The sequence below is a fragment of the Medicago sativa genome, chromosome 8 (genome assembly GCF_051527215.1).
Source record: "Medicago sativa cultivar Bolivia chromosome 8, Bolivia_mono, whole genome shotgun sequence".
In the NCBI taxonomy this organism is placed as follows: domain Eukaryota; kingdom Viridiplantae; phylum Streptophyta; class Magnoliopsida; order Fabales; family Fabaceae; genus Medicago; species Medicago sativa.
In genome coordinates, this window is record NC_140756.1 from 63,788,770 (window position 1) to 63,860,858 (window position 72,089).

A 72,089-nucleotide genomic window follows, 5' to 3' on the forward strand; every position below is an offset into this window, starting at 1 on the left:
GTTTTGGGTTGATGCTTTTTTAACTGCTGTTTATCTTATAAATCGGTTACCTCTCTCGTCTACTGGTAAGGAAACTCCTTATTCTAAACTTTTTGGTAAGAATCCTGATTATTCTGGTATACGTATTTTTGGCTCTCAATGTTTTCCCTATCTAAAAACACCTGCATTACATAAATTCTCTAGAAAAACTATTCCTTGTGTTTTTATAGGATATAGTCCTCTTCATAAAGGTTATCGATGCCTAGATCCACAAACTCATCGTGTTTATATTTCACGACATGTAGTTTTTAATGAGAAACATTTTCCTTACTCACCTCAAAATAACCAAATAACCAAATCCTCTGATGTCTCATCTATCACTACTTTTCCTGAGTTTGATGAATGGTTTTCTGAAAAAAGGAAGGATGGAATCTCTATACATGAAGATCCTTTAGATGACTCACCCAAACATTTAGACTTTGACTTCTTAGACACACCTCAACCCTCTTTAGCCCCTTCTGCCCCAATTTCAACACCCACACAAGATCAAAACCCAGACAACGTTAACCCACCCATTCAACCACCTAAACGTTCTAATCGAGATAGACATACTCCATCATACCTTAAAGACTATCATTGTCCAACTATTCCTAACTTATCACCATCCCATAATGCCCTTATGGTCTCCATTGAAGAACCTAAAACCTATAAAACTGCTCTTAAATACTCAAATTGGCAGGCAGCCATGCAAGAAGAAATTAATGCTCTCCACTCTAATAACACTTGGACTCTTGTTCCTCGCCCTCTTGATGCCAATGTTGTAGGATCAAAATGGGTCTTTCGAACTAAACTTAAGGAAGATGGAAGCATCGATCGATTCAAAGCTCGCCTAGTAGCCAAAGGCTACACTCAAATTCCTGGTCTTGACTTTGGAGAAACGTTTAGCCCAGTTATCAAGGCCCCCACCATCCGTGTCATTCTCTCTTTAGTTGTACACTTTAAATGGCCTCTTAAACAATTAGACATAAAAAATGCATTCTTGCATGGAACATTGAATGAATGTGTTTACATGGAACAACCACCAGGTTTCGAACATCCACACCTTTCAAATCATGTTTGCAAACTTCACAAATCTCTTTATGGTCTTAAACAAGCACCACGTGCATGGTTTGAAAAGTTGTCCACTTGTCTCATTTCTCTTGGTTTTATTTGTAGTAAAGCTGATTCTTCACTATTTATTCATCGTCATGAGATTAATTTCACTATTTTGCTTGTTTATGTAGATGACATAGTCCTCACTGGCAATTCTTCTTCCTTCATTTCTCACCTTACAAAACAATTGAACGAGAAATTCTCTCTAAAAGATTTAGGCCAACTTCATTATTTCCTTGGAATTGAAATCAAACACTTTTGTGGTGGTATCACAATTTCCCAAACGAAGTATGCCCATGACCTTCTAGAAAGAGCACATATGCTGCACGCCTCAAAAATTAGCACTCCCATTGCTCCAAAACCAAACCAACTTCCTGATGATGACAAACCCGTTGACGCTACTGAATATCGTCGTTTATGTGGAAGTCTTCAATACCTCACTTTCACTCGACCTGATATCACCCATGCTGTCAACCTTGTGTGTCAACACTTTCAAAATCCGACCCAAAAAGACCTTCGAGCTGTCAAATGCATTTTGCGTTACATAAAAGGAACATTGACACATGGTCTTCGATACTTAAATCAAAGTTCACTTAATCTTACTGCTTTTTGTGATGCAGATTGGGCGGGTTGTCCAACAACTAGGAGAAGCACCACAGGCTTTTGCATCTATTTTGGATCACATTGCATATCATGGGCTTCAAAGAAACAACCCACGGTATCTCGTTCAAGTGCTGAAGCTGAATATAGAGCCTTAGCAACCACAGCAGCTGAACTTACATGGCTTCAATATTTACTACATGACCTAGGCATACAGCTTGAACACCGTCCACTTATTTTTTGTGACAACCAAAGTGCAATTCACATGTCTCATAATCCGGTCTTTCATGCTTGCACCAAACACATTGCCATTGATTATCATTTTATTAGAGAAAAGGTTATTGCTGGTGATCTTCGACTCCGATACCTACCCACTGCTCAACAAATTGCAGATGTGTTCACTAAACCTTTGTCAAAGGTTTCCTTTTCTTCCTTTCGTCACAAGCTTGGCGTTCATCCTTTATCACTGCCAACCTTGAGGGGGGGTGTAAAGAACCAAAATAATAGTACCTCAAGTCTTGCCTTAATTGTAGCAACTAACCAAAACAAGGATGGCAAGGAATCATGGAATAATATTCAACCGTTGGAAGAAAATCTTATTAAATGCATATCATTGACTTATGGAGTAAAGCAAATCAATCACATAAAGCCTTGATTTATTTACCATGATATTATATATCTGCCTTTCCTAATATTGCTCACATGGCCGTTGTGCCTCATGTGTATTTATACACATTGTATAGTCTTTGTACTCATCATCAAAAACAGTAATGAAATAAAAGTATATTTCTTAAATTTCATTACATATAACCCGTGCGTTGCACGGGTTGCATAATAATATGTCATTAAAATTTTGTTTTAATCAAAAATTAATTATTTTAATAATGTTTAAATTTGACTTTAGTCATTTCATCATCTTTTCATAATAATTTTGTCTGCGTGTAATATCTCTATATCACTCACCTCGTTAAATTTTTTGTTTCAACCATCAAAACAATTTTATATATCTAAAATTCCGTATTTTTTTTTGAACAAATCAAAATGGAATATATTACTCAAAAACAGAGTGATTCACCCCGCACAAGTTGTGCTAAAAAGATGAATCACCTAACATCTGTTACAACATAACGACACCTAAAAAAGATGCCACCACCTCCTAACCAAGCGACCTCAACCACACCCGGATAAAGCTCTCATCCGCATTGCGTTTCGACACCAGATCCATGACCACCCATCCAAACCACACCAAGACAACCCCTACCTACACCCACGCAAACCGAACCACCACCACCACCATCTCAACCGAAACCACCACCACCACCACCATAATCTCAACTGAACCACCACCACCAGCATAAAACTACCCCGCCAAACCGCCTCGCCAAGACACCTGCAGCAACAAAAACATCTATCCAGATCGTATATAGTCGACCGCCGGTAACAAATGGGAAGGCGTCCATCGGGGTAAACAACCATCAAACCACACATCCACCTCCAACCGGTCCACGCGACACACCACTGCAGCATCTCCCTACAAAAGCCTCCCACCAAGCCACCACCATCTCAACCGAAACCACCACCACCACCACCATAATCTCAACTGAACCACCACCACCAGCATAAAACTACCCCGCCAAACTGCCTCACCAAGAAACCTGCAGCAAACAAAAACATCTATCCAGATCGTATATAGTCGGCCGCCAGTAACAAATGGGAAAGCGTCCATCGGAGTAAACAACCATCAAACCACACATCCACCTCCAATCGGTCCACGCGACACACCACTGCAGCATCTTCCTACAAAAGCCTCCCACCAAGCCTTCACCACATCACTGCCATAACACCCTCACCACCTCTAAACTCGGCTAGCAGCACCCAACAACCCAAAAACACTGAACATCACCACCTCTTCACAACCACAAAACCACAACCGTTGAACCGCACCACCACCACCATACCAAAATTCCATCTGAACCACCACCACTTCATAAACCGTGAACAGTAACACCAACACCACAACCACCAAAAAAGAGTGAACAACAACAGAGAGAGGTCTCGACACAGCAGCGAGACCCTCATAGGAGGTGGATGAAGGTGGTGCAGCCGCAAGAGGTCGCCGGCTGTCTTCTCACCACCACACAAGACCAACGTGATGCCGAAAAACAAAAGGATGGCTGAACTGAACACAAGAGCTAGGATGAAAAGGGAGAAAAGGAAAAGAGATTGAACATTGAAGATATGAAAAAAGCCACCGCAGATCTGAACCGGCAACCAAGCAGACGCCGACGTAGCCACCGACAACAGATCTGCACAGGACTCCGGTGATGTGGAGAAACTGTTGAAGTATCCCGTCACACCACCAAACACTTAGATCTACATGGTGGCTGCAATTTTTTGGATATGAGGGTAAAGGTTCGAGAGTGGGAGTGTCTAAAATTCCGTATTATCTCTTGTAATAGACTAAATTATACGATATTTTTTCCAAGTTGTGATAACTTGCATATAACTTTTGCATACTTATACTTATGTCATCTAAATCATAATTTTAAAGGTGGATATTTTTTAATAATATAAATAAATGATGATTTAGACTGTATTTAAACACACACATTTAATTTATCTTCAAATTTAAAATAGATAAAATGATATTTTATCTCAAATCAAATGAAGAAAAATAAAAGATAGTTAAAACATATGGATGAATGGTTACTTCTTTTTCAGTGAGGTAATTGTTCATTTGTTGAGTTGCACGCTTAAATTATTTGTTTAAAATTACACACAAATGAATTTTTAAAAATTCCTAGCAATTAAATAGTAGTTTTAATTCTTCTATCTTAAATCGTCCTTTTAAATGAAACTCTTAAATCGTCCTTTTAAATGAAACTCCTAAAGTCCACTTCCAAATTCATCCAAAAGCTGCATCGGTTAATAGAGTTTTTTTTTTTATGGGTTTCAACCCTCTTTGTAGTAATAATAATAATAATAATAATAATAATAATAATAATAATAATAATAATAATAATAATAATAATAATAATAATAATAATAATAATAATAATAATAGAGTTTTTGTTAGTTACTCTATTAGATAGATCAATAGAGCTGTGAAACATTTTTAGATGTTACACATTATGACAATGTTTTCTCAGAAACAATTAAATTTAATTTACAAAGAAGTTAGGTAAATACTAATAAAGAAAAATGTGCCATTTATATTGGTATTGATATGAAAACGATAATCACAAAGAAGCTTGGATATTAATTAATTTTTATTTTTTAAGGTACAAAAGAGGGTCATGTGCCCAATTTTTTTAATCTTTTTTATTTAATTAATTTTATGGAGGATAAAACATATTAAGAATTGTCACTCAAAATTACTTTCATTATTATAGTTTTTAGAATAAGAAAGGGTATAAAACATATTAAGAATTGTCACTCAAAATTACTTTCATTATTATAGTTTTTAGAATAAGAAAGGGTGAGAAGAAGTTATAAGATATGTGAGAATGTTTTTTACATGTGAGAAAGTTTTTAGCTGTGTTCGATTTTTCAAAAGGGAATTTCGCTTGATGAACGTTAAAACCCACTTCCAAATTCATCCAAGAGTTAGATCAGGGTAGTAGAGTTTTTGTTGGCTACTTTGGGTCCGTTTATTTTAGATTTAAAAAAATGGATTTTTTTTTTTGTATTTTTAAAAATTGATTTTTTTGAAATTTACTCAAAAATAGTAAAAGTTATTTCAAACTTATTTGATACTCCCTCCCTTCCTTTTTAAGTGTCATTTTAGAAAATTACCACGAAAATAGCGAAGTGTATTTTTGCACATTTTCTTTCTATTATACCCTCAATTTAATCCACCAATATATTCCTATGTTTTGGCACACACTTTATCTTTCCAATAAATTTAATATGTTATACTTCTATCGTAACAAACATTTGTTTTTTTTTTAAGGATCGTAACAAACATTTGTAAGTTACTATCTTTTTCTCCAACAAATTCTTTTTTTTTTTGTACATTCTCTCTCATAACAAACAATTGTCAAATTTGTTCTTCCTTTTGAACATTCATGGAGTTTTTATTTTTTTTCAATGAGTCTTCCACTATTTCTTCATTTTGAAGAGTTTTTATTTTTTTCTCTCTCAAATTTGTTCTTTACTTTGCACTTAAATTTTTTAACAATTATTCATCTTATTTATAGAATTTTAACTCATAAATGAACTTTTTTTTTACAAGACGTCATAAATGAACTTGTCACATCATAATGGTACAACAGATAGATACGGGATCAAATTAAAAAAAAAAAAAGAAGTTAAATAAGGGGATCAAAACTTCATATATTTGAAAATAGGGGATCAAATGTGCATTTAACCTTTTTTTTAATATATTAGTAATATTTTTTTGAAGGATTTAATAAATTAGTATTAAAAAACATTTTATTTTAACATTTTATGTTTGGCCGGTCGTAAATATTAATACTAATTTTACCGTTAAAATCAATCCAATTATTCTTAAGAATTACACATAATGCAACAATTAAATTGAGAGAGTATGAGATGAGAATTATGAGAAAGCAAAGAAGTAGTGATTCATTACGCTATACACATGCATGGATCGCTCTTAAGTCACAATACCTCATGAAAGCACAATTGATTCGTCAATGTCCCCAATAAATTATGTGCCAAAAAATAGAAAATAACACTATCAATTTGACTTTATCACTTTTACAAGATTATTTCTAAAATGTTAACTAGCAGAATGCAAGGAGTCTTAAATAGTGTTGTTTGTGAAAACCAATCTGCTTTTGTCAAAGGAAGGGTGATCTTCGACAATATTATTTTAAGCCATGAACTAATCAAAAGTTATAGTAGGAAAGGGATTTCTCCAAGGTGCATGGTGAAAATTGACATTCAAAAGGCTTATGATTCAGTGGAATGGCCGTTTATAAAACATTTGATGTTTGAGTTGGGTTTTCCCTACAAATTTGTAAATTGGGTGATGGCTTGTCTTACTACTGCCTCCTATACATTCAATGTTAATGGAGATTTGACAAGACCTTTTGCTGCCAAGAAGGGTCTTAGACAAGGAGACCCTATATCTCCATATCTCTTTGTGATATGTATGGAATATCTTAACAGGTGCCTTTTACAACTCAGGAAAAATGCTGCTTTCCATTTCCACCCAAGATGTAAAAGGTTGAATTTAATTCATGTGTGTTTTGCTGATGACCTGTTACTATTTTATCGAGGTGATGTGGATTCTGTCTCACAGCTTTTTGAAGCTTTTAACTTGTTTAGTGCTGCTTCTGGCCTTAAAGCAAATCAAGCTAAGAGCTCAATTTATTTGGGAGGTGTATCTATGAGTATTCAAGATACTATTGTCACTAAGTTTAATCTCATCAAAGGTGAGCTTCCTTTTAGGTACCTTGGGGTCCCATTGTCCTCCAAAAAATTATCTGTTATTCAATGTCAACCTTTGGTGAAGAAGATCATTTGTAGAATTGAAAATTGGTCTTCTAAGTTGCTATCTTATGCTGGTACGTTACAACTTATCAAAACTGTCTTGTTTGGCGTTCAAACTTATTGAAGTCAGGTTTTTGTGCTTCCTCAGAAGGTCCTAAAACTCATTCAAACAGCTTGTAGAGTTTTTCTCTGGACTGGAAAATCTGGCACATCCAAAAGAGCTCTTATTGCTTGGGAGCATATATGTTTACCTAAGACAGCTGGTGGGTGGAATGTAATTGATTTGAAAGTTTGGAATCAAGCTGCAATCTGTAAACTTCTTTGGAACTTGGCCAATAAGAAGGATGTTTTATGGGTGAAATGGGTTCATGAATATTATACGAAGGGGAGGAATGTACTACTGATGGATGTGCCTGCAAAGACCCTTTCAAGTGTTGATGACAGCGTATATCAACAAGATAATTTCTCTATTAAGAGAATGTATGATGCATTAAGAGGTGAGTTTGCAAAGGTTGGTTGGAGGAAAATGATATGTAATAATCCAGCCCCTCCAAAATGTTTGTTTGTTACTTGGTTAATTATTCATGCTAGACTGCCAACTTGTGATAGGATGCTAAAAGTAGGTATCCAATGTGATCAGGTTTGCATTCTGTGTACAAAGGAGAATGAAAGTCATTCTCATTTATTCTTTACATGTGAATTTGCTGATGCTGTGTGGACAGGTGCTATGAGATGGATGAATATGAGCATCAATACTAGTAACTGGCAGTCTATTTTGCAATATGTTCAGTCTCATTGCAACAGAAACAATGGTATGCATCAAGCTCATAGAATGGTGTTGAGTGTGACCCTGTATATGATATGGAAGGAGAGGAATGATAGAAGATTTCGGAACTGTTACTTGTCTGTTCAACAACTCCTTAACCAAATCAAAATGATTGTATACATAAGAGGACTGCAATGCAAGAAGATGCAACCTCTAATGATTCGTTTGTGAGACTATTGGCTTTCTTGTTTGTTTGAGCTTGGCTCTTGTTTCTTTGTTTAGGTGTTTCATGTTTCCATGTAGTTTGTAATAACTGTTTTGGTTAATGAAAGTTATCTCTATTTACGAAAAAAAAAAATTTTGACTTTATCACTTATAGATTTTTTGAAGGAGATCTATAAATGATAAAGTCAAATATAGATGTTACACTATATTTGCTCAATAATGATGAATATAATATTAATTATAATATTCCACTCATAATATGGAAGAGTCAATAATTCATTCTCTTTTTTACGTGAAATTGAAGTTTCAATTGTGCTCGCTCCGATCATTATTATAAGAAAAAATTTATATTTTAAATTCATGCAATTAGCATACCTCATTTATTAAATGAATTTAAAATAATGATTTTTGCTTGTAATAGTGACAGAAAGGTGTAGATTTGTAGGGCTGGACAACGAGCGGTTCGGGGCGGTTCTCGGTCTCAAAATCCGGAACCGGTCAAACCGACGGTGTGAATATTACAGTCCGTTTCCGTCCGTTTGAGCCTACGGTTTCGACAGTTGGCGGTTCGACGGTTTCGGCGAGTGGTCGGCCGGACTCCGCCGGTTTTGGATTCTGGTACAAAAATTACAGAAAAAACGAAATAACAATGAGGAAGAAAGGTTTTGGATTTGTAGGTATTCACAACTTATTACATGTGAAAAATGAAAAGGATTGTGTTGTCTGTGTTGATAATAAAGGAAGAAGTAGAAGAAGAAAGAGTTGAGATTTGTGGAGCTGATTGAAGAAAAGCTCCAGATCTGAAGGAATTGTAGTTGTAGTAGTGGCGGACTACTAGTTCCAGCAGGAGATGTGATGCGTGTATGCTGATGTGCAATGACTATGGTCATAAAGTAGTGATTTGAAAATATAAAATATTAAAAATAGACATAAATTAATGCCTTGAAAGTGAATAGTTTTTGAGAGTTCCAAGAAAATTGAGAGAGACAACACGTCTTCCCTATGCAAGCCAGCTTTCACATTGTAAAAGTGTTAATTTTTATCATTCCTGGCATACAATCGGTCGGTTGCTGGGTACCGATGGATTGATTTTTGCAATCCGAATCTGACCGTCCATAACTGTATAAAACCGAAAAAGCATGAATCACCAACCCGCGGTCCATATACACCCGACCCGAATGGTCACGGTTTCACCGGTTTGGCCGGTTTTCGGGCGGGTACGGATATTCTGTCCAGCCCTATAGATTTGAAATGATTTTTAATTTGCTGAATTGGATATAATTTTACGGAATACATACCCAAAAAATTCCAAAATTGTTATGGAAAAGGTACAGACACATTGTCGTGGTGCCATGGCAAGCAAGCACACCAATTTTTTTCTTTGTTTGCATAGCAAAACATATTCCCTATGATGCACGATACTTGTAAAATGGTGAAATATACATTTCAGACTTTCAGTGGTACATATCCAAATATCGGTGTGTGCATGGTACTTCATTATTTCGTTGCAAGTGAAATTTGTATCTTTGTCGTATATTAGTTCTTAGAATTGGTTACACTTGTGATACCATTATTCAGAAGTTTCATAATTATCCATCGAAATTGGTTACACTTGTGATGACCCTTAATTATGAATAGTTATCACTTATCACAAGTGTAACCCTATATTGAGTTTCTTTGTTGTTGTAACTAACACAATTTTCGACTTCTTAGAATTTTACTTTGATGTTTTGTTGTAAATGGAATAATTTAGCTCTCATCTTATATTATATATGTAAAAAAACTCACATATTTGTATTGACATACCTGTATCTTATTTCTTGCTTAAACTGTCGTATCTCACCGTAACAGTACCTAATACCTATGCATCAAAGCATACTCTCACCTCTATTGTGCTCAAAAGAACATGAATGTGGCGACAGCAGTTGATGATGCAGAAAGTTTCGCAGCGACTGGGTGGAGCATCGGCGGTAATGTGCCGTTGTGGCAACAAGGATACTATGTGTTCCCTATGGAGCTTTGCTTTAAGAAACAGTGAGGTCCACACGGCATATTTTGGACCTTTTGATATATCAGACGGATCAGAAACAAAGAAAGTTACCTTGCCTTTCCGCAATAAAGTTTGATAATTTGTTTCCCCGAATGGTTGAGCAGAAGGTAGTTTTCTTTCTATTATAGTTTCTTCATCCAGACTAATCATACCATAAGTATCTATATATACTACTACTACAATAAGTTATCTAATCTACGTTATTCTTATCTATTTCTTTAGATACCCTCCGTTGCTATTCCCACTATATATGGTGCCTGATTATTCATATCATGTAACTTGAGAAACAAGTCTCAACTTTTTTGCTCCTGTAGGTTTTTGTATTCAAAGAAGAGAATGGAAATGTACTTCAGATGAAACTCCTTGATTTTTCTTCTAATTTTCCTTTTCTTTTGGCTAGTGGCTCCTCTTAATTTTTCATCTTTTAGTTTGACGACGGGTTCTTCGGAATTCTGATGGCTGTTTTGCTTTGATTTATTTGTTTCTGACCATTCATTAATCCAAATTTTGAATGCATACTTTGTTAATTTTTACTAAGACACTAAATTTGTGTTTTCCCTGAAAATGAATTTTTCGAATTCATCCTAAAAAACAGTCTTTTTCAACGGAATTTCTAGATGAAGAATTGAACTAGTATTGGTTGAATGAGTACTATCCTTCTTTGTTAGTTTGTTTCCCTAGACAGGATTTTTTTAAGATGTTTCAATAACTCTAATTGTAGAAAGAAAGCTTCTCATGATATAGTATGTAGCACCGTCATTTAAATTCAAGGCATGTTGGGTGTAAGACACATGTTAAATGGCTTCTGACACCGACACATATGGTTACGTTCAAATTTCAATCACTTCTATTTTTTTAAAATTATTACCTATGTCTTACGGTCAGTATCAGTGTTACTGTCATTTCTGGTGTCTGTACTGGTGCTTCTTAGATATAAACTATAGCAAAAAGATGAAATTCCATTTTTCTTGCAGTAGATATGGCAGCATACATGAGTTGCTTGAATTCTGATTCCAACATGCTATAACAAGATGGTGAAATTTTATCCAAAAAGTTATAATTCGAAGTTGAAAACAGCCTATGCTTTTAGCCAAAACAGCAGGAATAGCTATAGTTTGTGTAGATTTTTTTAGTTGCTATGATCGCTAAAGAAACATTCAAGAATCCAGTTGATTAAGTGCATGTTTGTTTTTGCAGTGGCATGAAATTAGCCGTGCTGCGAGACTGAAGCTTAAATTTCTAGCTTGTAAAATTGTGCTGTAAATAACATTGGGAGACGAAATTTACAAACCGGACACAGAAATAAACAAGTACCAAGTGAACTTGAATTATTTATTTAGAAAGATGGGATCTTTCATAGGTCATATTCTATCAGGAACCTTGTTTCTTCTACTTGGATTATGGCATATATGGTGTTCTGTTGTGAGATATGCATCAAGCCCTAAGACATTCCGAGTTCGCTCCTGGAATCCGGTACTAGGATTTCATGAGAGGCTCAAGCACTTGGAACTCTATTTTATTTCAATTGGTGTTTTCATTAGTTTGTGCGTTGAACTTTTGATTGGAACACAACTCAGGATTTTTTATGGTGGAATCTTGAATGCTACTTACTTGAATAACTTTGAGCACTCTGGAACGATGCTGATCTTTTTTATCTTCGGTTTTGTTACCCTGCTATCAGAAAAGACAAGGTTATTTACATGTTTTTGATGTTATTATGTTCCTGGCCTTTTCTTGTTCTAATGTGAATAATCCAAATGCATATGATTTATTTCCCTCCTCTAATTTGATCTTATTATATTTATTACGTAGATATGTTACCGTACCAGAAGGTGCTCTATGTTTCATATTTTCCACAGCATTCAGCACAGAGTATATTTTATTTTACTATCACTCAACAACACACACAGGTCTAGAAGGCAATTATCATATCCTCCTTGGATTTCTGGTTCGTCTTTGTATTTTATCTACAATTGCCGGAGCACTTCTTCCGACCAGTTTCCCGGTCGATTTATGTAGTAGCATCGCCATAACGCTACAAGGAATCTGGTTATATCAGACAGCTTTTGTTCTCTACGGTCCTATGCTACCGGCCGGTTGTACCATGAGGGACAATATTGTCACATGTCATTCGAATGAGAGCGAGGTTCATGGAGAATTGCTTGCTAATTTTCAGCTCTTTTTTGCAGTCCTTGTTGTTCTTTGTAGGAACTATATCTTCCTATGGCTTTGCAGCTTCAAGATATGGGAATTTTGAAGAAGTTGCTCCTAATTAAGGCTTTGATTAGATGAAGAATCAATTAGACTTTAATATTATGTGTCCATTTTTTTGTGTATGTCTATGAATGTAATGTTGGAGTAAATAAGTGCTGCAGTTGTGTGGTGAAATGGTTTTTAGAAAGCCAAAAATGTAAGGTTGATTTGTAAATTACTAGTAACGAATAACTTTTTTTTTTTTTTGAGAGAAAGTAACGAATAACTATGAGTGTGGGTATGTGAAAATGAGTATGTATAAAATAATCATACAAAAATAGACTTTGTGAATGTGATGCTATACGCAACTCTCGAAAATTCAAAGATGAAGATTTGGTACTACTCTTTCTTTCTGACCTAAATGTCACATATTCTTTTAATGGAACCTTTCCCAAACCCTTAACGTTGCCTTTGCTATGATTGTCAAAGGTGAAAGTTTGAATGGATTGGATTATATTGTTAGAACCACGTAGGTTCAAAGAACGGTATTTGTATTATATTTCGATGATAACAAGACTATTAATAAAGGAACAAATTGTCTACTAAATGTGCCTTTAAACATGTAGGTAAGTATAAGATATATAAAGGAATAAAATCATTCATTTGGTCTTAATGCAATAGTTGAACGTTCCAACAAAAAAGACGTTTATCCGATTCTAAGGAAATAACAAGTGGTCATCAAACACAAGACAAGTTGATCAAGTTCATAGCAAGCAAGCAAGCAAATCCGTCGGTCAACACATTGTCAACAAAACGCATCATCTGGAATAAAAAATTCAAGCAATCATTTGAACATGATGATCATCTAAATGGTCAGCTGCATTCTCGTGAAGTTCAAATATATGACGTAGCAATCATCTAGGTCATTGATACATTTAAAGATCAAGACAATCATCTAAATTATGCACTGAAGATTGCGTGCCCAACTCTGGTTTGGTTCAACAGTTATTATGAATTAAGATCTTCAAGTACAAAAGAATGGTCCTCTCAAACTCTTCAATTAGAGAAGTCTTTTTTTTTTTGTTACAATTAGAGAAGTCATTTCAAAGACAAAGATTAATTAGGAAAATGAAAAATTATTAATTAGTTGATAAATTTATTTGTTTTGTTTGGACACTTTTAGCCTCTAAAGCTTTGGTTGAAAAGTATTAAGAAAAAACTCAAAAATATGAAATTTCTTGCAAATAAATTAATGTCTATATTATAAGAAATTGGCTAAAATATGGTATTGGTCCCTGCAAAATAGGTCAGTTTTGGTTTTAATCCCTGCAAATTTTTTTTTATAGCTTTTGGTCCCTGCAAAAATAGGCCAGTTTTGGTTTTAGTCCTTGCAAATTTTTTTTATAGTTTTTGGTCCCTGCAAAAATAGGTCAGTTTTGGTTTTAGTCCCTGCAAATCTTTTATAATTTTTTTTATAATTTTTTAAAAAAAAAAATTAAAAATTCTGGAAAATTGAAAAATTAATAAAAAAATTAAAAAATTCTGGAAAAATTAAAAATTAATAAAAAATTGAAAAAAATATTAAAAAATTCTGGAAAATCGAAAAATTAATAAAAAAATTTAAAAATTCAGGAAAAATTAAAAATTAATAAAAAATTGAAAAAAATATTACAAAATTCTGGAAAAATGAAAAATCAATAAAAAAATCTGAAAAAATAATAGAAATTGAAAAATTAATAAAAATGAAAAAATTGAAAAAAACGGAAAAAATTAAAAAAATCTGGAAAAAATAAAAAAGATTAAAAAATTCTGGAAAAAATAAAATTTCGAAAATTTTCTAAAAAAATTAAAATTCTGGAAAAATGGAATTTTTGAAATTTTAAATTTTAATGAAATTCTGGAAAATAAATTTTAATGAAATTTTAAATTTTCGAAAATAAAAATGAAATTCTGGAAAAATGAAATTTTAATGAAATTTTTTTGAAATTTTCATTAGTATTTCTCAAAAAATTTCCGGGAATTTTAGTGTATTTATAAACCGAGAATAAGGGAAAAAATATGTGTATTTATAAACCGAGCTTAGGTTTTTTTTATGTATTTTTCGAAATTTCGAAATTTTCATTAATATTTTTTCCGGGAACTTTTGTGTATTTATAAACCGAGAATAAGGGAAAAAATACACTGAAAAAACCTAAGCTCGACATATATACTAATCGAAATTTCGAAAAATACATTTTTTCCAGAATTTCGAAATTTCGACATATATACTAATCAGAATATTTTTTATTTTCCAGAATTTTTTCATTATTTTTCATTTTATTAGATTATTTTATTTTTTTAATCCTTTTTTATTTTTATTAATTTTTCCAGATTTTTTTTTTCCGTTTTTTCAATTTTTTTCATTTTTATTAATTTTTCAATTTTCCAGATTTTTTTAATATTTTTATTGATTTTTTATTTTTCCAGAATTTTTTTATTAATTTTTAATTTTTCCAGAATTTTTAAAATTTTTTAAATTTTTTTTATTACATTTTCGATTTTCCAGAATTTTTTAATATTTTTTCCAATATTTTATTGATTTATCATTTTTCCAGAATTTTTTAATATTTTTTTCAATTTTTTTATTAATTTTTAATTTTTCCAGAATTTTTAAAAAAATTTTATTAATTTTTCAATTTTCCAGAATTTTTTAATTTTTTTTTAAAAAAAAGGGTTAAATATGTTTTTTGTCCCTATAAGTATACCAACTTTTCATTTTAGTCCCTCTAAAATTTTCCTTCAACTTTTAATCCCTATAAAATTTCCAATCACTACTTTTGGTCCCTATTTTTGAGTTAATTTTTGTATTTTTTAAATGAAATTGTCCAGAAATGTGTAGAATATTGTAAAAATCTTTCCCAAAAAAAGTTAGAATTTTTTAACAAAACATAAATTAAATATGAATTTTTAACCGTCAAAAATATAAAAATTCATATTAAATTCATGTTTTGTTAAAAAAATCTAATTTTTTTTGGGAGTGATCCTTATAATATTATGAATTTTTCTGCAAAATTTTGTTAAAAAATAATAATTCTAGATATGAGTTTACTTTAAAAGAGGGACCAAAAGTGAAGATGGAAAATTTTTGGGGGACTAAAAGCTGAAGGAAAATTTTAGAGGGACTAAAACGAAAAGTTGGTATATTTATATGGACCAAAAACATATTTAACCCAAAAAAAAACTATAAAAAAATTATAAAAGATTTGCAGGGACTAAAAGCAAAACTGGCATATTTTTGCAGGGACCAAAAACTATAAAAAAAAATTTGCAGGGACTAAAACCAAAACTGGCCTATTTTTGCTGGGACCAAAAGCTATAAAAAAAAATTGCAGGGACTAAAACCAAAACTGGCCTATTTTTGCAGGGACCAAAAGCTATAAAAAAAAATTGCAAGGACTAAAACCAAAACTGGCCTATTTTGCAGGGACCAATACCATGTTTTAGCCTAAGAAATTTGACTCATTAAAGCGTCTTTGAATTCAACTTTTCTAAATAATTCTCTAGAGTCAATTTTTTTGACAAAAATATAGTCAATTTTTTTATTTTGTGTTGTTTTAATTTTCATTTTATGTAAGTAAAATTTATTGTATTTTTTTTCTTATTAACCAAGTCTGAAATATTTAGTTTTAAAAGTATATCGTATTTTACATAACGCAACGTGATATAATTCCATAACGTAACGAATCAAACTTCCAATCTTCAAAAAGGAGAGAGCTTAAGTAAAATATTATTTTTTTAGTTTAGGAAGGTGGATGTTTTAAGTTTATTTATGGGTTTTAAAGTTGAGAGTTATAATTTGTCTTTGACGCACCTTCATTGTTGTGATGATACTCTCTTTATAAGAAAGAAAGGCAATAGTGGAGAATGTTTAGGTCAAAGACTATTTTAAGGTGTTTTAAACTTGTCTCGAGTCTTCGAATTAATTTTGCTCTTGGCAAAAAAAAAAATGTCTCACATATTTTGCAATGTGTTAGCAATAACTTTTTCTTTTAAAAAAAGAATGACATATTTTATTAAAGGTATGATATTTGAACAATTATTTATTTTTTAAATAATTTACAAGACAACCAAATATATATAAAGAAAGGCTTATTTACATTTTTAGTCCCTTAACTAATTATGTGGTTTCATTTTGGTCCCCTAACTAATTATCGTTACAAACTGGTCCCGCAAGTCTATTCCGTCCATTAGTTAAGTCCTTTCCGTCTGTTTTAAATTAGAAACCGTTAAGTTTTGAGAGATTTGTAGAGAGAGAAAACGACATCTTCATCTTTCTCTCTTCTCCCGTCGTTCCTTTCCTTCTTCATTCTTCCCAAAATATCATTTCTTCTTCCTGCCCTTACCAACTTCAAATACTCTTATCTGAACAAAGCATGTTCCTGAAACCTTTTAAATGACCTGAAACCTTTTAAATAATCTGGTCAACACATCAGGCAGCTGAACCAGCACAAAATTAACGCCAACAGCAAAACTGACAACATGCTGCTAAACAACCAAATCAGCCCTGCATAACCCACGCAGGCATACCAGCAAAACAGCCGCTGCCCTCACCATAAAAACCAGACCGAAGCAGCTGGACACAACACTGCTTCTGGCCTGTCAAACCGAAACAGCAGCAGAAACCGCTGCAGGCCTCCCCTGGTAGCATGTTCTTAACAGACACAGACACAACTATTGTACCCTGCACAATGTAGATACAATCACACAAGCCTAATAACCAAATGACAGAAACAGAAACCAAAAATGTCGTGGCCCTCATTTCAGTCAAATCAAAGCCAAACAACAATTACATTGGAAGAGAATGAAACCATTCATTGATTCACAAGATAATCATACATTAACTTAAAAGAAATTCATTAATTGTTTCCCAAAAAAAAATTTCCCAAAATTCGGATTGGTTACATCACTAACAGTTCTCAACACTTGTTTTTCACCACATCTACAGTCTCTACATGATCTTCTCCTGAGAATAGATCCATAACACGAAGCTGACGAGTTTCCACTTTGCTGCATAGAGTTGGTTTTCGAATTCTGGAACACTGGACATGATGAGTTGTTTAGTGAAGAGTATTTGAAGTTGGTAAGGGCAGGAAGAAGAAATGATATTTTGGGAAGAATGAAGAAGGAAAGGAACGACAGGAGAAGAGAGAAAGATGAAGATGTCGTTTTCTCTCTCTACAAATCTCTCAAAAACCTTATTCCCAACCCACACTTGCCACCTCATCACAACTTAACGGTTTTTAATTTAAAACAGACGGAAGGGACTTAACTGATGGATGGAACAGACTTGCGGGACCAGTTTGTAACGATAATTAGTTAGGGGACCAAAATGAAACCACATAATTAGTTAAGGGACTAAAAATGTAAATAAGCCATAAAGAAATATATATATATTGATACAAAAAAAAAAATCAATAAAAATAAAGATATTAAAATAAAAATAAAGTAAAATTATACTCTTTCTAGACAAATTGTGCGGTAGTTTACAGTAGCTTCCCTTTTTGTCATCAACAACACTGAAGCTGTCATATTGGTGAATGATTGAGCAGATCAATTAATTAGAAAAAGAGTTGAATTTGAAAGGGTTCTCTCTATTCTACTTTCTGTATTCAAACTCAATATCATACAGTAAGTAAAACAAAACCTATATCTAATCTACATTATTTTCTCTCTTTTATGCTTTGTTTTTCTGACCTGTCATTATCACAAATTTGATTTGTAATCTTTGTTAATTTGCTCTAAGAAACTGGATTCGTGTTTTCCCTGAAAATTAATTAGGGATTGTTTGATTAGTTTTCCTGAAAAAGTCAAGTGGTATGAAGGATATCTTTGGAAGGTTACCTCATTGACTCTGATTGTAAGAAAGGAAAGGAAGCTTTTTACAATATAATATGTACCACCCATATTTTGATTCGAAGGTGTGTCTCGCGTCTGACATGTGTTAGCTGACATCCGACACTGACACATGTGATTACTTTCAATCACTTCTATTTTCTTAAATTATTACCCATGCCTACTTACATATGTCAGTCAGTATGAGTGTCGGTGTCGTGTCTATAACATTGCCTAGATATAAATTGTAGCAAAAAGATGAAATTCCGTTTTTCTTTCAAAGTAGAAATAGTTGGCAAAGTAGCTCAAAATTTTGACATGAATCTGTAAAAGCATACATAAGTTGTTTGTATTCTGATTCCAACGTGTTATAAGATGTTATTGAACTGACTGCTTTTATCTAAAAAAAGAAACAGGATTAGTTGGTATGTTTGCAAGATGGAAACTTATTAGTTGCTATGATCAGCTGATGAGTCATTCAAGGATCCAGTTGATTAAGTGCATGTTTGTTCTTGTGGTGGCATGAACGCAGCTATGCGGTGAGACTGTAGCCTGACTTTCTACCTTCATAAAACTGCGGTGTAAAGGACATGGAGACACAAGATTTACAAGCTGGATGAAGAAACAAACAAGTACTAAGTGAACTTTGAATTATTTATTGAGAGTGGTAAAAGTAAATCAGAAAAATGGGATCTTTCATAGGTCATATTTTGCCTGGAACCTTATTTCTTCTTGTTGGAGTATGGCATATATGGTGCTCTGTGGTGAGATATGTATCAAGTCCTAAGACATTCCAAGTTCGAGCTTGGAACCCTGTACCGGGATTTGAAGGACGGCTCAAGTACTTGGAACTCTATGTTATTTCATTTGGTGCTTTCATTGACTTGTGCGTTGAGCTTTTAGTTGCAACACAACTGAAGTTTTTTGTTGGTGGAGTCTTGAATTCCACTTACTTGAATAACTTTGAGCACTCAGGAATGCTTCTGATGTTTTTGATCTTCGGCGTTGTTTCCCTGCTCTCAGAAAAGACAAGGTTAGGTGTTGTTGTTATGTTCCTGGTCCTTAAACACAACCTACTACTAATGTTGTTATTCTACATGTTATTTGGGGATAATAGATGCTATGGAAAATTGTGAAGATATTAGATAACTATGTTTTTTTTTTTCCTGAGTTTATATTGTTTACTGTCTTCAAGGAGATGGTGATGCTTATAAGTGGAGTGTACAAATTCTTGGGTTCAGACAGATATGTGATAATACACACACTTAGGTTTTTAATCTAATACCTCACCACTCTCATGAGGAAAGTCATGCATACTTCATGCACATTAGGGAAATTTTAAGTTTTAAATGTCTGATAATCCTCATTTTTTGCAATTTCCTCATACCAATGCTTTACTAAGTCTTAGTTTATTGGTTAGTGTTTTAGTTTTGAGTAAACACAAGGTGACATTTTTGTAATTACCAATAAAAAATGGAAAAATATTTCTCAAACCAAACAAGCACCGATCCTTTCCTTCTTTTCCATTTTCACTTCCTCAATCATTATCTGAATAACATATTTATGTCAGACTGTTTATGATTATCATTAGTTATGAAACCTAATTTAAACACATGCATTATGTAATGGCAAACAGCCTCTTGTGTAAAAAACAGGGTAAGGCTGCGTACAATACACCAATAATGGTGGGACCCCTTCCCGGACACTGCGTATGCGGGAGCTTTAGTGCACCGGGTTGCCCTTTGCCGACCCCACTTAGTGGGATAAGGCTTGGTTGTTATTGTATTATGTAATGGCAAAGTAATTACTGTCAAAATACCTGAGTATGCCATTTTTGTCCTTAAACTTGGTTATATATTTTCCATCCCCGTTTGCATAAGCTTATTTGAGTTTATCTATTGGCATAAGCACTTGTTAGACTGTTTGGGAGAGCTTATGGAAACAACTTATGACATGTTCATAAATTGTTTTCAGCTTATTTCCATTAACATTTAAGGATAGCTTATCAAAATAGCTTATAGATTATATGTGAGCAGTTTGACTTTATTTTATCCTTAAGCTATGGTTATTTATTTTCATCCTCTAATTTGATCTTATTCCGTAGATATATTCCCTTGCCAGAAGGTGCTCTTTGTTGGATTGCTGCCACAGCATTCACTGCAGAATATCTTCTCTTTAACTTTCATTCAACTACTCACAGAGGCCTAGAAGGCTATTATCATGTCCTCCTCGCCTTCCTGATTGGTCTTTGTATTTTATCTTCAATTGCCGGAGCCGTTTTACCGACATGTTTCCCAGTCGATTTATGTAAGGGCATTGCCATAACACTGCAAGGAATCTGGTTCTATCAGACCGCTTTTGTTCTCTTTGGCCCTATGCTACCGTCCGGTTGTAGCATGAAGGACAATGTTGTTACATGTCATTCGAAGGAGAGTGAGGTTCGTGGTGAACTGATTGCTAATGTTCAGCTCTTTTCTGCTGTCCTTGCTGTTCATGTAGGAACTATAGCTTCCTTTGGATTTGCAGCTTCAAGATATGGGAATTTTGAAGAACTTGCTCCCAATTAATAATAAGATGAAGATTGAAGTAGACTGTGATATTATGTTTCCATTTTTTTGTTGGTGAATGTAATATTTGAGTATTCAAGTTATGTGCTTATGTGATGAAGTGGTTTTTAGAAGGTCAAATGCAAAGTTGATTTGTAAATTATTTATTTGGTAGTATACAATTACAATGTAAATTTAAATAATATGAGGGAGTATCATGGATTATTACTTTTTTCTTCATTTTTATTTAGATACATAAATAATTTGCCACAGCCTCCATCATTTCATATTTACTAATGTGTATAACACTATCCCTATTGCATGAAACAGTTGCAATCACTATTAAAGAAGAAGCAATAGCCAACCTAAGAGCAACAAGTTCCATTAACCAAAAGTTTCTGCGCTATTTTCAATAAAAGTCTGCCTCAAAAGCTGGAGGATCCAAGGTGTTTCAACATTCAGTATCCATTATTGGTGTTTTCACCGGTGAAGTTTTATGCGACTTAGGAGATAGCATCAATCTGATGCCATTAGGAACTTTCAAAAGAATCGGAAGCTTGAAGTTACAACAAAGTGGAGCACTACCATGGCAACCAAAATAATAAAAGCCGCTTCTCATGTGAGTTTCAGTATTGTGCAACCAAAACACCAATTGAGTTTTTTGACAGCCTTTTTGAAATAGTATATGTTAGGAACTCACTATAGACCTTAGTACGGTTTCTCCTGGTTCAACATCAATTAGTGCTTTTGCTACAGAAAGGAAAGATCTTCCCAAAAGTAGCGGACATTCAGTGTAATATGTCATTTTCATCACAATCATATCAGCGAGGAAGGTAAATTTGTCCACCTTCACTTGAACAATCTCTACCATTCCATCGGCTTCTGTCATTGATCCGTTTACAAGTCCTATCAGCCGGTATGTCATCGGTTGTTGAAAATTATCTTCTCCGGCCTCTTCTTTGTTCTTTCCTTGTATAAATCTTGGGTCTTCCTCCTCTTCGCTTGGATCTTCTTCTGCTTCACTCGGGTCTTCTTTCATCACTAATCTTTTGCCTTTTCAACCTTTGAAAATTGTACCTGAATTTTGATTTCTCTAGAGCATATAACCTTTTTTTTTTGTCATCTAACATTTCAGGGTTCATCTTTTGAAAACCAGGTGGAATTTTGTCTATATTGTTGAGTTCATTGTGTCCTCTCTAGAGAGATTGATGGTTATCTTTCATTTCAGACTCCTTTGTTAGGTAGTAATTTCATGAATCTGTATCAATCATAAAACAACTAGAAAACATTTTCAGTGGTGCAGAAGCAGTGATTGTTGTTTTTGGTGTTTTTAAATAGAAACCTAGAGAACTAACTCCTAAAATATAAATTCAACCCTAAATGCCTATCCTAAATCAATGAATAAACTAACCTAGTCATGTAAGATAAGAATGACAGAAACTAAATTTTAAGACCAAATATTGTTGTTTGTTTGTAGAATTTGGATGATTTTGCTAGGCTACATATGTAACAGCTTGTGCAATTTATTTTGTTGGTTTTTGTTTGTAGAATTTGGATGATTTTGTGTTAGTACCATCTCCTTAATGCCTTGTAATTCTGATGGTGTACGAAAATAAAAAAAAAACTTCATCTATAAATAGGACAAGACTATCTTTGATTTATCACCACATTTTATCATAGAACTCTTGTAATCTTGCATTTGTTTTCATTAAAGTTTCTTGTTATTATTTACTTGTTTTATTTATTTTTATTAGGTATCTATTCACTATGATTGGTGTGCATTTTCTCTTTGTATTGGGATCATGGAAATTAGTCCTATGACGGACTTTCTAAACTCCCATCTTTTATTTTGTTAAGGGAATTTAAAATCTAATCTTGCCTTAGCAAGTTTTAAAAAAATATTAGGTAACGACCGAATGACCTAGAGGCGAAGGTAGTGGCTAGAAATATAAGGTTCGACAAATTGTTCAAAGTATTAAAATAGACAAGGAACTTCAGGGATGAAATGGGTAATTGTACTTAATGGGACGGACCAACATAGAAAACATGAGAATATGGATGGTTTCCATCCATAACTCATAAAAACTATCATAGTAATAATATGCTTAAATAAGTTTGTAAACATAATTCTTCATCATAATGATGTTTCATCCATAATATACGAAAACTGATATATTATCGTTACAAAAATTAATATATTAACACACAATTTACCTCATACATTTTCTTGGGTTAATTTTCAATAACTCTCGAAAACTGTTATTGCCCCTGGCATATTTCTTGGGTTAATTTTCTTTTTATCTTTGTCTGCGTCTTATTTATCTCAGAAGTATTCTACACCTCTTCAAGATTACCGCAACTACAAGTACGCTTTCAATGAGTCTCTTATAGACCCCAAAAGTAGTTAATGTCACATATTTTAACAAGAGTGATCCTAAATACTACAACAGGTTTTTATTTATATGAATGGCAAGAAAGCAGACATGTCCTATTTTAAATAAGCAAAACATGGTTTACTAATGTCTTTGGTGGAAATCCGGTGGTAAAATGAGCCGATCAAATTTGTTTGTAACTTTCATCCTTCATTGTTTCATAACAATCAACATATTCTTTTTAATAAAAGGATTTTTCAACCAACAAGTCATCACTGACAGCATACCAATTTAGTCAAAGGATAAGGGATGTTTGGAACATGTGAGCTTGAAAACAAAATTATCCTAAATTCCCTAATATACTGTGATATCAGTAATATGTTTACAACAAAAGAAGAAAACTGATGCCTCAATATCTGACTTGATATTCTTCCATATATTGTTGACTGCCGTTTTAGCTTTTCATGTCATTGATGTGTTCTCTCTATCATGGAACCGAAATCTAGGTACATCTACAGGAGGAAATTTCTCAGTGTTGCTGGTAAGAGCTACATCAAAGCAGCGAAAAATGAGAACAGAGCAATATGGTTTATCATTAACCATAAAAATAGGACCTCCTATCAAAAATGAGAAACCAAGAGGTCCGTCAAAAAGTAACCACAAAGCCAATAGTTGTGAGTGGAAGGATCAATATAGTTGTGAGTGGAAGGATCAATCTTTTCCTGCAAAATAAGAGACGCAAATGTCAAAGCTACTTTCCTCAACATCAGCAGGTAATGAGATAAATGTAGAGGAAGCTCACTCAAGCTTGATGCTTTCAAGAGACCATCAATTACATGCATACTCAACAGGCAGAATGCATCATAAAGAAATCAAAACTTTCACATGGCAGTCCCAACAGCGTTAATTCAAGTCCAGTGGGATAAAAATCTTTTTTATTTAATGGCAGGGAATTTATGGGAACAGAAAGCGGGAAAAAATAAAATACATCAATTGAAACTGAATGCAGGATCAGTTCAAAAAATTTAAACAATCTTCAGCTTTTCAAGTCATAACTTCAGGGATGGAAAACAGATTTGGATCTAACACAGTTGCGTTTTCATGCTTTTGTTGCAGTAGTGGATTGAAGGCCGTTCAATCAAAATTGGAAAGCTCACATTTTAACTGTGATTTGACTTAAAATACACATTGAAATATGAGGCATCTGGTTTTGATCAGACGACCTACGACTGCAGAAAACGCATGAAAGCATGACTGCAAAGAATTGCAAACCATGGAAAACCTATAGCTATTAGCTACTGTCAATGGAAATCTGTCAACATATATTCTGGCTTAGGTATAACCATTTACAATCATAGAAAAAGAAACTGTTAGTAAGAAAGTCAGGGCATGTTTCTACATTCTAAGTTTGGTCTTGTTTCTAGCTTGAGATTTAAGCTCAATAAATAAGAAAGTTATTCGATAAAAGACATTTTGTATGATGACAAAGGTTTTCAGAATCGAGATTTTGCTTATAATCGAAAGAGGATAGCAAGATCGCGAAACCTAAAATCGCAACCAAAATCGAAGGACTCTACTAAATTAATTTTGTAGAAGCAAAAGGGAATAGCAATATCGCAAAATCGAAAATCGAAACTAAAATCAAAGGATTCTACTCAAATAATACTAAATATATGTTATAAAGAGCATAAACTACTCAGTTTGAAATCTTAAAACAAACATAAACTACCATGTCTCAAGTTTTTAACATAAACGACTCAAAAGTCTCAAATCTTAAAAGGTCACAACCGGGTCAAATCTTACCCGGACCAAAAAAACCAATTCCAAGTTGAACCGGGTCAAAAATAATCCAAACAAAATGCCCAGAATCGGTAGAAACCACCAGAGTCACACGATTTTGCTGCATTTCACGATTCTGTGCGATTTCAAAGGGATTTTGCTGCTTTAAGGATTTTACTCGGGATTCAGAACCATAAGGCATAGCAAAATCGCAAAATCATGGGATTTTGGGATTTGACTGTTGAGAGATTCTCATTGGCAACTGTTAAAATTATTATAGGGTTCTAAGGCTGAGTGATTAGGTCACAGATTCAAGTTGCAGAATCAGCCTCTAGCAGAAATGAAAGGTAAGGCTGCCTACGATGGATCCACAGTAAGTCCAACCATTCCCTAGATCCTATCACAATGGGAACTTTATAGCGCCAGATTAATCTTTCTAGGTTTAGGAGGAAAAATAGTGAATAGAGTGTTGGATAAATCGGTAAAAGAATGAGCTAACAGCTGAAGTAGAGAAAAAATGAACTATGAAATAAAGAAGCTAAAAGACATAAATGCAACAAGCTCAACAAGATAGATAAATTGTGAAAAAGGAAAGCGAACAAGCAAACAATTTATACAAGACAAATACTAGGTAATAGAGTATAGATGAATCTGATATTCTAAACCAAAATAATACCTTTACGAGGGCTGAATAACTGGCTATGAAATGCTTGTATACTTTTACATGCAGAAGTAGTAACCAAAGGCAAGTTGTTCTTCATGTCAAAGAAATCAGTTCCGTTGATTGATAAATACTTTTGCCGAAAACAAGAGAATTTTTCACCAGCTTCTCTTTGAAAGTCAGACACGGAAGGTACACTTCTAATCCAAACATCCCCTGAGGCTTGTGGACCAGAAAGATGACCACAAGAACGTGCTAACTTCAATGCAGAGCTTTTTGTTGCCAGAAGAGCTGGATTAAAATAGGTCACAAATAATGTGAATAAGTTTCAGACTAAGAATCGTAGATTTTTTTTTTAAGAAAGACTAAGAATCGTAGATTCTAACCACACATAATATTTGCATCAATTTGAGCATAGTTATCAGTATCTTACTACATGCGAGTTGTATCCCAATTTGATACTAAATTGAACTCAATCGAAACGAAGCTCTAATGTGTATCTATTTTGGACATGAATCTCATTTTGAATTCTTATTCATAATTTTGAATCCCGTTTCACAATGATAATTCTAATTCATTCCAAAGAATCATTACGTAAACATGGTGTAGTGAGCCATTTTTTTGTCAACTGTGTATATTGGGTCAATTTCTTATGACAATAACAACCAAAAGCCTTATCCCATTAAGTGGGGTCGACAACATGGATCAAATTACGCCATAATATTCTATCATAAACCATATTCCGATCCAACTCATTAATCTCTATATCTTTCTTAATAATTTCTCTTATAGTTTTTCTAAGTCTACCTCTGCCTCTAGTATACCGACTATCCTTCATCTTATCTACTCTCGTTACTACAAAATCAATAGGTTTTCTCTCAAGATGCCCAAACCATCTACAGGGTTTCTCTTATAGTCTTCGTACATTCTTAAATTATTTTCAGGTTCATATATGATATATCAACTTATAACATAGTTATGTCACTTGCCTTTACTTAAAAATATCATATTTTTATAGCTGCGATAAAAATCCGATTCACGATTCAGAAAATAGTTCTTCTGATTCACAATATGAATGATTCCGCGTAACAATCAACAAAAAGAGGCATACCATTATAAGGAGCTGCAAAGATGACATTAGCAGGAAGACCAATTCCAAAACCAACAAGAGTAATACCAACATTGAATCCAACGCCGCAACCAGCTCCAACATAACCAACAACTTCAGGACCAAATCCAGGACCCCATCCAACACCACAACCAACGCCGAAACCCATTCCATAAAATGCTCCATAAGTTGGATGAACAGGGTTCCATCTTTCATATCTTCTAAACAATCCTTTTATAATCATTATTAGAACCTAAAAACATTGCAGTTGTAAGTAATCATTAAGAAAATAGCTCACAACATGTTTGTTGAAATGACAATGATAAAGTTTTAGTCTAACTAATACTAGACATGTGAATTTTGATTGAAAGCACCAAACACCTTAAGATAATAAGTAATGAAAATAAAATGGAATTGTGAAGACTTACTTAGGAGAGAAAAGAGAATAAGCGAAAACTGAAATTGAGTTTGGAAGAAGCAGAGAGAGAAAGAGAAAGGATTGGAGATTTTTGAGCAGAAGTTAAATTCAGTTTATCCATAGCGAAGCCAACGACGAAAAGAAAAGATAAAAACTGTAAAATAATATAATGTAGGGTTAAATATGGTATTGACACTGTAAATATACGAGCTTTTCATTTTATTTTCTTTAAAATTTTCATTTAACTTTTAGTTGATATAAAATTTTCGATCATTATTTTTGGTTTTATTTTTAAGCCAGTTTATATGTATCATTTGTATTTTTTTAACAAAATTGTGTAGAAATATTGTATAAATCTTCCAAAAAAAAATAGAATTTTTCAAAAAAAAACATGAATTAAATACACAAGTCTTCTCATATCACTTTATACTTATATGAAGATTTGATATCTCATATCCATGATATGTTATCACATGTCTTCTCACAAAATACGGTTTATGCATTACTACTATTCCGCTTCACTGTAAAAGTTGATTACATATACTTCAAAAATAGTGTGATTATGTTTAACAAGTCTCAGGATTAAATCACGCTTAATATTCATTAAATAGATCTAACTATTTTAAGGATTTAATTACTTTAAAACAAACCTAATAAAAGAGTGTGTCTTATATGTTTATACTATATATCTACACACACTAAGGTCATGATAGAAAAGCAAATTCAATATAAATTGTCTATTATAACTTACTCCAACAATATGGTCCTTCAATACATTACTCTTAACTCACTTTCTATCTACATGCATGTTTCCTAACTTTGACATTTGGGTGCCTTTTTTTGGTTTTGGGTTTAACCCCTCTTTTGAGAAAGAGCATTGGGTATTTGTATAAATTTTGTTTGCACTCTAAATGTTTAGTTTCTTTTAACTCAAATTTGTATAACTTAAAAATCATAATGTAAGTACAACCTTCTGATGATATCATTAGTTCATTAAGCATGTGGAAGGAATTCTATAAAAAAATATTAGCATTATGTGTTTGCTCACTCCATGGATACTTTTTTATGCATGAAAAAGACGTGTCATCTTGCTTCAGATTGGATATATTTAATTATGTTCAATATTTCATCTTTGTTTGGAATAAGGTTGATATTTCAATAATAGGTCCATGCAACTTACGTTCCTTGATAGTTTTGGAGTGGGCTGAAGATTCACTAGCTCATCAAGTGGAGATAAATTTACATAGTTGCTGATTCAAACTCTTAGCACTCAAAGGCCAACGGTCAGATGTATCCCATGGTAAAGTAACGGTTTTAAAATTGAAGAGAGGCAGCTTGATAGTAATTACAATTAAAGGAGGCAGCTTGCAGCAGTTTTAGAATTTGTTTGGGCTAGCTTTTATCAATTGGAAATGAAGAAAAGAAGCTAGTCACGTTAAATCCCCAAAGAACAATTTTATTGCTTTATTTTAATTAATAATTGTAAGGCTGATTGTCTTATATGAAATTAGGAAATGGCTGGTTTTATTAGGATTTTATTTTCAGGTTTGATTTAATATTTTATTATTTCAAACCCAAAAATAAAACTAGTTACTATTTTAATTTATTAGGGTCCATTGAGATACTTGTAACAAATGCTCTATAAATTGTAAGTTTCTCAATGAAATAAAACAAGTAGAATTTTGAGTAAAAAAATACACTTTGTGTGTTGTGAAGCTTTGCTTCTTTTTGGTTCTGGATTGAACCATGACTTGATCTTATCAAGGAATCACTTTTCTTGTGGCGATCCTCGCATCCACCGGCTTATCAATCTTTCTTGGATTAGAAAGAGTGTGGCGCCCCTGTCTCCATTCCATTTCTTCATTATTTTAGTCTTTTCACCATTTCCACCAAAATTATTCATATTTAGCTTCCGACGGCTCCGTGGTACTCATCATTTGGTAATCAGAGCTTAGGTTCAAATCAGGTGTTATCTATCCTTTTAATTTATTTTATTTTTGTTGTTCTACATCAAAGTTTTAAAAAAAACAAAATATCCAAAAAAAAAAGGTGAAAAAAACGAAAAAAATTGAGTGAAAAAAAAAAGAGAGAAAAAAAATCAAAGTTTCAATTTTTATTTTCTTAAATGTATTTCATGGAAGCCAAGCAAAAGAAAATTATTTTCTTTACAAGATGTCTTGTGAATGATAAAGTTTGTGAGTTGTTCATTGATAGAAAATATTGGATCAATATGGCAAGCACATCAATGGTGGAGAAATGGAGACTTCGGGTTCTTGAGCATCCAGATCCATATATTCTTTATAGTCTTGAGGATCCAGAATTTAAAGACATGGCTGATGTTTTGGTGACCAAACAAGTGAGAGTGCCATTCAAAATTGGAGAATATGAAGATGAGGTATTATGTGATGTGGTGCCTTCCAAAACAAGAGATTTTTTACTTGGGCTTCCATGGCAGCAACAATGTCGAGCAAAGCATGATGAACATACCAACACTTACACATTTTCATTTAAAAATTGTCAAATTATTCTTGCACATGATAAGTTTGGTTATGATCAAATTTTGAAAAGGAGAGCGAGAAGAGAAGAAAGCATGGAAAGGATTAAAAGAGAGATTGCTTCTATTTTTAAAACATTTGAAGAAAAGCATCTTCAAATTCAAAATGATTATAAAAAGCGTGAAAGAGATGTTGAAAAAATAGAAGGTCTCATGGTAAAAGAAAGTAATGAGGATGAAAAGGTAAAAGAAGAGAAAAAGGTTAATGAGAAGGAAAATAAAGAGAAAAATGTTGGGAAGTTTTGGCCTACTATTACACTAGTACCTTCATCAAAGTTGGTATGTGTAGTTAAATGTTGGGATTCTTCTAATATTTTGCAATCTCCTAACCTTACTTCTTTAACTCATGAAGGAAACCAAGCAAATGAAGAAGTTTTCTCTCAACTAGTAGAAAACAATCATGTTCTTTGGAAATTTGATTATGTCCCAAAATCACAAGAAGAAAAATTTCTACATAACTCACTTCAATTTTATGCAGGTTTGGATTTGAGGTCAAATCCTGTTGAAGAGGGGGGGAATGATGATATCATTAGTTCATTAAGCATGTGGAAGGAATTCTATAAAAAAATATTAGCATTATGTGTTTGCACACTCCATGGATACTTTTTTATGCATGAAAAAGACGTGTCATCTTGCTTCAGATTGGATATATTTAATTATGTTCAATATTTCATCTTTGTTTGGAATAAGGTTGATATTTCAATAATAGGTCCATGCAACTTACATTCCTTGATAGTTTTGGAGTGGGCTGAAGATTCACTAGCTCATCAAGTGGAGATAAATTTACATAGTTGCTGATTCAAACTCTTAGCACTCAAAGGCCAACGGTCAGATGTATCCCATGGTAAAGTAACGGTTTTAAAATTGAAGAGAGGCAGCTTGATAGTAATTACAATTAAAGGAGGCAGCTTGCAGCAGTTTTAGAATTTGTTTGGGCTAGCTTTTATCAATTGGAAATGAAGAAAAGAAGCTAGTCACGTTAAATCCCCAAAGAACAATTTTATTGCTTTATTTTAATTAATAATTGTAAGGCTGATTGTCTTATATGAAATTAGGAAATGGCTGGTTTTATTAGGATTTTATTTTCAGGTTTGATTTAATATTTTATTATTTCAAACCCAAAAATAAAACTAGTTACTATTTTAATTTATTAGGGTCCATTGAGATACTTGTAACAAATGCTCTATAAATTGTAAGTTTCTCAATGAAATAAAACAAGTAGAATTTTGAGTAAAAAAATACACTTTGTGTGTTGTGAAGCTTTGCTTCCTTTTGGTTCTGGATTGAACCATGACTTGATCTTATCAAGGAATCACTTTTCTTGTGGCGATCCTCGCATCCACCGGCTTATCAATCTTTCTTGGATTAGAAAGAGTGTGGCGCCCCTGTCTCCATTCCATTTCTTCATTATTTTAGTCTTTTCACCATTTCCACCAAAATTATTCATATTTAGCTTCCGACGGCTCCGTGGTACTCATCACCTTCATTGCAATTTAAAATCTTAGCCTCAATTAACAACTCTATTATGGGTTTCCTTTCCCTTATCACAAATGGAGATGATCTTAACTCATGATCAACACCCTCCTTATTTTTAAAAGAAATGAAGTTTTGTCACACAAAAAATTGAAATTTCTTTTTTTTTAGTTCTTGTGTATAGCTTTCCTTAATTTGTGTTCGGATATTTTTTCTACTTATCAAGTTCCGTTTTCTGTCATTTATAGTGATGAATTAGTTAATCTATTTTAATAAATGGACCTTACAAATGGGTCCCACTAATATATCACATGTGTCTATCTCTCATAGATAAACAATAAATAAAATATGAATAAATGATAGATAAGTAGAACAATTTGGACTCAACTTTTGAGGTAATAATATTTGAGACATTTTCAGCCATTAAATGTGAACACCTCTCCTAATCGATGTTCAAACATTGATTGGTCACGTTGTGGAAGACTAATCCCTTTCGTCAAATTTAGCCATGTTGATAAAAATGAAGAGTTTATTTATGAGAGATAAGAAAATTGATAGGTTCTATTTTTTAAGGAAATTGCTAACATGTGCCCTTAGGGCACTTGTTAGTGTACTAAATATAGAAGTTTTGTAGTAGAAATTGTGCATTAAATTTTTTTAAAAAGTTAAAAGATGTTGTCTTTAATAAATAATTACTATTTATGTGTTCATTAACAAGTGTTTTTAGGACACAACACACAAGTTAACATGATTTTTTATAAGTGAAAATTGGTTCCATCAATATTTTCTTAATATCTATTTTTTATTGGCTTTACATAACGTACACAAGTAATAGGGATAATTACACTCACCTCCCTTGAGTTTTAACCAAATGACATTGACACACCCTCTAGTTTTAAAACTAACGCTAACCTCCCTTAAGTTTTCATCAATTAGACAAACAACTCCCTTCTATACTAACACTGTTAATTGTGTTAATATTCTGTTAGTTTTTACAAGTTGATATGTCTTTTAACTTGATTGTGTGTAAAAGGGCATACTTTGTTAATTCTAAAGAGAGAGTCAAGGGAATGACCATGGGAGAGACTTTGCAAATCCCAGAGAAAGAGTCGCAATTGGAACAATGAAATGTATATTTATTTATAGATAGATGACTGAGAGAGGGAGATTGAATAAAATCAATCCAATTGGTGCTAAAGAATGAATAGTATACACGTGAGAGTATCTTAGATGGCTCCAATTTTAGCATTGAAGGAGGATGCAGAGGTTCTAATTGAAATTGAGTGTATCTTCAAATGTGAGAAAATGATTAAAAGACCATCTTTACGGGTTAGTATGCGGCCTGCAACTTATGGAGTCACATGGTATACAACTGCACTAACACTTGAGACAAATGAAGGAAGATGTATGGGTTATAATTATAATTCAATAAAGAGACAAATTAATGAATTATTCAATTTTTGTAATATATATTTTGTGATGCATGTATTGTGTATCACCGGATTCTGAGAGATTGCCGAGCATCCACATCTCTCGTTTTTTTCTTCAGAGAGGTTGGATATGTATCATGGATAATGCATCGATTTGTTAAAAGTTAACAAAAATTTAATGGTGTTAACAAGGAAGAGAGGTGTTTGTTTTTGATGAAAATTTGAGGGAGGTTAATGTAAGTTTTAAAATTAGAGGGGGTGTCTTTGTTATTTTGATAGAACTCAGGGGAGGTGAGTGTAATTTCCCCCAAGTAATATTATCTTGCTTCATGCACAATTGTGATTTTCACGATTGAATGAATAAGTCTTATGACTTATTCATTAAGGCTTTGTTTGGGAGTTTGGAGGGGAAGGGAGGGGAGGGTTTTGGGGGTTGAAAATATATAGAAAAATGGACAAAAAAATTCACATTTTTTGAAAGAACGGTTTTTTAGAGAATGATAAACCAATACTTATGATTAATATACTTTTAATTTTAAGAATATAACAACAACATATATTGAATTTGAAAAATTCATATAAACCCTCCATAACCCCCCCCCCCCCCCCCCCCCCCAAAAAAAAAAAAAAAAACCCTCCCCCAATACAATTTTTGAGTTCCCCAAAATGAGGGGGATTTTTTATTATGAGTAAAAAATTAACCTCCAAAGTCCTCTCCTCCAAATATCTTCTATTTCTTCCGCTTGCTCCTTCCTTTTTTCTAAAACCCTCCCCTCCAAACTCTCAAACAAAACCTGAATGATAGTAGAGAACAACGTATGTATTATGATGCCGGACATATCTCATTTATCTACTATTGAATTGGTCTCTCTTGTAAGTACTATCTTCATATATTTTCAAGAAAATGAGACAATCTGAGTAAAAAAAAAATAGACAATATATAAGCTTGAGTGACCTTTGCATGCATTGTTACTTTTTATCAGGGACCAAAGGCCCACAACATTGGTAGAAGAAAGCACATAAGACCTATAGGAATAGTCATAGGCAAAATGCAATATTCATGGTTCAAAATCCCATCATGCAAGAAATTGATTTGTTGCATACTCCAGCAACCTATTAAGCATATTACTATTATAAACGTAGGTTTTTGTTAACGAATGTTTCCAAAATACCTTTTAAACATTTTAAATTAAATAATTATTTTTGACTATTTCAGATTCTATAATCCGAACATATCCAAATTGTGTTCGGATTATAGAATATAAAATCCCCTGGACATTTTGGTAAAAAAATAATGGGGCACGCAAGAAGTAGATAAGGTGAAAATATTAATAGTCTAAATCATTCTTTCTTATAAATTGTGATTGAGCCTAACATAACCCTACAAAACCGACAACTGAGGTGATGATTGACCCCACTTATAAACTCATTGTCATGACATCTCTTATCCGACGTGAGACTCTTTAACACACCCTTTCATTACCAACACTATTGGGTTTGGTTCATGGCCATAAATGGTGGGTGTTCTGATAACAGAACCTGATAACAATGTGGTCCATTGAATCTTAACAGGGTTGCCCGTTAGCAGGTGCCCCAATGAATCTTAATAAAGGCTTCGATGTCATCTTAGAAATCGTGATTGGGTCTAACACAACCCGACAAAACCAACCTATGAGGTGATGATTGCCGCCACTAACAAACACATTGTCATGTCATCTATTGTATAATGTGAGACTCTTTAACATTCTTTAAAAAAGTTAAATATTTTGATTTACAATGCACTACATACACATATTTTTAAAATTATTTTTTACTTACCGTCTTTAAAGAGTGCACCGATGACTTGTTAGCATTTTCCATAAATGTATTATCCATAAATGTATTATGATAGAAGGTACAAATCGATTTAAAAAGTAATGATGGACAGAATTTGCATAAGACAGCCACTTGGACTTGGGTCCCTTTTAACATATAGGTAAGGGCGTAAGGCAAGCCAACGTTTTGATTCAGGAGCAAGAAATCAAAAGAGACACACATAATAATAACCAAAGTAATCAAACCCCAAACATTGGAAACAGGGAAAAGGAAAGAAAGACTTGGGGATTGAGATTATGGAAATCTACCTTGGGAGAGAGGATTACTGAATAGGGAGCTTTATGAAATCACATTTGATATTACACTATTATGGAATACTTCTCCCTCTATTTTTAATAGCAGACTAAATGTTTTATTTGTATTTTTTTATATCACTATAATGATTTTGTTTTTTTTAAGAACATGCCTACAAGTGCGAATTTTTTTCAAATTGACCTACTTGTAAAAAAAAATAACAATTCTACATTACATTTAAAATAAGGGTCTTGTTAACGAGTTCCTCCGAGACCATCATTCAAGATGACTTTCATTGGAATGATATCATCTTAATATATTTTTTATTTTTTATTTTTCTTACATAGTGGATTAGTAAAGGAGAAAAAAACATACAAAAAGAAAACGTTTTGCCAAGAAAAATTACACTCTTCCCCTAATATATATTGAAATGACACCAACGATCTCTAGTTTAAAAACTTACACTAACCTCCTTAAGTTTTTATTAAATAGACAAACACCTCTCTTCACCATTAAACCTGCTAGTTTTCAGTTTTTCTTTATCAGTTTCATTAGCCAACCCTCAACAGAAAGCCACCACTACTAGTTTATCATCAAGTTTCCTAGTACCAATCCACATATCATCGGTTTCAACTCTGTACGAAGGAGGAAAAACTAATCTAACAACTAATTACTAGCATTTGCTATAAAAAAAAAATCTTTCTTCTCCATCAGCTCTTCCTTTTCAGAACATTCTCCATCAGGCAAGTCGTTCTACAAGATTCCTTAACATTTTCTTTTTCTTCGTATTAACTATTCCCCAAAATTACTTATAGAGTGATTATAGATATTTTTAGCGTCTTTGAATTCAAAGGATGCCAATGTCAATATTCCCCTCATGATTACGTTACTTGTACGGTTCAGATCGATCATCAAGTAATTAAATCGCTTTGAAAGAACAACAAGATGCTTAGATCAGAGGAACAAGACGGAATTGATGCTTGGCAAAATTGGCCATGAAAAAAAAGTTAATCTAAAATTAACGATGTTAATGTAAAGAGAAGTGTGTGTCTATTTGATCATTTGATAAGAACTTAAGGAACGTTTGTGTAATTGACAGTGTCATTTCAATAAACATTGGGGATGTTGAGGGTAATTTTTCATTTTTTTTCTAAAAAAAATAAACTATTAACAAAGAATGATGTTCTTTCAAAAAAAAAAAAAAAGGAATGATGTTATTACTTTTTTTAAGAAAACTACCGCCTTATTCTTGTTCACTTGAGAAAACAAAGACAGAACATTCCTAACGTTAAAGGTCGTCTAATCTATGCCATGCTTTCATGTTCTCTTACCTTTTTCTGAAGTTTTTGAATTAGATCGATAAGCTAAACGTATGGATTGCAGTGCTTTTAATCGTAAAAGATTTATCGTAAAAAAAACAGAATAATACTTTAAGGAGTTGGAGAAGCATCATGTGCCCACTAGACAAAGGAAATGAACTTGTTGTTAGTTCGATCTAATCATATTGCATCATAGTCTCATACATATAGATTGCTCACTAAAAATAAAAACCAATCTTATAAACGTTTGTGTGTGTGTGTATCAGAAAATAATAATATATATAAATATAACTAGCTATTTGAGTAAATAATTCTGTTTACGGTGTTATCAAATTCAAATGTGCCTTAAAAAGAAACATTAAAACTCAAATGTGAAGTGTAAAAGGGTTACAAATACGAGATTAATTTTAAATTTACTTTTTTGTAAAAATATTTACAGTTAACTATTCATAAGTCATGTAATATCCATTATTTGACAATTATAATTTACTGAAATATACAATTTTTTTTTTATTGAGAGTGTATATCAATTAAAGCATTTCGATATGATTTTTTTAAAATACCAAAATAAAATATATATTACCAAACCGCATAAATCTTCCCTAAAAAAAAAAAAAAAGTCTTTCGGCACAAGATGTGCCTAAGAAGACGTAAAAAAGTTACACAATTAACATTACAAGGATAAAAACCAATGAGGTAAGTTACAATAGTAAAGCAAGAAATAATGTTAAGCCTCCAATAATGAAAATCAAAATCGAATGTAACATATATCGATTTTAACTGCCAAAAGAACCAAAACATAACTTTTTCACCTCAATAATGTAAATGTTCCTCCTTATGATGAAAGATGCGCTTATTTTTCTTTTTTTAGATTACCTGCCCAACTGAGAGCCAAATAATATTAAAAGCCAATATATAATAATTAAAATATTATATTGGGTTTTGGACATTAATTCATAGAGTAGATAAAAGAAAACTAAAGAGTTTTTGCAAATGTAATAATAGTAAAAATAATAAATTAATAAATTTCTCTTCTACTTGGTGTACGATAGCTATTCTTTCATAATAACATCTATGTTTTCACTTTTTTTATACATTGATCGAAGATAAAGATACCTGAAAAAAATTCACAAAGATCAAATTAATGTGTCGGAAATTTTTGAATACTCCTTAAAATTAACATATGAAACCAGAATGAAAGGTTGAAAGAAGGGCTTTAGACCTTGACTATGCTTTTCTTACTTAACAAGATCTAGTAAGAACATATCTTTAGCTAAAGCATGCCCCCAAATGCTGACACACGAAATTCCATTTTTTCACATACAAAAAGAAAAGAGAGATCATGCCACAAAAGATTGTTTTTAGAGTTTTCATATATTTGAAAAAAAAATTGTCAAAATAAAATATTCTATTGAGAAAAAATCAAATTTCACATAGAATAAAGATAGGCAGGGTTTAAAATAAATTTATAATAAAGAGTGACTTCTTCACATTACAATTAGTTTTGTAAAAATAAATGATTGGTCCAATATAAAAATTTAATATAGTAATACAGTTTATCAATCGAGTCATCCATTATTTATTTTCTCACACCAAACCTAATAAATAGTATTATGCTTGAAGAGGTGTATTAGAAAAACTCAAATCCTTTACAAAATAAAGATAAAACATACTACCAAAAAAAAAAGAAGATAAAACATTAAATAAATTTATAAAGAATAACATCATCTTGCAAGTGACCAGTTTTGTAAATATACGGTACATTCAATATAAAAATCTAATTACTCGGTTGTTTTATGTGTTATTATAACCTTAAGTTCAATATATTTTAGTCCATACAAATATCTCATGGTTTGCTTTTAGCCCCTGTAATATATTTTCCTTTAGCCCTTGTAGTATTTTGATTTTGATAAAATGTATTAATAATTGAAATGGTCTCTTGTAATTGTAGAATATTTTATTCTAATCCCTAAAAAAATAATTAAAATAAATATTATAAAGATCAAGTCTAAAATGATCAAATTTTGTGAGAAACTACATACGAGCATAATATTTTTACAGAGACAAAAAATATATCAACTATATAATGTACAATGTTGTTATTTATTGCATCAATAATTCTCATATCATTGTGTTGTGGTCGGTGTGGTGTGAGGTGAGTTAAAGTCTCACATTGTTTGAAAATGTAGTAGATATTATACATTTTATAAGTGAGATTACCCATAAATTGAATGTTTTAAAGTTTTAGGTTAAGATGCGGTATTCAACCAAATTGTGTTGTTTCTCTTAGTCTAATGTGGATGATTTATCAGGCTTCCCTCGTGACCCAATTATGGTAAGAGAGTCAATGGTTCGACAACGTTCAACCGATTCCTTGTGTTGAAAGTCTTCATGACAAGGTGTTTTCGCTTGAGGGTGAACATGATGTTTGGAAAAGTGTGAGATTGTTGTGGCAAGTGTGAGATGAATTAGAAGTTTCACATGTTTTGAATAACGGAGGTTAAACATTTTATAAACGAGAGAACCAATAAATTCAATGTCATAATGCTTTTAGTCATGGCTAGTCTAATAAGTCTGGAGACCTAAAACAAATTTATAATAAAGCCTTTAGGATAAATAAAAAAAAAATCAAATTTGTTGAGTTTAAGAGTTGAAACAAGGACATGCAAGATATGAGACATTCTTTCCAACGAACTAAGCTAGAGAGACATTTACAATTAGATTATCATATTACATATATTTATAATAAAATTGAAATTTTTTAAGCTTTTTTTTTTTTTGCCAAAACTTTGAGGCCTAAAACTCTCATTTGAGTTGTTTGTGCCCTTCGACCAACCCTATTTTTGGTTAAGATATGGTGATCAACCCATTTATATCGTCGGTCTTGTTCAATGTGAATGATAATTAGAACCCTTATAACCCAACATATTGGATAAAATGAGATATAATGAACTTAGTGATTTAATTAATAGCATAAAACAAACTTACATAGTACAAAACTAACACATGCAAATTAGACAAAGGCCTTGGCACATATTTAAACTATAATTTTATCAGTTATCACTGTTACTCTATTGCAAGCATTCTTTGCTTAAAGAGAGGTTAGTCCTTGGAATAAAGCCAAGAACCTAAAAAAAGAAGTACTGGGTTAAAGTTAAAGCACACAAATGACATATCCATCACTTGGCCACACCAACACCAAAGCACAAAAATTTGCAGCCTATATTCTGACAACCGACAATAGCCAGTAACACACTCCCTTGCCCAAAAAGGTCCCTCCCATACGAATGTTTAGTCACTGGTCATAGCCGGTAGTCAGTGCTCTTCTGTTTAGTTACCGTACAAATTACTCAAAACTAAAACACTTGTTGATGAGACTATACTATTGTGTGTGTTGGGTTTTGGTCACACATTCACTGTTTTAGTCAGGGAAAAGAAAACAAACATATATAGTAACAGAATGATGGCACACAAAAACATTAGCACATTATTCCATCAAAAATATAAATATAAGAATATTACATTATTATTACGTACGTTACATGCATTCATACATGATGCATCAACTGAGCCAAAGGGACTTTTGCTTCATGTGAGAACCTTTCTATATATATAGTTGTAGCATAGTATTTGTTTCTTTTGATAAAATTGAAAGATATTCCTTTAATTGAATTTCAATTTCAGTTTTGGTTTGGATTTTTGTGAATCAATACCTTACTTAGTACTACTTCAATTCACTCGTGCAATTTGATTGGACCATACATAAGGTACTAAATATAACATACCTAGTTACTTTAATTTTATTTTTTATAATTTAAAATTTTAGCTTTTGTTTTCTTTTAGATTGGAAGTGGAATACGCATGTAAAATTCACTGACTGAAGAAAGCAAAGTTTAGTGAATTGTGGTTCAGCGAATAAGGGCAGGCATATTGGAGCATGTTTTTGATGCAATGTCTTATTTGAGCAGACTTCTTCCAAACAGTGCAGGTACTTTTCTCTATTCGAATATGCCTTTTTTGGATTACATGGGAGGGTCACGTTTGGCTTTGGGAATATTAATTTATATATACTTGAATATTGAAGCATATTATTGGGGGGAAACTCATCACAATGAAAATAGAAAATTCATGAAAAAAGTTAACAAAAAGATAAAGATACACGGCCGATATTACATGCTGATTTTGTAAGGTTGAATTAGATCTATCCCAAAATTTAATATACATCAAAGTCTCCCAATTTATGTGAAGATTAAGTGTATAATCTTTTTTTAAGGAGATTAAGTGTGTAATTTTTTTTTAAGGAAAGTGTATAATCATTTGCCTGGTAAATGTAATCTTCATAAAAAAGGTATTTTATGGGCGGATCACAACATATATTCTATGAATGTCCAACTATGAATGTCAATTTTGATGAGCTAGTTGGGTCTTGCAAGTGTTTTGTCGAATGAAGTGGTGGCTCATGCTCATGAGTTTTGTGAGTTGATATTGGTTGGTAGTTCAAAACGGAAGATGTTTATAATTTTTTTTTGAAGGAAGGTAAAAGATGTTTATAATTGTTGATTAAAAAATGTTTCAACCCAACAAATGAATTCGATAGATCAATCTAGAATTCGAGTTTTATCCGAGTTCTTGGTTGATCAGTTTAAAGCAACAAACACGTAGTTGTGAATTGATCAAATGTATAGATTTTGAATAGTGTACAAAAGGAGAAAAAAAACGTAAAGGAAAAACAAAGGCACGTGTGTGCAAAAAGGTAAAATATAGCAAGAGTCGTATCCTATGAGGGTGGATGTGTTTCTATTAGGCATAGTTTCGTCGAACAAAAATGAACTCATTTGCACGAAGTTGGACCTAACAATATAAAGATAAATAATAAACAATAACTCAAAAGTTGCACAAATGTCATGTGTCTTCTAACTTCTAAGGAACTTTCCTCTTCAAGTTTCTTATTTGAATTTGAATATTTGACGCTAAAGAATCAGTATATGTTTGCCTTAAACGACTTCTTGAACACTCTTTATATTACAGTTTTCAAAAGTTGTATTATTTGAACTTGTTTCAAGTGATTCTGGCAATTATTCTAAAGAATCTAACTCTATATGATTCACATTTCAAATATTACAATAATAGTAGTAATAAAAAATTAATTCATATTTAGTTAAGTCAGCCTTGTTAGATCTAAAATAATTTTTTATGGCATAGTTTGATTTTTTTAGTTAAATAGACTTCTAAAAAGTTTTGGTCTTCCCTATCTAAAAACTGCTTAGCATAACCTTGATCCGGCGTAGACTATAGACCTACGTCAGTCGATCTTGCCTATTAGATACCCATAATTATCGGTATGTGAAAATATTTTGTTAATTTTTAAAAAATTATAATGTTTCTTAACTTTTTCTAAACAAAAAAGAATTTGGAGTTTAAAGATAAAAGTACTAGGTAGAGTCACTTAAATCTACATATGTTTGGAAAGTAATAATGCTATCTCTTTGCGAATATGTGTTTATACTCCTTGTCTGACCTTTTGCAATTCAAATTTAAAACAAGACTAAAGAGAAATGACTCATCATGATCTTGCTCCTCAAACTGCAAGAATTAATCTTTTGGTTAAAACTTTAAAATTGTTGGCTAATTTTCTATTTCTGTGAAACAAAGTTAGTCAAGCTAGCAAGTATAAAAAAAGTGAAATGTTTAGCCATATCAACGTTTCGAAGTATGAATTGGAAAAGCACTAAATACTCGAGCACTCAATCGAATAAGCTAGCTTCATGCATGTGGTTTATGGCAAAGAAATTTATGGCATCGATGAAGACAGTTATAAACTTTTAACAAAAGGATCGTGAAAAGTACATAACTTAACAAGTTGGAATAATGTGATCATATTAATCACCTAGGCATTGTTTATTTAAAGTAATATATACTAGCTAGATTAGCACGGCTTGCTTGTTGCATATGCAATCCTCTTAAAATTCAAACACAAGATTGCGTCAAAAAAATAAAAACACAAGATGTAACACAATGTTCTTTTTATGCATATTGGTCTTCTATTAAGCAAAATATATTTTTGGGCTTTTCCAACAAAAAAAAAATGGATGAGAAAAAAGCAAAAACACATCAAAGTTAATGCTTTTAAGGATGAACTAGAATATGTTTTGTACGGGTTGTCTACAACTCTACAATATTACATTTTTTGGATTGTGATGGACTGATGGCTAAATTGAAATCGTGTATTGTTAATCTCTTGGAAGAAAAGCATGTTCTTAATATTTTGGTGATACAGTCTTAATGAGAAACTATTTAGATAAATAGTATGTTATTTGAACAATAATTTTTGGACAACTTATGAGACAATCGAAGATATAAAAACATGTATATATTGACATGAAAATCAAAGTAATAAAGAGATAATAAGAATATAATGAAGTGTGAGAAAGAAAATTGATCCGAAAATTGACAAAAAATAGATGTAGAAAGATCATTTCTCTTATATAAACAATTAAACCAAAGACCTAAAGGTGAGAAAAACACATGGGGTTGAATTTAGTTGGTATTTTCAAAAACATTTCTAAGTGTTTATCAAAAACAGTTCATAATCTGATAAAAAACAGAGTTCTTTCCAGAGTCTGAAACAGAGTATGCAGCGAAATTAAGTTAAACACAAAGAGAGAGAGAAAGAGAAAGAGATGACACAAGCAAATTATACTGGTTCCTCTCACAAAACACACATTAAAAAACTTCTTTTTACTCAAACACACAAGTAAGTGACTTCTACAATCAGATTTAAACAAATAAATAAGATTGTGTTTACACTTGATATACAATTAGAGGTGTAAGAAGATTAAAGTTCAGATGACTTTTAAGTACTTAAGAAATATTAAGATTGAAAGTTTGTAAGAATTTTGTGCACTATATAATTTGACAGAGTAAGAGTACTTGTAAAATGATACAGTTCTTCTTCTTTTTCTTCAACTACTCAAGTCCTTATATATGAGAGAATGAGAGAGCCATTGTTGAAGAAGGGTCGGCGCATCAAATTAGTGCTTGACAAGCTTGATCAGAGACGTTAAAATGTTTCCTCAAATTAATGGATAATGTCGTTGAGTAGTCATTCGAAAATCTTTTGCTTCTAATAGAATGATCTTTACATTCTCTTTGTCCTTGAAAGTTTTGGTTGGACTAGGTCTTGTGATTTTTATTCTCTTATATATATAGTTTTTCTTCTTTATTGTATCACTGTTATTGCTGTTAACATTGTTTGGTAATTTTTATGAATGTTTCACAAGAAAGAAATAATTTAATGTATTTAAAAAAAAAATTAATGTATGTACTATTTGTTGCACACTGATCTCATAAAAAAATTAATGTATGTGTTGCACACTGATCTCATAAATCGACGTCATAATTTCGATTTTCTTGTTATAATTACTTTGTGGTGAATGATGGAAGCCAATACAAGTCCTATGGTGACCTTGAATCAGATAAAACTCAATACCATGTAGAAAGAAAATCGGAGGATGTGGTTTATGTGAATTTTTTTTACTAACATGTGTTCACTAAAAAGAAGTTGAATGATTAGACTATTTATGAGATGGGTGTGAATACATTCTTTAAGTGGAATGATAAGAATGTTTTGAACAAAATTAGTAGAAAGAAACATACCAAAACATTGAGATAAGCTCAATCAGTTATACACGAAGAAGTCTGAAATAAAATTATGCATTTGATAAAGATGTTGACTTTAAAACTTTAAGAAGAACAATTTGTTGGTATTAGTGGCGGTTCTTTCTAGAAATCTATGGGAGCCATGATACCTCCAATTAAAAAATGTAAAAAAATTTATAGAGAAAATTATCAAAATACCTCAATATTTATAGAGAAAGGGACCAAAATCTCTCTAATAGCACCCCCTACTCTCTTATCCATCCTTCAAAAAGTTTTTGACATTGTATCGACTCTTTGTGATATTTTTATCGCTTTTTTTTTTTTGCACATTTTGTGCTTAATATAATTTTCAATAATAATTATTTGCATTAAAATAATTGGTTGGTATTTTTCGCTCCTTCCAATATTTTTGGCAAAATCCACCACCAATTGATAGATCATCATATGAATACTTTTCAAAGAGATCACCCATGAAAGTTCTTGTTTTTGTTTTTTTCTTCAAACTTGGATAAAAAAAAAGCAAAGAATTTGAACTCAAAATGTACTCATTTTTATACATACATAAAAACATATCCAATTTTGCTATAAATGATCATAAGTAGTATTAATTTAATTTCCCTTATTATCATGCTATATTGTTGCGAAAAGTTCTCAATTATGATGATGAATATTCCTCCAATAATATTTCAACCATCAATTAACAAACGACATGCAACCCAACCTTAACCTAGTCATCAATCATCATACAAAATAATCCAAATCTCAACCGTGTAATTTCTTCTTATTGCATCAACCCAAACACGTGGGTCCCTTATGTCTTCTACTCACTCGACCATTGTTTCCGCTCACTCGCTGTATGTAATAACAAACAAAATGACAAAACCCAAATTCCCTTCAAAAACATTTTCCGTTAAAATTAACGTTACACACTCACGCCGTTAATTCACCTCTCTCATAGTATATAAATACAACAACCTCAAATTTCTCTTTCTCTCTTCTTCTGTGTTCCACAAAATTTTCGGACGCACTCTCTACGAATCCTCGTACCCGATTTTCTCGCCAATATCTCGTTCAACCGATATTTTCATTTCTCTTCCTCACTCTCACTCACAAAATATCGTTTCTTCTTCTTCTTCTTCTTCATTCGTTCTACTTAGCTCAATAATCACGTTCAAGAAGCGATTTTCTTATCTCTGAATATTTCCATGTTTGGAGATTGAAAAATGAAAAGCTGAAAGAAAAAAAAACGAAAATCTATCCATTGAAGAGGTCTTCACATAAGGTAAGTTTTTATTTTTCAAATAATGAATATCTTTGTTTTGTGTGTTTTCTTCTTTATTTTGATTTGTTTGTGTCATTCTATGATCCAGTAACACTTTGAATCGAAAGTTTGTTCGATGTTCAAACGTGTTAGACATGTGGCGTGTTGGTGTTATATCCAGTGTCTGTGCTTTATAAGTGTCATTCGAGGTGTCAGTGTTATATCTGGTGTCTATGTTTTATGGAGTAAGTGTGATTTTTATTCATATATTTGAATTTGTTGATATTATTATTGTTATTGAAATGATGAAACGGTAATGATTTGAAAAGAAAAATGGAGACAAATGAACGTGAGTTTAATGTAATGAAGAAAACGTACTGAATGAGTGAGTAATGAGAGAGACAAAACAGTTGAGGATAGCTTGTTAAGTCGTTTTCGAATAGTTAATGACACTACTAATTAATTCCATTCCACTTTTCAGACTCTACGAAGTAATAAAGCTAAATCATTAATTATTATGATTTTTATAATTAATGTTAATCAATGCCACAAATCACTTTTTACCTTCTTCTGATTCTGATTCTATGAGTACTTGTACTACTGCTGGTGCATTCATTCTCTCTTTCTTTCATTCTTCTTCACCATCCGACAAACACTGATTCAAAACCAGTATTGTTGTTTTTCTCAAATCCCAAAAATACACTCTCTCTCTCTCTCTCCAGCTCATTGATTTGATTTTGAGTCGCATTTTGCATTGCATTGGGGTTTGTGATTGATGTGGTTTTAATTAAAGTAGATAAAGTGAGAATCAGAGGAATTAGATTAATTTTTCTTTTTCACAAAAAGAGTTTAGTGTTTTTTTAAGGAGAACGTTAACTTGTGCCCTTGGGGCACAAGTTTAAAAACTAAAAATAGAAACTTTTTCTTGAAAATTGTACATTTATTGTATTAAAAGTTTAAAACTTTATATTTTCAATGCAAAAGTTATCTTTTAATTCCATTTTTAGTTTCTTAACTTGTGCCCTTAAGGCACAAGTTAACATGACCCTTTTTTTAATCAAGTTTGTTTTACTTTGGTTTTTTTAATGAAGTTTTGTTTTGTTTTTCTTTTCGGAAGTTTTGTTTTGTCTCTATTTTATTTTAAGATCTTAATGTGATATTCATTATATTTTGAGAGAATATTCAATCCGGTCGTTCACAATTTTCTCGCGATTGAATTTGATCTCAACGAAAAGTAAACTCAAATTAATATTATACATTTTAATTTTGAGGATAAATTCATTTCTGATTCATCAAACAAATTTATCTCCAGAGTGAAAATGTGAAAGACTAATTTAAGTTTATTTTTTGTCAGGACTAAATCAAATCGCGAGTAAAATTGCGAGATTAGATTAAGTTTATATTCATGTTTTTTTTTTCGTTTGGATTGAAATGAATAGAAAGTGTGTTAGAAACTTCAGTTTGGACACGCTTTGGTTCTTTTTAATTTTTGTTCTTTTATGATTTTATTCGAATTTGTGTTTGTGATAAAGCAAAGCATATAGTAGTACTTTGGTCATTCATTCATTCCTTGCCCCTCCCATATTGTTTGTGTTCTTTTCTTTCACTGCTTTTAATTAAGTATAGGCCCATTATTTCCTTCTTTTGAGATTTTTGAGATCACTTTTGATCTTGCTCTAATCCCGAGCTAGCTTCCCTTCATTTTTGCTTTTTCATCTTTCTCTTTTGCCCCCATTTTTTATTCATCCATAGGACCATTTTGTTTCCTCTTTTTGTTTTATGGCTATTTTGCATTTTAACTCTTGTTAGTACATTTTGTTGTTACACTAGTTGAATCCTAACTAACCATTGCTAGTATATTTATTTAGTTGATACAAACTAGCATTTCTAGAACTGTGTCACTGTTTCATTCATTCAATGCAATAAGTGATTGCTTTTACCTACCCATTACCAATTTTGCTCTTTATTGTATTTAATTTGGTACTCTACTACTCACACATAAAACCAATGCACATGTGATTATTTATTGTTCCAATTTTAATATAGTAGTGTATAGATGGTTGATTTGTTGTGTTGTTTTGGTTGTGTTATTTGTAGGAAGGAAGTAATTAATTAAAAGGAGGGGTGAAGAAAAGAAAAGAAAGATGTTTACATGCATAGCTTGTACGAAAACAGATGAGAGGGATGAAGATGGGCGTGAGAGTGGCACGCCTAGTACTAAAGAAGCCGTCAAAAGCCTCACCACTCAGGTCCCAAATCTCTCTCTATCTCTCTCTTCACATTTTTGCATATTGGTGAAAACATACAACTCTTAACCCTATTTGGCTACAAAATGATGGGACTATTTTGCAATTTCATAGTTATTTTTGTTCCTTGTGTAAGTTGGTAGTTTCATGGACATTGGTATAGGGACCGCGGGATTCTTTACTTCTTCATACTTATAGTTATTTTATTGTGTATGCTTATTCATTTATTGCATAATATCTATTCTAAAAATATAGTTTAAAAGAAATGCATTATAGTTTAAACCAATTTTACAAATAATTCCAATAAAAATCCATCATTTTCAGATGTCAACCAACTTTTTTTTTTGGCTATTAGTATTTGTCAACACATGCTCAAATAAACATACGGAGATGGAGAATATGGTGACTTGAGTTTGAACTTATGACTCCAAAAAAAATGTTCTCACAGCCAAATCATTATGTTGTAACAATGAGAATAGATGTCAGCCAACTCTTTTAGCTTGATTTTTAAACAAATAAAATGAAGTGAAAAAAATGAAAGATTGTCATTGGATGTCGGTGTAAAACTATTAATCTTTTAAAAAAAATTATTTTATTTTATTATTAATCTTGTTAAAATATATTTTTTTGTTCAATTTTTTTATAATTTTTAATTTGATTAAATAAATATTATTACCTCCGTCCCGTTTTATCTGAGCCAGTTTGGTTTTTCACACAGATTAAGAAAAATGTATAAATAAAGGGAAAAGTGAAATATATTGTATTGAGAATGATGAAAGTAGTATTAATTAGAGTTATATTGTATTGGGAATGATGAAAGTTGTATTGAAAATTGAAATGACTCAGTTATTTTGGGACACTTTTTTTTAGAAAATGGGTCAGATATTCCGGGACGGAGGGAGTAAGAAGAAACATTTAAATTTAAAAAAAAATAAAAAACAAAACAGGTACTTGTGGCCTTATGCTGTTAAGTGATTGTGATATGTTTATGAAAGCATGCGGGATTGCTATTTTGCTGACCTTAGGTGACATCCCTGGTCGTTGTTACCAACCAATCAGTCCTTTTCTAATCCCTTATTTTTTGTACTTTTGAGTTACTACAAATAATCATCAATTAGGCAAATCCTTTAGCCACTTTAAAATATGCAAATATAAACAAATATTATTATACTATAGTATACTATTCCACTCATGTCTTTTGGTTACTTTACTTTTTAGTATCTTGTCATATTTTACTAATTAAAAGCATAATAGTACTAGCTAAAAGCTATCATGAAAACACATTACTTCCAATAATCTTGATTGATTATTCACTAATTACTGATTATATTGATTTGGTTTCCCATCTTTTTTTGTTTATTTGAAAAGAAAAAGCAAAATGTCTTAGTCAAATATTCTACTGAGTTCCATATTCAGCAGCAGTAGTGGGAACATATTGTTCAATATTCGTAAATTGAGTTGATGTTAAGAAAAGATTCCTAACACACAGAAGGGTCTGCCATATTCTCATCCTTAGTGTGGCCCATCCTTGAATTTTTGTCGATGCAATGTTTTTCTAAAGTTTTCTATTATTACCAATGTTAAAATAAAGCCAAAAATTTAAACAAGTATTGACCAATCTTCTGTTGTTTTAACAGCAGTAAAGTATATAGACATTGCTTAATGTTTTTTGCTTTTAAACAACTAAAACTGTTTATGTTTATAAACCTTTATTTTCATGATCTTCATTCTTCCTTGTAAGCCAATGTACAAGCACTTTTAAGCTAGAAAGTGAAAACTCAATTCTTTAAGCACATTAGTGCTAAGTTTGGCGAAATTTTGATAAAAGCTACGATTTGAAAATTCAACAAAATTATAGTACAACTATTATTTCGTTAAAACTCAACGTAATTTCAAACATGTACTAGGAATATAAGAATCTTAAATTAACCGGTTAGAAATCAATGAAATTTCTTCATTCTGGAAATACTTGCCACTAAGGGTAACATAGTTGATTGTAACATATAAGTAAGTTTATTATATATATTGGCCTTCCACATTCATGATTATGTTTTATGTAGTCATCCACTTGTATACTCAATTCATAAACATTCTTCTCCTGTCCAATCCAGCTGTAAAGGCATTCTTTGAAAATGACCTATGCCTGAAACCTTAGAATTCATTGAGAGTCTTCCAAATTTACTTTTAAATTATAGTTCAGAACTTTCAGACATGGTTTCCCCTTCTCTTCTCCTAGTGCTCCATATTTCAGAAACATAGTAATTCTGCTGTTCTAGTCTCTCAATATGTGTGACAAATGCTATCGACATTATTTACGAACTTTCTACTATTTTTCAAGTAGAATCGACATGATTTAGTGGAATTCATGTGAATTTTATTATTCATAGAGAAAGTATTGCAAAGAGAGTCTTAACTTGTGTTCGTTATCACTTTCATAATGTTCGTCCAGCTTATCGACTTCTACAATTTCTTGCTTCGCAAAGTCACCGAGTATTTCCCTAGGGATGCAAGAAGAGTTTTTTTAAGCAAAAAGTGTTTTGTAGGTTAAGTTCCAATAAACAAAAACATGTTTTCTTAATGGTGAAGAATTTAAATAGATTATTTTGTATTTGTTTCTTCTAGAAAGTATAGACACATGGGTCTCTATCTACCCTTTTTTTATCATCTAATCTAATAAATCATTGTCTTAGGCTACATATTAAAGATAAAGTATGCACAGGTGGATCTATATCGTTAGAAGAAAAGGAAGATGTCACTCTAGTATTTTTATTTGTGAAACCTTTGTCACATTGTTAAGATATAGAAACATTATTTTAAGGTGTCCCCACTCCCCACTTTATAGTTATGCTAATAATAGGTGCTAGTGCTTATAAATCATAATCCACTTGGACACATTATAGACTACTAACTATGTCTTAATCCTAATTTTATGCTATTTAATTTGTTCTCAGAAGAAGGCTTAATTCTGATTAATTTATTTCATTATTTAAACTTAAATTATCAAAACTTCTAAGGAGTTAGGCGTGTGTACGTCTTAGACACGCGTTGGTGTTCTACATTTTTTATATTAACAACGTCTACGTGTCTGTATCGTGTTTGATGTCTGTGTCAGTGTTTCATATCTTCTAATTTATTGATGTTATTAAATGTTATTTTTTATATGCAGATAAAGGACATGGCACTGAAGTTTTCAGGTGCTTACAAGCAATGCAAACCCTGCACAGGAGGATCAAGTAGCTACAATAAGAAAGGACATAGACCATATCCAGACTTTGACACAATCTCAGAAGGGGTACCATACCCTTATATTGGAGGTGCAAGCTCAAGTTCAACCCCTGCATGGGACTTCACTACCTCTAACTACCCTGGTCCAAGATATGCTGGAGACCGCACCCCTAGAGGACGCGACTCTGCATCAGTCTGTGATGTTGTGTTAGAGGAGGATGATGAACCAAAGGAATGGATGGCACAGGTTGAACCGGGGGTTCATATAACCTTTGTGTCTCTTCCTAATGGTGGAAATGATCTCAAGAGAATTCGCTTCAGGTATCGTTAATTAACAACCGATAATTTTAATTTTTTAATGGCATAGTTTAATTCATGATTTTCTTATCATTCCACTCTAATGCCCCTTCCCCCAAACCAGTTAACAACAGATAATTGACTTTGGTTTCAATTACAAGTTCATGTTAACTGCTAAAAAAAATTGATGGTACATTTTTATGGTCACTAATTAGTTTAGTGCATATGTTTAAACTATTATTTTAATCAAAGAAAAAATGTGCTTAAACTATTCTGATACTAGTTGTAGCTTGTTTTTATAAGTTAGTTAGGGAGCTTAGTTAAAAATACTAAAAACGACATATGGACACATGCTATAAGCTATTTTCATATGTTCTCAAAAATAGTTACACAAATACACATGCCATAGGATAAAAATATATGGGATTTTTTAGTAGTTGAAAATGTAATAATTATCATGTAGGAGCAAAGACTGACTATACTTAGCATTTGAATTTGAAGCCGTGAGATGTTCAATAAATGGCAAGCTCAAAAATGGTGGGGCGAGAATTATGACAGAATCATGGAACTTTACAATGTCCAAAGATTCAATCGACAAGCTCTCAACACTCCTTCAAGGTCTGAAGTCGATGAGGTAATAGTCTTACGTTTTCTCAATCTCTCCAACATTATTTTTTCCCAAGCTTAAATACATTGTAAATCATGTTTTGTTTTTCTTTTAAGGTATTATGATCAAAGACATTTTTTTTATAATGCAACAAGTTATGATTGGTCAACCATGCAAATTTTTGTTATATTGACGATGTATACATATTAAATCCTATTTATTTATATAAAACCGTAAGATTACGACCTTAAGATTTTTTGCCACAAAATGTTGAATTCTAGATTCATGTGTATACTTTATTTTTGTTTGAACAGCAAAGAGATTCTACTTACTCAAGATTGACATCAGCAATGGAAAGTCCTATGGCATCGGTTAAGGATTGGACACCAAGGAGTCACTACAAACCCTCTGGAGCGTTTGATCAAGGTGGTGGCAACCACTTTCAAGCAGGTTCATCTATGGAACCATCAAGGGCAACCACCTCATCTAGGGATGAACCTTCAATTAGCAATGCAAGTGAAATGGAGTCAGAATGGGTAGAACAAGATGAATCTGGAGTTTACATTACAATTAGACAGTTAGCTGATGGTACTAGGGAGCTTCGACGTGTCAGATTCAGGTACTATAATGCATCCTCCAAAATCATGTTCCTTACTGATTTTAGTCCTGTTTGGATAAACAGGTTAATTAAGCACTTATAAGTTATTTCTTTAACAAGATAAAATAAAGTCAAAACAGTTTTCATACAACTTATAAGTGGATAAGTTCATATCAATTGTTTTTATAAGCTATTTAACGATCTCAAGTGTTTATCAGTGGATAAGTTCAAATAAATCATTCCAAACATGCCCTTAAAATGATCCTAATTCCTAGGACGTATTTTTCTATAGGCTGCATATTTTTTGCATGATATCAAATTTATCAAAAGAATATCATAATTATCAATTAGACTTATCTATAAGAGTGAGATCAAAATCTCCAATATTTGAACTTTAGAAAATGTTTGGATTGATGAACTCTTTCTCCATTCATGTCTGCAGCCGGGAAAGATTTGGAGAGGTAAATGCGAAAACATGGTGGGAAGATAACAGAGAAAGAATTCAAGCTCAATACCTTTGAAGTCTATTATCCTAACAAAAAGTGGATGTCCTAAACTTGCGGAATCCAAAATTTTGTTTCTTAAAGATTGTCGGTATGAATCCGTATTATGAAGCAATTTAGATCGCTTATAGCCAACATTGTCCCTCGGACAAAATCTCAGTCGTTGGATTAATCTAACTGCCAGAGCAGCTGAATTATAGAGCGGAGTACTATAGAGAAAATTTGGAGACTTTACACCATCTGGTGTTAAATTAACAGTCACATGATAGTGCAGATCAGGGATTTATTTGTGGTGACCCCATTTTTGTCAAGGATCAGTTACCATTGGATTGAGAAGTCTAATCTTTTATTACATATCCATTTTTTTTTATTCTCATTTTCTTGTTTTCCTTGTATAAGGGATGTTTTCTGCTGTTACATTAATTTATTACTATTTGTTTATTTTTTTCTCCAAGTGGAACTTTGTTTTATACATATGTTTGCCTTCTTTAGATTAACTTCGTTTTGTCCTATATTATCGTGAGACATCATAGTACTGAGAGAAAAATTCTATTTGACATTTATCCATCCTTGATTCTAGGCTCCCTAAGGAGCAACATTTTGGAAAGTGATAACCCCAAGAATGATTGATTAGTGTTTACATATATATAGCAAAAATGGGCAACATTAGTACATTACACTCAATCCTATGTATTTTCTAAATCACATGTAAACTTGAAAACTATTTTCTAATATATCTCTAACTAACTATATATCTGATATTTACTAACAACTGTATAGCAAAATATACCTTGAACAGCCATCAAATATTGTTTATTGACTTGCATAATGTAGCTTTGTTATGCACATTTGATTAAATAATTTAAGCTTCATTAGTTTATTCTCTTTACTTGAACAAATATCATTTACTTGTAAAGCATGGTTGGAAGAGAAACACTTCAAACCCTCCTCAAAGATCATGGCATGACAGTCCTCGTGAGTTTAGCTCAGTTGATAGGGACGATGCTTAATACATGCAAGGTCCAGGGTTCAAACCCCGGCCATCACAAAAAAAAAAAAAAAAAGATCATGGCCTGACAAGAAGCGCTACGATGATGAACATTAAACATTCAATCGTTCACATGAATATGCTCTAACGTATGTTATGTTTCATCAGTTATGTTATTCCTGTCGTTTTCCTTTATTGTGACTTGCCGATGTGGCATAATGACTTTAATTGGTATCAACTCAACATGAGTAACTTTATCCACTTTTTTGTTGATCCCTTTATACCACATGCGTGCATGAATTGCAATATACAACACTTTCATCTATAACAGTTTTATCTCTAATTTTAGCTGCTATCTATTCTCGTTGCTTCCTTGAACATAAGGAGTTATTCTGAATTCCATTCCCCATGTGTTCATTGAATGTTTTATTACTCAATCAGAAGTTTGAGACAATATCCTAGCTTGTATTGCTGATGAGATTGCTATTAAAACGTAGTTTGTTCATATAAAACACATGTCAAATTTAAGCATTTTATCAATGTATCTATTGGAAGGAAAAAAAATAGTGAAAAAGACTTGGTTAAAAAAATTAAATTGTATTTAGGCCTAATTCAAGTACGTACTCTAATTTCCATAGTCTGTTGTATTAAATTGATACTGCAGACCTATTATACTCCCTCCGTTTCAAAATGAGTGTCGTTTTATATGTTTACACACATATTAAGAAATGCAATGATTAAAAGAAAGAGAATGGTTATTTTACCAAATTATCCTTATTAACTATTGGTTAGTTTTAAAAATAATACTTTGGAAGTAGTGTGCAGAGTATTAATTGGAGGGTACAGTTGAAAAGAAAAAATTATTATTGCATTGAAAACTGAAAGTGACATTCATTTTGAAACAAATTTTTTTGGCTAAAGCGACACTCATTTTGAAACAGAGGGAGTATATGACAACCAATTATATTGATTTGGATTAGTTCGATAATCGGTTTACTTCACTACAACTAAACCAAACTAATTATGAATGTTTTAAACTTCACCACTTGATCAAATCAATGAGCTACTCGTTGAATGTATATTAAAAACCTTTTGAAAATTCAAAACTTACATATCTCATACTCGAAAGGAAAAAAAAAAATCAGAAGTTAAATACTTGAATAATTTGAACTTCATCGCGGCACAAGCTCTGAAGTGTGGTGAAGTGATGCAGGTTGAATACTCCTACCGGTTACCCCACTGTTATACCACACTTTACTATATCATGGTGCATAGGTATTGTGTTATAACAAATTGTCGAATATTCCATAATATTGAAATGCATTGAAGATTAAAAAGCAACTGCATAACTGTCTGACAGGATTTGGTGTACCATGTCATACTATACAAAGATAAAACATCACTGATGATTAACAACCAACAGCATAACTGCCCAACAGGATTTGGTGTATCATGTCATACTATACCAAGATATATGATAAAACATTTAACGGTAACAAAAGCAGGAATGGTATGTTAGATTTCACCAAAGCCATCGGGACAGGTGCAAACAGACATATTCTCGAAATATTTGTACTCGACATTCAAAATGTCAACCATCAAAGAATTTCCGAAGCAAGCAAATACTTGTCATCTCATCCAGCAACTTTTTTTGTGAAAGTTCTTCCAGTTGGAATCGGGTGGGAGGACCTGAGCAGGATGTTTCCAGATTCAGAAGTCCAGTTAACTCCGGCCTTCATTGGAGGTGGACGGGTTTGACCCAATGACTGTCTTCGAGTAGCAATTGACATGTTGGCCAACTTGTTGGCTGTTTCTGAAACACCACGAGCAGTTCTGCCCTTGTTTATAGAAGCTGCAATAAAAAAACTTAAACATTGAGCTTATTTTCAAAGCATAGAAGCAACTATCTAACATGCCTTTGGCAGTGAGAAGTTGCATAGCTGCTTCATGAACTTTTGTTCAAAATATTTATCTTGAACGAAAAACAACCACTTGAAATGATTATGCATGACAATTGGCTTTTAAATTGACTGAATGACTACTAGGATCATTATAAGCATTCATGTATTTTTATTGCATTCCCCCACATACATTTAGATTCCTTTAATTTAATTCTCCCAAATTTTTCAGTAACGACAATAAAAGTAAATATACAATAATAATTAACCACCAACGTAAGTGCTTACTCGGACTGTCTTTTCCTGGCGGTCGATATTTTGATTGTTGATTAGTCTTCACTGTTTTCTTATTTTTAGTTCCATCCTTCAGAAGAATCAGAAAAACAATATTAGCATGATCGAATTTAAGAAAACCAGTTTATAGAGAACAAAGATCTTGAGTTGTGTTTAAATGCCATGTGCCAAATAGGTCACTAATTCAAAAGCAAGATGAGATGAGTACAGGAGTAGAGAAAACAGGGAACAAATCATCACCTCATTTGCCATATCCAGTTTCCTTTGCACACCTATAATAGAAATGAACGAGAACCGTGTTATATACAGTCAACAAGAGAAACAAAGCATGACACAACACAAAAAGGACTTTTTTGTATTTATATATTTAGTCAAAACAGGAAAAACCTCAGCTTTATTCATTGTTTCCATCAGTTATAATTTATAAATAAGCGATTTAAATAATGCGTTGATATGCACATTTTCCAGCTTAAACACCAACCGTTTTTTCTAACAGGTTGAAAAATATAACTACAAACTACAAATGCCAGAGTAAAAAAAAAATAAAAATTCATGCATTTAACCTATAAATGGTTGAAACAGAAAAGATCACCTGGAGCTAAAGCAGGATGTAATTTGTTGGAAGAAAAATTAGTGGTCAGTTTCGAATTAGACAATCCACCAGAATATCTCTTGACCCCTTGCCGATCTACTGATCCCCTTACTCCAGCTGCAAAAATAAGAAAGAGAAACAATTAAGAGTTTAGTATTACTAATTTACTGTTAGTATCCCCTTCAATTGAACCATAGCATGTCCTTAGCTAGCATGCAATATACATGAAATTACATACCAGATGGAGGGGTTCTTGTTACTACTTTGGTGCGAAGCGATGGAGGAATGTAAAAGCAACTCTACAAATTATTTTAAACAAAAACAGTCAGAACCCAGCTTACAAAGAGCAAGATATAGTCTTGCATAGAAATAATATAAATAATTTTAAAAAAAAAAATTAATTGAAAGTACAAATTAGTTCAAAGAAAACCTTGAAGAAAGGATGTTGAAGGGCCTCTGCTGCAGAAGGTCTATTGCAGGGATCCCATGAACAAAGTAACTACAATTATAGAAAGGAAAGAACATAAGACAAAATACACAGCACTCTGTTAGTTGAAAAACTATGCAATGAATCATAACTACTTACTTTGATAAGGTTGATTGCATCATCGCTTCTGGATGGTATCAGTACAGAGAGATCTGCAGTAGCTACCTGTAGAAATAAATACAAGGCATACAATAATGAGCTGAAGACAATACAGATCCTGGTATTATTTATTTATCACATCTAGACCCATCTTAATATACATTATTTTTTTGGTCAAGATCTTAATATACATTTAGAAATATTATTTATGCATAGCACATTAATAATATTATAATGTGCTAGGTGTGACTTGTGCTAGTTGATAAATAATATTATAGTATACCCATCTTTACACTATTTATTCATACCAAGGTATTTAGCTAGTTTATAAATAAATACATGGCATGTGTGCTAACTTATTTATCAAGCTTAATAACAGTAGATTAGTAGAATGCTTAAATTGCCACACATGTCACACCTAGAACATTAATTATAAACAAGTGCCCCTAAAGATGAAAACTGGAAACAGCAGCCACATTCTCGTCACCTAACTTCCTCTTCGTGACAGAAAAGAAGTCTATTGACTCAGTGTACAAAGTGAATGAGCGGCTAGTGGCTAATTAATGAAAAGAGAAACCCTCCATTTAACAATAAGTTCAAATTAAGAGAACTAACCTGTGGAAATTGATAGTTGATATCCCTAGCAAGTTTGAGTCCATCAGCCCAAGATTCAGCGGTTGGACTACCTATCACACTGCAAATTTTGTAGATCTCATCTGCTTCACTGCATGTACAACCATAATGGAATAGGTTTATTTCCAACCCACTTGTAAAGATACTGTGCAGTATACTAATTACAAATTTCAACCAAATATTTGTGAAACTTGAGTCAAATGTGTGAACATTAGTAACATTTTTAAGAGTAGATTGAGGTGCCATATAAATTTGTGAATTCCCGAATAAATATTTATTTCCTTTATCCAAATAAAAAAATACCATTGTCTGGGAAGCTGTAGAAGCAGAGAGAAAGAGATAGAACATTATACCTGGTACCCGGAAATAGAGGCCGGAGTGTGAACAATTCAGCCATAATAGCACCCATAGCCCACATGTCTGGAAGATAAAAACAAATAAATTGTTAGTATGGTACTCATCATCATCACTATAAGTAATGCCATAATCAATATCATAATTTTTGATGTGCAATTATTCATTAGCAGACACTTACCAACTTTGGAACTATAAAGGGAAGACTGAAGCAGGACTTCAGGAGCACGATACCTGACCATGGGTCATTATACATGTCATTAATATACATCACACAGTGCATTATACATCTATAAAATAATGATGAATTCAAGTTAAAGACACATACCACCGTGTGGAGACATACTCAGTATAGGGTGGTTGTGAGCTGATCTCTCGCACTAGGCCGAAATCAGAAACTTTAATAATATCCTTGGTGACTAACAAGTTTTCTGCAAAAAAAAAAAAAAAAAATACCTTGAATCAAACAGAAAAATTTTGTAGCACAGCAACATAGATTACAACACACCAAGCACCTAGTCTATATTTTTCTCATGATACGAAAATTCAATTAATCAGCAAGCCAAAACTACATTAAAAAAATAAAATTGAAAATATAGAGTTGATGATACATTGATAGAAGAAACTGCTAATAGTATACACCTTACATGTTATATAACATATAATTATAAATACAATTTTGTTACCATTCTATCATACTCTACCGAAACTACAAAAATTCATGAAACAGTACCAGGCTTTAGATCACGATGGAAGTATCCACGTTGGTGCATGTATGCAAGACCTTGAAAAACTTGAAAACACAAATTTCTAACTTCATCATCAGAAAACAGCTTTTCCCTTTTTTTCATAAGTTGGTAGAGGTTGCATTCCTGCATCATCCAAAATTGACCTAAAACAGTTAGTATTAGACTTCAAAACAGCCACCAGTACGCCATAAAATCCAGTCACTCACCATGTATTCAAAAACAAGGTACAGAATGTCACTTTCTCGAATAACTTCCTTCAGCTTCACGACATTTGAGTGATTCATTTTTCGTAATGACTGTCATAAGGGAAACTAGAGAATAAATATATGCAGAAGCATGAACCATAAAATAGGTCTTAGGAAAGAATAGCGAGTTGTGACACCTTGACTTCTCTCAGGTTTACACACTCCTCCCAAGAGTAATATTTTTTCTTCATTTTCTTGATAGCAACCTGTAATTTTAGGACAAATTAGAATGAAACACACGGTCCAACTTCACAAGGAACACCAATACTCTTCCCATTAAAGAATACTTACAACTTCACCGCTTTGCTTATTAATGGCTCTCCAGACAATCCCAAATGTTCCATCACCAATTTCCTTAATTAATTTGTACCTTTGTTTGCGAAAGAAAGAAACATTAAAGAAAGGTATTAAACAATAAAATTTTAAAGAAATGTCAATTTCTGTAAAAGATAATCACCTTTCCATTGTTCCCACCGAACCCAAAGCAGCTCTTTATTCAAAAGATAGGTAGTATTTAACTCTATTAGACAATGCTGAAGAGTATAAAATATTAAAGATATCTGCTGGTCCAGCAAATTGCGAAACTCCGCGGTCAATTTTTTGTCGTGGCAAAAATTGGCAAAAAGCAGAAACTTTTTTATGGAAGGGCTGCACAGCCTTATTGATTAATGCTTTAATAGACCCGTGGCTTTGTAATGGTAGAAGGACGTAGGAGGTAGAAATGAATAATTACTGGAGATCATAATTGCAATTTCTAGGTCTAACCGAAGTGATTGACCAAAGCTACAAGATAAACTCTAGCTAAAATCACTGTAACCCAACACTTCAGAACTTCAATAATGGCCACTTCATCTAGTCTACATAGGCGTTATTAAAGAAATTTCAGGTAAAAGATGTTTTCACATCAGCAAAATCCATCAGGATAACGAGACAATTATTAAAAACTATAATCTGCACTGTTTCAATGCAATTGCTTATCCAACACTAAAGATACAGGCAGTATCCTATCAGACACCAGTTTATCTATTTCATTCCTGTAGAAGAAAGAAAAGGTTGAGTTATCTTTTAGTAAACTAAAGCAGATGAACGTGATATTGAAGTGCCACATAATAGATCTCTTACCCCAGAAGTGGATTATTCAGATGTATCAACTGGATGTTGGGTCAGCAATGCACTGTCAGAGGAACATTTGTCAAGAAACAAATCTTTTTAAAGGTTTCTTTCAAAGAAGAAGAATAGATTCTTACTTGTACACTTTCCCTAAAGATGCAGCACTTCTCTCAAAAAAAACAAGCATCACACACACTGTGCTGGTCATTAAAGGAGAACACACAACTAAGTGCAATTAACAAATGAAACCGGAATAAATTCTCCAAGGATGAGGAATCGCCAGTTGAGCATTTTTTGTAATGAAAACAAACAATACTTGTGGCAGCTGGACCAGAAAAGAACTCCATCCATGTTTCATAAAATAAATCAGGAACCTTAAGATTCAAATGCAGATCAACCTGCAATAAGATAACACAAGCAAACCTTAGATTGGATTAATAATTCTATGTCATACACATGGTCAGCCTAAATAGAAATCTAAACAAAACATAGGAAAGACAACAAATCAAATAGATGCCAATGCTCTTAGATCATCAAAATTAAAACAGTATGAAGCATCAACACCCAACTAAAATTCATTCAGTCAACACTTAATAATGGTGGCTTCTAGGGTGAAGGTTCAATTAAGTCCCTCAACAATGAACCATAAAAAATATACTGTTGGATTTAGTTAATGTCTCAGCTTTATTGAGAGAATAAAAATAAGAGCATCTAAACAAGTTTACACACAATACTGCTCCTATCTCTTCAAAATTAATGGTCAAATTTTAACAAGTTCCAGACTTTTCACTATGGCTCAATGATTCAAATTTAATTGTAAATCGGTTAATAGGAAGGCAGTGATGGGTAAAACAAAAAGGAAGAACCAATGTGAGATCTCAATTTAACCTTCAACGAAAACACAATCACATTCCCAATTTGCTACTAAAAATAAAATAGAACAGCTAAAATCTAAGGAGAAGAAAAGAAGCAATAACTAGAGTGAAAGATTAAACCAATGTTATAGGCTTGCTATTGTTAGTTAAGTTGTTGTTAGTTAGTTAGTTAGTCCATGGGTTAGTTCGTGGGTGTGTTAAGAGATAGTTAGGCCAAGTAAAGCATGCTGCCTATAAATGGAGAGGAGTAATAAGAGACGAGAGGATATTGTCATTTGTATAGACTTTGGGCCTTTTGGCATTGGGAGAGTCTAGAGTCTCTCGAATACTCCAGGGCTTTGTTTGGGAGTTTGGAGGGGAGGGAAAGGCTTTGGAGGGTTGGAAATATAGGGGAAAATTGCAAAAAATTTCACATTTTTTGAAAGATCTAAACTAATGCTTAATATTGTAACTGCCTAGATTAAATTTGAAGAATTCATGTAAACCCTCTAAACCCCCCCCCCCCCCAAAAAAAAAAAAAACCCTTAACCCCTCAATTTCAAAGCCTTCCTCTCTCAATGTCATCTATTTTTTCCACTTGCTTCTTCCGTTTTTTCCAAACCCTCCCTCCCTTCCCCTCCAAACTCGCAAACAAAGCCTAGGAGTTCTACCGTAGATTTGGGATTTTCCCTCTTTCTTCTAGTAACACCAGTTCGTCTCTATCGCAATGCCACGCTAAGAAACGGAAACATGCACTGAGAAACAGAGCCATGCATATTGGACCAAATACCCGAAAACTAATTCTAAAGAAAGCATAAAATTTTCTAAAAAAATGTATTCAAGGAAAGATCTGAAAAGCCCAGAATCATTTAAATAGTCATATGTTCCTAAATTGATTTTCTTTTTCTTTTGTCTTTTGAAATCATACTGCTAAATTCCTACTTATCAACAGAGTTTTCTGCAATAAATCCCCCATTTTCATTGCTACATTTTTTCATTTCTTAAAATTACAAATTAGCTACCCTTATAATTCATTTTAGATTCCACTTAATTGAGACCTTATTCTAGAAGCTACAAGGGTCGTGATTAAATTTGGTTTTCGAAAATCGATATTAACAAGAGAGACGTATAAAGCAGGTAGAGGCCTTCCAATGATAAATCGAGAAACTATAATGAATAGAAAGTGTGGCGCGAAATCTAAACTCAACCTACCAATTCATAAATCACGAAACGATAACCGTTCCTCGATCCAAAAAAAAAAAGGCGAATTACATTGTAGTGTTTTAATTCCAAAATTTTAGGGATCTGAGGGTGAATTGAATCGAAAGAGAATGGATCTAGAGAGAGAGAGAGAGTACCTGAGGATTAAAGGGGAAGGAAGATGGATGAAGACCGTCTCGAAGGACGGAAAGAAGGAAGGAAGATTTGTTGTTCTGTCTCTCTCTCTCTCTCTCTCCTTTTTACCACCAATCACCAAACCTCTTTTCTGCCCTTTTTCTCTTTTCTTTTGTTTTCCCCTTTATACCCTCGCATCCATTTGTGGCCACATGCACATGTTAATTCAAGAGTTTAATAACACATATGCATAGATACGAGTACTTAAGATTATGTTTCAAAAACTTCTATTCATTATGCAATTATGTAATTCGTTAATCAAAATATTTTTTTCCGCTTTTAAATAATCTTTTAAATTTGACAATAACACTTTTTTTATAGAGATTTTTTTTTGTGGTGGCTGGAGTTTGAACCCGGACTTTACATATATTATGCATTGTCTCTGTCAACTGAGTTAAACTAACGAGGATTTTTCTTATGGATATTAATATGACACTAAGTAAGTATTAGTAGAAACTGATATGACAATAAATAAATATACTACTAACATAACAGTATTAACAGAGCATTATAGCGTTAATGACTATTTCGATTAACAAGACGCAGAATGATGAACCATTTAAAATTTTCGTACATTAGGAGACTATCGTGACTTCTCATTATACATTTAAAAACAAAAATGACTATTTGCAAATAGTTTTACATTATCAACCAACTAGAAATCATCAAGAAAAAATTATTTCTAACTGTGGTTTCTAAAATGTCAGGTCAAATAATTAACTACAAAATATTTTTATGATTTAATAAGTCATTTGTTATTTTCTTTTATTTCTTTTTTATTTTGGAAGAAGACTAAAAGATCCTCATAATTTCAACATGGACCAATTTAAGTCCAATAAAAAATTAAGGTTTTGTATAAATAAAATATTTCTGTATCTTACACAAGTGTTTACTTTATTATTGGATTAAAAAGTCACGTCATATTTTATTTAACTCATTGATGAAATTTATTGACGCAATGATAGAAATTAGATAGTGCTTGATGTAAAACTTGTCTCACTTGTGTACTATATGATTGGTCTAAAATTTAGTACTCAAACTGTTCTCTCAAAATTTGCTGATTTTCTTTTTTAAAACTCAGTCTCAATTTGATGATCCTCTCATGCAACAACAAGTGCATTGTTACCCACCAATCATGCAACAAGGCAAATGTAAGAATACATGCATCAAGTAATGTGTTACTAATGTAATAAATCAAGTGTCATGACTCATGGAGAATACATGAAACAAGTCAAGTGTCAAGAGGAATACATGCAACAAGTCAAGTGTTACTCATGCAATAAATCAAGTGTTAAGAAGAATACATACAGCAACCAAGTGTCAACAGGATTACATGCAATAAAACATATCTATTTCTAATTCCCTTATGAATGACAATCCTCTATTTTTCTCATGAACTTGAAGGTGAGAAAAACACAAGAAGGGGGGTTGAATTGTGTTTTAGAAAAATTCTTCGTTTCTCCTAAAAACTGAACACACTGATCAGAAGCTAAGCGAGACAGCTTCTGAAGTGATAATCAGAATCTAAATGCAGCGGAATAAAACAGAGAGAGAGAAGAAGAACGACACAAAGCAATTATACTGGTTCCTTCCACAATCCGGAAGTAGTCCAGTCCCCCTTGCACTTCCAAGGAGATTTCACTATGAGTAATATCTGATTACAAATGCTCAAGCACACAAGCAAGAGACTTCCAATGCTCAAGCACACAAGCAAGAGACTTCCTTTGCTCAAGAACACAATCAAGAGACTTCCTGCTCAAGCACAACTGCAAGAGACTTCCTAACTAAACAAAATTACACAGAAAATTGTTTAAGGTTGAACACTTGATATACAATCAGAGGTGCTCACAATACAAATCAGATACAGACTCAATGGACTTAAGAATTTCTAAGATATGACTTTGAGACACAGAAATTCTAAGTGAATGCAGAACAATTTCAGCAGAGGTTTGGTACTTGTGAAAATCTTGTGAGTCTTTCGTTCAGCGTTCTTGCATTACCAAAACTCTAATTCTTCACTCCTTTATATAGAGGTGTGAAAGAGACGTTGTGAAATTGCCAGCACACCAAAGAGTCGTTGTTGAAGCTTGATCTTTCACCAATGATCTTTTGCCTGATTTGGTTGTTGTCCTATGAAGAACAAATTTGAAATCCATTCCTTATCCAAAGGAACATCTATGCAGGCGAAGCTGTATTCTGGAGCTGTTTTCTTGTCTTGTAGCGTGGACACAAAACAGAGTAGTGGAGAACGTGGTTGTACAATTCGTACAAAGTACAATGTCAACGCTTTCGTCCAAAATGCAAGCACAGGCCTTCAAACACCTTTGAAATGACCGTTGCAAAATTCCACTAATCCTTTGTTTGTGTTTTCGAATCCAATGGACAGCTTTTGCATTGATAATTCTTCAATTCTTGAATCTTTTGTAAATCCAGTTGAGATTCAGCTTCTGGTGAAATAGCTTCTGATGAGGCAGCTTCTGATGATGCAGCTTCTGATGATATGATTTCTGCAGCTTCTGGTGACGCAGCTTCTGATGATGTGGCTTCTGGACCTCTTGTCTTCAGAAGCACTATTCTTCAGGAGCGCTATTTCTTCAGGAGCAGCTTGACTTCAGGAGCGCTTTGCCTTCAGAATCATCTAAGCTTCATTTCCTTTGCTCTTTATTTGCTCATTCAGAACCAATGATGATGTAACTTTATAATTATGGTCATGTACACTTGAACAAATATTAGCTAGTCCAATTTACAATTTTTAATACCTTGTTATCATCAAAACTTTTTAAGGTTCATTGTTAAGCACATTTTGTTCCAACAATCTCCCCCTTTTTGATGATGACAAACAAAAGTATTTAAAATTGATCAATTGTTGTTAATCTAATTAACAAGTTGACTTTGGGGTTCTGAGGTTTGTAAGCTCAGAATCTGAGGTTTGTAAGCTCAAACTCCCCCTGAGTCTGATAGTCTTTAAGGTGAGGTTTGTAAGCTCCCCCTAAGTTCTATCCAGGTTAATTAAATTCATTTTACGCACAATAAAAAATATCAGAGCTTAAGAACAAAAATTGAATCATTGAAAGAATTAACTTATAGATAAGAAGAATGGTTCAATTAATTTTACTTGAATTTTGATACTTCTTCGTTCGTTCATAGCTTATACCAATAAGGTAAAAAAAAATGATAGAAGTTTTTCAAAAATTTCAAATGCCATTAATGGGGCTCAGAGCCTTTAAATACTTGTCACATATACTCCCCCTTTTGTCATTGTCAAAAAAAAAAAAAGGTAAAAAATAAGCATAAAAGACAAAAAGATTTGAGAAAAACTCAAACAAAAGAGAGTATACAAGAATTTAATCAGATCAAAAAAATATATGAACATGAATATAAAAAAAAAAAATCAGAAGCAGCTAAACAGTCAGAAGCAGTAAGCATTCAGAAGCATAGAAAAGTAGAACAAGATGGTTTCAGAAGCAAGGACTAAGAATATAAAACAAACAACAAACAAAAGATAACACTAAGGTGTGCAACTAAGGGTTGGTTTGTTGTTGTTTCTTCATCTCCTCCATTTCTTCAATTTTCTTCTGCAACATTTCTTCAAGCTGTTGTTGCCTCTGGAGAAGAGCTTGTTCCCTTTCTCTGGCTTCTTGCTGCTGCTGTGCCATCTGTTTCTTCAGAAGCTTACACAACCTGGCTTCTCTGGTCAAGTAGTCCGTTTCTGAGAAGAAAGGCTGGTTTGCCAGGAGCAGTGTAGAACTTCTGTTTTATCTTGGTTTTCGGGTGTCAAACATTGATTACGTTTGAACCTTTTAAACCGAGATAAAACAGCTGGCGACTTCACTGGGGAATAAGATTCTTTTCATTGCCCCATTTTTGCCTGAATTGCCTTCATAGGTTGTCAATCAGCGGGGTGCTCATTTTTGCCTAAGCCGCCCTTTCGGGTTTTCAACTTAGCGAGCTTTTTATTCTCATTTTTCATTTTTCATTTTCATTCTGTTTTTTCATTCTTGCCATTGACCACAGATCATCCTGGGGAGTAACCTGCTTGTAACATGTATTGAAATAGACATTGACACTCATTCATTCATGCATGATTCATTGAAATGTACCCTATTGCTCAGGTTTGCTTTCAAAATAGACAGAAAAAGATTTTTCAATTTTCAAAAGATGTTTGTTTCAGACATTAACATTATCAAAATAGAAAGAAAATGTTTTGCATATAGCATTGACAGTAGGAAAAAAAATAGAGTTTCAAACAATAGAAAGGCTCAAAATGATGTAGAAGAGTGAAAGTCAGCCAAGGGCATGCCTCCACGGATTTACAAAGCTTGGAAAATGGTAATTTTATTGGTTGGTGATACATTGAACACGATGACCGCTACATTTCATAGAAACTTTGAATTCACAAGTACAGAAGCCTCTGATGAAGAAGATCATTGACAGTTGCAGATGCCCCAAGGGGTGATGGTGATTTGCCAGATATAGTTACTTGTCTTTTATTGCCAACCTCATTTTTGCATGAACCGCCCTTTCGGGTTTTCGGCTCATCGAGGCGCTCATTCTTGCCTGAGTTGCGTACAATCTCAGCGAGCTTTTTCATATTCATTTTTTTTTGTCCCTAACTTTTGTCTGGATCGCCCTTTCGGGTTTTCGATCCACCGGGAAGCGCATTTTTGCCTAGGCCGCCCTTTCGGGTTTTCGACCTACCACGCTGTTCTTTTCTTTCTAGACAAAGTATTTCTTGACTATATCGGCATTAACAGGATTTGCAAGCTCAACACCATCCATGTGTGTAAGAATCAAAGCACCACCAGAGAAAGCCTTCTTGACAACATAAGGACCTTCATAGTTAGGTGTCCACTTGCCCCTTGGGTCGGGTTGCTGGCTTATTCTTCTTTTCAATACAAGTTCGCCTTCCTTGAATTCTCGAGGTCGGACTTTCTTGTCAAAAGCATTCTTCATTCGAACTTGATACAACTGTCCATGAGTCATAGCATCCATACGTTTCTCTTCAATCAGATTCAATTGATCATACCGACTTTGACACCATTCAGCCTCAGTTAACTTTGCTTCCATGATTACTCGAAGAGATGGAATCTCCACTTCCAGAGGGAGAACTGCTTCCATACCATATACAAGAGAGAAAGGAGTTGCCCCGGTTGAACTGCGCACCGTAGTACGATAACCATGCAAGGCAAAAGGTAGCATTTCATGCCAGTCTTTGTAAGTAGTGACCATCTTCTGAACAATCTTCTTGATGTTCTTGTTAGCGGCCTCAACTGCACCATTCATCTGAGGTCTGTAAGGAGAAGAGTTGTGATGTTCAATCTTGAATTCTTCACATAAAGCTTGCATCATACTATTGTTCAGATTGGAACCATTGTCAGTGATGATCTTGTTGGGAACACCATATCGACAGATGATGTTATTCTTGATAAACTTCACAACAACTTGCTTGGTCACATTTGCGTAGGAAGCAGCTTCAACCCACTTGGTGAAGTAATCAATTGCCACTAGAATGAAACGATGTCCATTGGAAGCCTTCGGTTCAATCCTTCCGATCATGTCAATGCCCCACATAGAGAAAGGCCATGGGGAAGAGATAACATTGAGAGCATGTGGAGGCACATGAATCTTGTCGGCATAAATTTGACACTTGTGGCATCTTTTGGCATGTCTGTTGCAGTCACGTTCCATAGTTATCCAGTAATAGCCGGCTCTTAACAGTTTTCTTGACATGGCGTGACCCGAAGCATGGGTCCCAAAGGTACCATCATGTACATCATGCATCAATTTCTCGGCTTCTTGCTTATCAACACATCTCAACAAGACCATGTCATAGTTCCTCTTGTATAGGATTTCTCCGTCCAGAAGGAATTTGCTAGCCCATCGTCTCAGAGTCTTTTTATCCCTGTTGGAAGCACCGGGTGGATATTCACGATTCTGCAAGAATTGTTTGACGTTGTAATACCAAGGCTTTTTGTTATTCACGTCTTTGTCAGCTTGATCTGGCATATTTTCAATAGTAAACACGTGAGCGGGTCTATCAAGACGCTGCACTTTGATTACAGGCACATCATTCCAATGGTTCACCCGAAACATGGAAGACAGAGTAGCAAGAGCGTCAGCCATCTGATTTTCATCCCGAGGGATGTGGTGTAGCTCAACTTTTGTAAAGTATGTCAACAGACGTCTTGCATAGTCACGGTATGGGATCAGCTTCTCATGATGAGTCTCCCATTCACCCTTTATCTGGTTAATAACAAGTGCAGAATCTTCATAGATGTCAAGGTGCTTAATTCTCAGATCAAGGGCTTCTTCAATGCCCAAGATGCATGCTTCATATTCAGCTATGTTGTTCGTGCATTCAAAAGTTATTCGAGCAGTGAAAGGAATGTGGTGCCCCTGCGGAGTCACAATGATGGCTCCAATTCCTTTACCGTAAGCATTAACAGCACCATCAAACACCAATCCCCACTTGCTATTGGGATCTGGCCCTTCATTGATCAGTAGCTCTTCACAGTCTTTTGCTTTCAGATACATAATCTCTTCATCAGGGAAATCAAACTTAATTGGCTGGTAATCATCAAGAGGTTGGCAAGCAAGATGCTCAGCAAGGACGCTTCCTTTGATTTCTTTCTGAGCTTTGTATACAATATCATATTCAGACAACAACATCTGCCAACGTGCGATCTTTCCAGTAACAGCAGGCTTTTCAAAGATGTACTTGATTGGATCCATTCGGGATATCAACCAAGTTGTATGATTCACCATATAATGACGCAGGCGTTTGGCAGCCCAGGCTAAAGCACAACAAGTCTTTTCAAGCATCGTATACCGAGTCTCGCAGTCGGTGAACTTCTTGCTCAGGTAGTAGATAGCATGCTCTTTCTTACCAGTCTCATCTTGTTGACCGAGAACACATCCCACTGAATCATCTAACACTGACAGATACATGATCAAAGGCCTTCCTTCCACTGGCGGGACAAGGATAGGTGGCTCCAACAGGTATTCTTTAATGCTATCAAAAGCTTCCTGACATTCATCATTCCATACAACAGGCTGATTCTTTCTGAGCAATTTGAAAATTGGACCGCAAGTAGTGGTCATATGAGATATGAATCTTGAAATATAATTCAGACGTCCGAGGAAACCTCTGACTTGCTTTTCAGTTTGAGGGGCCGGCATCTCTCTGATGGCTCGGACTTTGTCAGGATCAACTTCAATGCCTCTTTGACTGACAATGAAGCCTAGCAACTTTCCAGATCTTACACCAAATGTGCACTTGTTAGGATTCAACCGCAGCTTGTACTTTCTCAGTCTTTCAAACATCTTTTTCAAATACACAACATGCTGCTCTTCACCACTTGACTTCACAATCATATCATCAACATATACTTCAATCTCTTTGTGAATCATATCATGAAACAGAGTGGTCATACCCCTTTGATAGGTAGCACCAGCATTTATCAAGCCGAATGGCATCACTTTATAACAGAATGTTCCCCACGGAGTAATGAAGGACGTCTTTTCTCTATCTTCAGGTGACATTCGTATCTGGTTATAGCCAGAGAAACCATCCATAAAGGAGAACACTTTGGATTGAGCAGTACTGTCAACAAGCACATCAATATGAGGCAATGGGAAGTTATCTTTTGGACTGGCTTTATTCAGATCTCTGTAATCAACACACATTCGAACTTTCCCATCTTTCTTTGGTACTGGTACGATGTTGGCAATCCACTCAGGGTATTCAGCTGTCATGAGGAAACCCGCATCAATTTGCTTTTGTACTTCAGCCTTGATCTTAAGAGCCATGTCTGGACGAGACCTTCTCAATTTCTGTTTGACAGGAGGACACTCAGGTCTTGTCGGTATCCGATGTTCCACAATCTTGGGATCTAGTCCCGGCATATCTTCATAGGACCATGCAAAGACATCTGGATAATCATGGAGAAGCTGGATGATCTTCTTTTTCACCTCTGGCTCAAGTGCAGCACCAATCTTGATCTCTCGCTTGTTTTCTTCAGTACCCAAGTTGATGAGTTCAATCTCTTCCTGATGAGGCTGAATGGCTCTTCTTTCTTGCTCAAGCAGTCGAGTGATCTCATACGGTATCTCTTCATCATCATCCTCATCTTCAGCTTCATATACAGGGAATTCAAAATTTGGAGGAACCATAGGGTCACTGTGTTCAACGGGTTTATTGTGGTTCAATCTGCATAATATGATTGGGATGATTTTAGAAAAAGTTTTTCATGCAGATTTTTGAAATTAATAAGAAAAAATACAGATGTTTTGGTTTTTTCTGGCATTACCATTATTTCCAAGAAAAAGACACTAAAAAAGTAAAAAACAAAGAGTCGTGAGAAAAACGACAACTTTTTATTGATTAACGGCAATGCCGAAACAAACACGCCCTTACAAAGATATCACTTTCGCCTTGGGCAGAGCGAAAGGATTGTTATTTTGAAAACAAGAAACATGAGCAACAAAACACATTACATGGAAGCATGCATGACTAAAGGAACATCAATGGCTTCCCAATTTCTCACAGTGCCTCCTGGTATAACAAATGTCACGTGGCTTCTTTCAGCAGCCTCTTCAGTAATAGCGTTGATAAACCCAGCACTGTAGAAAGTTCCCTTTGAAACAGCAGATGTCGGGGAGAACCCAAGGCCCTCTTTACGCTTGTTTTCCAGGATCTGAATCACTTTGCCCCAGCCAGCAGCTTGCCCTGCTTGAACAGCCTTCTGGGCGTCCTTTAGTGAAGCCATGCTAGCACCAGCCCTCCGGGGCTCTGCACCCTCAACAGTCAATCCTTGAAACGACGTCCCTTCAGCGGACCCTGCTTTAACACAAGAGAACGATGATACCTGGCTAACTAGATATGCTTCCTCACCATGCACAGTGACAATCTTACCATTCCTCATGAACTTGAGCTTCTGATGCAAAGTGGAAGTGACTGCTCCAGCGTCATGGATCCATGGTCTTCCGAGGAGACAGCTGTAAGAGGCATTGATATCCATGACTTGGAAAGTTATTTGAAATGTCTCGGGACCAACGGTAATTGGCAAGTCTACTTCCCCGAGAACATCCTTGCGAGATCCATCGAAAGCCTTAACCAGATAGCTGCTACCCCTCAGGGAAATTCCATGATGGCTTAATTGCCTTAGTGTGGACTCAGGCATTACATTCAGAGACGATCCAGTGTCCACCAAAACGTTAGATATCATATCAGATCCACAATGTACTGAGATATGTAGAGCCAAGTTGTGGCGTTTCCCTGCTTCGGGGAGCTCATCGTCACCGAACCCCAAGTCGTTGCAGGCAGTAATATTACTCACTATCCCATCAAACTGATCCACAGAGACCTCGTGGTCAACATAAGCTTGCTCGAGTATCTTCATTAACACTTTCCTATGAGCCTCAGAGCTCATGAGCAGAGACAGGATGGATATCTTTGAAGAAGTCTGTAGCAGCTGGTCAACAATCTTATAGTCACTTTTCTTGATAAGTCTCATGATTTCGTCCAGATTGGACTCTTCAATAGATTGGCCTGCTGGGCCGGTGTTTTTGTCAACAGGAGGAACAACTGGTGGAGTTACCGTGGCAATGGGTGTAACTACCTTCTTTTGAAACAAGGGTGGACGGACCTTTCCGCTTCTCAGAGTTGTAATTTCACTAGCAACATTATCAACTGTAGCTGGGGATACGAGAGGCACCTCCACTCCGTTCTCAATCATGGTTGCATTGTATTTGTAGGGAATTGCTTTGGTAGAGGTATAAGATACCGGACCAGGTAGCCTGATTACCAAAGGCTCAACATTCTTTACCTGAGATACACTTTCAACAGGAGAGTCATGGAATACTGGCACAATCACACATACATCACTGGCAATCAAGTACTTGTCATCCATCAGGCTCTGGATATCATTT

General features: G+C 33.4%; 4 protein-coding genes and 1 pseudogene across 9 annotated transcripts; 3 read left to right on the forward strand and 2 right to left on the reverse strand.

Moving 5' to 3' along the window:
* Window positions 1–11,155: 11,155 nt before the first annotated feature.
* Window positions 11,156–13,015, forward strand: LOC146900427 (uncharacterized; annotated as a pseudogene). Its single transcript, XR_015023811.1, has 2 exons — window positions 11,156–11,923; window positions 12,045–13,015. The product of XR_015023811.1 is annotated as an uncharacterized LOC146900427 (transcript).
* Window positions 13,016–17,926: 4,911 nt separating this feature from the next.
* On the forward strand, window positions 17,927–21,082 carry LOC146900428 (uncharacterized). Of its 4 annotated transcripts, XM_085738399.1 has the most exons (4): window positions 17,927–18,092; window positions 18,243–18,382; window positions 18,713–19,329; window positions 20,401–21,082. In XM_085738399.1, the coding sequence occupies exons 3-4, from the start codon at window positions 18,983–18,985 to the stop codon at window positions 20,861–20,863; spliced, it is 810 nt and encodes a 269-aa protein (XP_085594525.1). In that variant the 5' UTR covers window positions 17,927–18,092; window positions 18,243–18,382; window positions 18,713–18,982; the 3' UTR covers window positions 20,864–21,082. The 4 variants fall into 4 exon arrangements, with proteins under 4 accessions (XP_085594525.1, XP_085594524.1, XP_085594523.1 ...); XM_085738398.1 differs by lacking the exon at window positions 18,243–18,382 and having other exon boundaries at window positions 18,707–19,329; XM_085738397.1 differs by lacking the exon at window positions 18,243–18,382.
* A 2,321-nt stretch (window positions 21,083–23,403) lies between these two features.
* LOC146900429 (Putative membrane lipoprotein) lies at window positions 23,404–27,329 on the reverse strand. The gene is made up of 4 exons (XM_085738402.1): window positions 27,191–27,329; window positions 26,766–27,015; window positions 25,670–25,945; window positions 23,404–23,936 (listed from the first exon to the last, which is right to left on the reverse strand). The coding sequence occupies exons 2-4, from the start codon at window positions 27,004–27,006 to the stop codon at window positions 23,926–23,928; spliced, it is 528 nt and encodes a 175-aa protein (XP_085594528.1). The 5' UTR covers window positions 27,007–27,015; window positions 27,191–27,329; the 3' UTR covers window positions 23,404–23,925.
* A 17,397-nt stretch (window positions 27,330–44,726) lies between these two features.
* BRX (DZC (Disease resistance/zinc finger/chromosome condensation-like region) domain containing protein) lies at window positions 44,727–52,958 on the forward strand. The gene is made up of 6 exons (XM_085733994.1): window positions 44,727–45,006; window positions 47,083–47,234; window positions 50,398–50,777; window positions 51,255–51,387; window positions 51,675–51,979; window positions 52,401–52,958. The coding sequence occupies exons 2-6, from the start codon at window positions 47,130–47,132 to the stop codon at window positions 52,477–52,479; spliced, it is 1,002 nt and encodes a 333-aa protein (XP_085590120.1). The 5' UTR covers window positions 44,727–45,006; window positions 47,083–47,129; the 3' UTR covers window positions 52,480–52,958.
* A 1,792-nt stretch (window positions 52,959–54,750) lies between these two features.
* Window positions 54,751–62,252, reverse strand: LOC146900431 (cyclin-dependent kinase F-4-like). Of its 2 annotated transcripts, none has more exons than XM_085735608.1 (19): window positions 62,123–62,252; window positions 60,048–60,308; window positions 59,923–59,974; window positions 59,258–59,834; window positions 59,092–59,170; window positions 58,938–59,006; window positions 58,762–58,851; window positions 58,540–58,678; window positions 58,135–58,237; window positions 57,988–58,040; window positions 57,806–57,872; window positions 57,435–57,543; window positions 56,820–56,885; window positions 56,664–56,732; window positions 56,472–56,532; window positions 56,234–56,350; window positions 55,882–55,913; window positions 55,636–55,711; window positions 54,751–55,301 (listed from the first exon to the last, which is right to left on the reverse strand). In XM_085735608.1, exons 4-19 carry the CDS (start codon window positions 59,263–59,265, stop codon window positions 55,084–55,086), a joined length of 1,356 nt encoding a protein of 451 aa, XP_085591734.1. In that variant the 5' UTR covers window positions 59,266–59,834; window positions 59,923–59,974; window positions 60,048–60,308; window positions 62,123–62,252; the 3' UTR covers window positions 54,751–55,083. The 2 variants fall into 2 exon arrangements, with proteins under 2 accessions (XP_085591734.1, XP_085591735.1); XM_085735609.1 differs by having other exon boundaries at window positions 61,977–62,252.
* Between the last annotated feature and the right edge of the window lie 9,837 nt (window positions 62,253–72,089).

What these genes read in the sequence shown, in the direction of transcription:
- LOC146900428 (XM_085738399.1), top strand. Translation starts at nt 18,983, where the DNA reads ATGGGATCTTTCATAGGTCATATTTTGCCTGGAACCTTATTTCTTCTT. An exon ending in CTGCTCTCAGAAAAGACAAG is followed by an intron (nt 19,330 to 20,400) that starts GTTAGGTGTTGT and finishes CTTATTCCGTAG; the next exon opens with ATATATTCCCTTGCCAGAAG.
- LOC146900429 (XM_085738402.1), bottom strand. Translation starts at nt 27,006, where the DNA reads ATGATTATAAAAGGATTGTTTAGAAGATATGAAAGATGGAACCCTGTT. An exon ending in CTTTGCAGCTCCTTATAATG is followed by an intron (nt 25,946 to 26,765) that starts GTATGCCTCTTT and finishes ATTTTAATCCAG; the next exon opens with CTCTTCTGGCAACAAAAAGC.
- BRX (XM_085733994.1), top strand. Translation starts at nt 47,130, where the DNA reads ATGTTTACATGCATAGCTTGTACGAAAACAGATGAGAGGGATGAAGAT. An exon ending in CTCAAGAGAATTCGCTTCAG is followed by an intron (nt 50,778 to 51,254) that starts GTATCGTTAATT and finishes TTGAATTTGAAG; the next exon opens with CCGTGAGATGTTCAATAAAT. An exon ending in CAAGGTCTGAAGTCGATGAG is followed by an intron (nt 51,388 to 51,674) that starts GTAATAGTCTTA and finishes TTGTTTGAACAG; the next exon opens with CAAAGAGATTCTACTTACTC.
- LOC146900431 (XM_085735608.1), bottom strand. An exon ending in ACCTTGTTTTTGAATACATG is followed by an intron (nt 58,679 to 58,761) that starts GTGAGTGACTGG and finishes TGGATGATGCAG; the next exon opens with GAATGCAACCTCTACCAACT. An exon ending in AACTGGATATGGCAAATGAG is followed by an intron (nt 55,712 to 55,881) that starts GTGATGATTTGT and finishes ATTCTTCTGAAG; the next exon opens with GATGGAACTAAAAATAAGAA.